Here is a 69,692-nt window from a genome sequence, read left to right as displayed (position 1 = left end):
GTGCGTGCGTGCGTGCGTGCGTGCGTGCGTGCGTGCGTGCGTGCGTGTGAATATCTAAAAATCTAAAGTGTAACATTTCGCACTACTAAATTCTAATATAAAGCATCGATGACTAATACATAGCTAACGCAACATCACGCAACATTTCTAAAAGGTGTTTCGGCACAACTATTTTACTCAAAAAAATACTTTCGTAGTTCATTGTTCTCTTTACCTTTTCCTTATTTAGGGGTGTCACTGGATCTAAATCACTTAAAAGAAAGAAGTGAACAACAGCGAAAGTTTTCTTTATTTATGTACCTACTTTATAATATTCAAGACATGCAGTATTTATGTATAAATCGATATCATAAATATCCCTCATCGTATATAAGACAAAGGAACGCAGTATTTTGACTATACAATTCAATTAACAAGCTTCTTTTTAAAATGACGTTTACTGAATATCACAATGTTTTACTACCATGGCATTCATGTCAGTTTGTCTGTATCAATATCACAATGTTTTACTGCTGTGAAATTCAGTCACTTTTTGTGAAATTACTCCATTAGTTTGATATAATTGTATACTGAGTGAAGACAAAATTTCATAGATTTCTGACACATAGCGTGACGGCAAAAAGTAGTTAAAAATCAAATGAAAAGCTCTGCAACAAGCACATAGAAAAATTCGTAAGGTTTCCTATTCCATTCCGTGGCTGCATAGGATGGAAGAGTGTCGGCCTGGTATGCTGAAGATTGAATCCAGCCGGATTGAAAGAATTTTTCTTAGTGTTCGATCTTTATATTACTAATTATAACAAAGGTTCTTTTTAATTCAACAGAATATACAAGTCTTGCAATCAATGTACGAGTCACTACAGGATGTGGAATTAGTAGTTGCCGGGTCGCTGGAACATAACGTTCCAGGTGCTCTACCTGGCCCTACATATCTCAGCATCCTCACTGAACAATTCTACAGAACCAGAGTTGGAGACAGATACTTCTTTGAAAACGGAGCTGATCCTGACATCGCCTTCACTCCTAGTAAGTTTCGTCCAAAACTTGTATATCCGTAAGTAGTAGTAGCCTGTATCGCCTCTCATTTGAGACTGGTGTAGTTCCCAGGTCGTGGAAGTTTGCAAACGTGCAACTTGTGCCCAAAACAGGAAGCAGAGCTGACCCTGTCAACTACAGACCTATCTCAGTCACTTCCATGTTCTGCAAGACTATGGAACGTGTACTCAACAACCGTGTACTGTCGTACCTTGAAGACAACGACCGCCTCAGTGATCGCCAGTACGGATTCCGACGAGGGCGATCTACTGAAGATCTTCTTGTATATGCCTATCACATATGGAGCTAGGCTATAGAAAAGCAAGGCGAAGCACTTGCAGTGTCTTTGGACATTTCTGAAGCCTTTGACAGGGTCTGGCAAGCAAACCTTTTAAGTAAGCTTCCATGTTATGGGCTGCCCATTGACCTTTGCAATTGGATCTCGGATTTCTTAAGCGAACGTTCCATTCGAGTGATCTTAGAAGTCTACTCTTCCGAACATCGGGCGATAAATAGAGTTCCTCAAGGTTCCGCAACACTTTTTTTGCTGCATATCAATAATATGTTAATTCCAGATATCTAACCGTATGCTGATGACAGCACAGTTGCAGATAGGTATTAGACCAATGCAAGAGTCAATGGAGAGGAAATCCAATCTTGTCGAGAGTCTATGGTTAGCCGTTGGATTTGACACTCAATGTTGGCTTTCTTTTAATATAACATCAAGTGACAGTCTACGATTGGGGCGATGCTAATTTTGTCAAATTTAATGCTACCAAATCACAGTCGTGTCAATTCTCCAAAAAACATTGGTATAGAATGGACCTGACGTCCAATCTGAACTTCGGCAGATACATTGAATCCATGGCCAAAAATGCAGGGTGAGGCGTTACTTCCCACCGGGACAGTTGCTTCAGCTGTATCAAGCACAACTTTGGTCGTGTATGGAGTACTGCTGCCACTTTTTGAATAGCTCTGCTACATACCAACTGGCGACTTTGGATTCAATTGACAAGCGTGTCAAGAGGTTATAGATGACTCGAAATTAGTAAAGGCGAAGCTGCAGAGTCTTGAATACCGCCGTAAACTTGCCTGCTTACTAGTTTATAATTAGTATTTTACGGGATATATCACGGAGAGTGAGCGATGGAATTGCACGATTTAATTTCGCCTTTCCTTTTCCATCATCGGGGGACTAGACGTAGGCTTGGATTCCACCATAATTCCACCCTATATTGTGGATATTCCAAAGATTCGCACGAAGCGTTACGCTTCCACATTTATATGACGACCGATTATGGGGTGGATTTCCCTGCCTGCAGTCTTGTTCCCTCAAGTTCCAACTTCGACCTTTTCAAGTCGTGAGTGAATAGGCATTATTTAGATGTGTATGCTCCATCGTCGACCTCTGCATGGTCCATCAGGTGAAAAGGAGTTCAAATGAGCACTTACATTAAAATTTGTATAAAAAAAACAATGTAGTCGTAATAAGAGAATAAATAACAGAAAAACGATTTGAAAAAGGACAAAAGAATTTTGTACAATGATGTGTTTCAAGTCATTATTGTTGCTTTTCACATAAACAAGCAATGTAATGCCTACTTCATCGTCCCCTGAAACTAAACATAATTGATGTATATCTGTATTTTCTTCAACGGTAGCGTTTTGTTTCGCCATTGCTAGAAAGAACGAGTATAAAGTGCAACCTGTGCAACCTACGTTTATGGTTTATGTTATTATACAATGGTTCTCGATAAATATTGACCTTGAAGGAAGCCGGCATAGTTTTAAGAGTCCATAACGCCGGCCGGTTTCTTTGAAAAATTTATTTGCCCTGATTTTTGCTTTAATATTTAGTTTTTTTCTATATCAGGTCAGCTGGCGGAAATCCGCAAATCATCAATGGCGCGATTACTTTGTGACAACGTTAACTCAATTAATCGTATGCAGCCTAGAGCCTTCGAACAACTAAGCCCTGAGTAAGTATATACCTAGTATCTTCGCGTCCCACTGTCACTTTTATAATACAAAGAATACTTGTATTGACAGGTATTCGTATAACCGCTCACGCGATACATGCAGTCGTAGACGCATACCACACCTAGAGGTGCCGGTGATGATTTTATACCGATTTATCGGATATCGAAGTTATAACAGGTAAAAGAACTAATACTAAGTGTTATTTCGGTAACTACTCTAGCAAACGATAAAGTTTTTAATGCTCTGTCATTTAAAAAAAATAATAAGATTCGCTCTGGACCTTTTGGAGGGAAAAGTGTCGTTTTTATTTTGACTTTCAATTATTTTGTGAAATCTCGTTTAAAGTGGAATAGGATACTGCTATTGTGCCTTAATCGAAGATTAAAACGCGAAAAATTATACGAATCTCGAACTAAAATACCCGTATCGTCCCGTTTTAAGGAATCCCGAGTCAATCCAAACACGCCGCCTCAAATTGCCTATCCTCTTTGTGGCGACCATATTTACAGAAACATAATTAAACTTCATGCACCAAAAAAGAATAATGTACCAAGACTTGGCTGTATGGTGTAAAACCTTTGCCTTTTCCTTTATGGAAAGAAGAAAAAAAAAAAAATTAACAACTTCAAAAATACGTTACGACAATCGTGTGTGTTATTGTTTTGGGCTGGTGATGTCGGTGTTTATTTATTGAAAACATATCGTAAGTAGCGTTTTTTAAGTTTACCCTGAATATAAATGTTTATAAACTATACTTTAAGGAGTAATTTCATGGTAAACGTTAGAACCACTCAAACGGAATATTATCATATTTATCCAAGTACACCAAAAATGTCATTAGTGCTTTTTAGGTGCAGGATTGGCGGTGTAATACTGCATTTTATTTCAGATGTTTTTGTTGGTAGTACGGAGGGTATTTATTTAGCAATGCAGAATAATAATTGTTATTTATAAAAACTTATATTTAAACTGAATCCTTTTCTATTTTGCGAAACCAAATAGCCGCCATTTTGCGGTAGGAGGAGCGCATCGCGTGAGCGGCTAAGAAATGTTAAACAATCTCTATTCCCTTATATCACTGAGTTCAATGGAATTAGACTTGTATCAGTTCGTGGCATTGAAAGTTGAGCGTATTTGTAATATTAGGGGTTAAAGTATGAAATTGCCGTTTTATTGCAATAGGTTCTTTGAATTTTCATAGAATCTTCATGGTTTGAGGTTTTCGAATGAAACTTTTTTCAAATGGTTTCTGTGATTTTTTTTTTAATTTGAAACATTTGAATATCGACTTTCAATTGTTTTTGTTATTCAATTTAGACAAGAAAGATGGATACTGCGAAAATTCGAGTGATTTTTGAATACGAGTTCCGACACGGAACTAACGCGGCAGAAACAGCCCGCAATATCAATGCTGCGTTTGGAGAGGGGTCTACTAATGAACGCACCGTGCGATTTTGGTTTAAACGCTTTCGTGATGGAAATTTCGACTTAAAGAACGAGGCACGAGGAAGACCGCCCACACAGGTGAATAACGATGAATTAAGAGAGATAGTGGAAGCCGATCCTAGTCAAACTACCCAGGAATTAGCGGCATGGTTTAACGTTACCTTACCCACAATATTGACTCACTTGCGTCAAATCAATAAAATAAAAAAATACGAAAAATGGGTGCCTCATGATTTGACAGATCTGCAGAAAGAAACGCGTGTTGAAACTTGTGTTGCCTTGTTGAACCGGTACAGAAATGAAGGAATATTGGATCGAATTGTAACATGTGATGAAAAGTGGATTCTTTATGATAACCGGAAAAGAAAAATGCAATGGCTGACCCCAGGTCAAATGCCACAACAGTGTCTGTTGCGGCCCCATCAACTCTGCTCGTGGAATCCACACTCCATCTGTCTGGTCACAGGAACCGGCCCTCCGTGGAGCTAGAGAAGGGCGGCGGCGCCTGTAGTTTTAATTACTTTAAATTGTGTTTTGGTATAGTTAGATAGTTTGCTTTAAGAATATTAACAGGTACTTTTTGTATGTGATTTGTGACGTGTGCCGCCGCTCCATTCGTATTTAACCTTTCTAACAGTAAAGTTGTTAAAAATCAGCTTTGGTCTTTTATTAGATATATTAGGCCCATTATGTTCCTGAAACAGTGTCCTAAAGCAAAATTTACCAATAAAAAGGTAATGGTAACTGTTTGGTGGTCTCAGCATGGTGTTATTCACTATAGTTTTCTCCGATCTGGTCAAGCAATAACGGCAGATGTCTATTGTGCCGAACTCCGAACCATGTTGACAAAACTAGCAGTAAAACAGCCCCGACTCATGAATCGATCTTCACCGTTATTGCTCCACGACAACGCGAGACCTCACACAGCACGAGAAACCATTTTGACCCTTCAGGAACTGCAGTTAGAAACCATTCGTCATCCTCCGTATTCACCAGACCTTGCTCCAACGGACTACCATTTTTTTTCGTGATTTGGACAATTATCTACGTGACAAGAAGTTTTCTTCCCAGGAGGCAGTACAAAATGCTTTCACACAGTTTGTGCAGTCTAGATCGTCGGAGTTCTATCGCAAAGGCATTAATAACCTTCCCATTAGATGGCAGCAATGTATAGATAATAATGGCAACTATTTTGATTAAATAAATTTGTTAAAAATTTAAAAAATAAACAATTTAGATTTTCAGTACAAATCGGCAATTTCATACTTTAACCCCTATTATTATATCTCTTCCTTCACATTCTCAATGGCGTTCGTGCCTCCACCACTTGTCACGAGGGGTATAGCTCTGAGTGCATTGCGAGAGGTACTTTTATGAATATAAACTGGAATAATCCTTAAAAATATACTTTATTTCACTTCTTTCCATGTTTTGGGTTACAAATCAATCATCTTAATGTCAAGATCTTCCATTCTTTTCTCTTAGTTCTTTTTCAAAGAATTCTAATTATGAATCTATTCACTCAGCCAGTGATTCTACTCAGAGTACAGCCTAGTCTACAGTATCCAGTCGTTAGGGCGCCGCAGTGGGGAGCTCACTCCCCTTTCAAAGCAAAAATCGATATGGAAAAGGCTAGTTTTGAAAATAGTCCCCAGGCGGGTCCCCGAAAGGGGGAATCCCGCCCATCCGCTTCGGCGGGTGGCAGCCCCTGGTACTCTGGGGGGGCAAAAACTGCCTCCTGAACACAACATGCGCACAAGATCAATGGACTCCGATTTAGCAAAAAGAATGGTTCGAAGGCCTCCAATATGGAGGTGAGGATTCTCTCCTGTGAGTCGGAGGGTGAGAGGATGGTCTCGGCCTCCTCAGACGTAGAACCCACCTTCTCGGAGGGGAATTCGCGCGCGGCCAGAGAGGAGGAATCCCCAAGCGCGCCGCTCCAAGGGCTCCAAAGATTAACACGGCCCGTAGGGGCAGACCTAGAGGCCCCGGGAAGCCCTTCCCCGGTGCGGCGACGGCAGGGAGGGGGCACTCCAGCTCGTCAGAGTGGATCGCCCTCCAGAAGGAACCGGACGCCGCATTCTTCAAGGAGGCCCTGGGCCGGGGTCAGGCCGGGGAGGCTGAACCCGATGGCACGGCGGGCCTCATGCGAGAGACCCTGGCCCAGGAGGCACGAGACGGCCTCGCAGCAATATTGGCGGAGACTGCCAAGTCCTCTAACCTCAAGGGGACGGTGGTCAAAGCCATAAAAGAGGCCATCAGAAAGGTGGAAGGAGCCGTCGATTTCCTTCACCGTGGAGAGACGGCGACAGAGGTGGCGCGGCGGATGTCGGAAGACAACCGCCACATGAGGGGGCAGCTCGCTGCCCTGGAGACGGAGGTGAAGGCCCTGAGGGGGGTCTACTCCTCTGCCATGGCCAAGGCCAAGGCACAGGTGGCCCCACCGCCGTGTAGCTCCGCGGAGACGCACGCGGGAGTGAGGGAGGCCATCAACGATCTCAGGCGGGACATCTTCTCCTCGATGAGGAATATGATGGACGCCCGCCTGGGGGACATCGAAAGACGCCTCCCCACGGAGTACCTACGCCCCCCTTTGGGCGGCAGAACAGGGGCACCCGCCCCCGAGGCGACGCCTGCCGCCATCGCCGTCGCCGCAGCCGCCCCGAGGTTGCTTCCCTCCGCCGCGGCCCCCGAGTCGACATCGGGCCCCTCTGTGGCCCGAAACGCGTCTGCTGGCCAGCGGCCTAACAAGAAGGCCAAGAGGAAGGCTCCCCCGCCGAAGGCTACTGCTGCCCCTCCTGCAGCGCCTCCCGCCGTTCTCGCCGTCCCTTTTTTTTTTTTTTTTTTTTTTTTTTTTTTATAACCTACCGCCCCTGACGCGGTAGCCTCCACGTCGACTGACCAGGTGGAAACGCCCTGGTCACAGGTAGTCGGCCGCAAGGCCAGAAAGGTCAAAACGGCAGCTGCCGCCCCCCAAGCGGCACGGGCCCCCGCCAAGGCGGCCCCCAAGATGGCTCCCAGACCCAGGGCTCTCGCCACCCCGAAATCATCGGCGGTGGTGATCACGCTGAGGCCCGAAGCGGTGGCGGAAAAGGGGGCCACTTAGAAGGGGGTCCTATACGCTCACGCGATGCGCTCATCCTACCGCAAAATTTGGTTTTGCAAATTAGAAAAGCATTCAGTTTAAATGCAAGTTTTTATAAATAAAAATTATTATTCTGCATTGCTAAATAAATACCCTCCGTACTGCAACAAAAACATCTCAAATAAAATGCAGTAATACACCGCAAATCCTGTATTTAAAAAGCACTAATGAAATTTTTGGTGTACTTGGGTAAATATGATAATATTCCGTTTGAGTGGTTCTAACATTTACCATGAAATTACTCCTTAAAGTATAGTTTATAAACATTTATATTCAGGGTAAACTTAAAAAACGCAACTTATGGTACGTTTTCAACAAATAAACACCGACATCACCAGCCCAAACAATAACACACATGATTGTCGTGACGTATTTTTGAAGTTGCTTATTTTTTTAAATGACAGACCCAGGCATTAAAAACTTTATTGTTTGCTAGAGTAGTTATCGAAATAGCAATTAGTATTAGTTGTTTTACCTGTTATAACTTCGATATTCTAACTTCGATATAAAATTATCACCGGCACCTCTAGGTGTGGTATGCTTCCAGAGACGCATGAATCGCGTGAGCGGCTAGAGGCAGCGACCGCTGCGGTCGATTTGGGCAGCCTCGGCATCCCGCACGTGCGGGTGCGGAACACCCAGACAGGTGCACGCATAGTCGAGGTGCCCGGGGCGACTAGCGCCGAGAAGGCCGACACTCTGGCGGCCAAGCTGGAGGAGGTGATCGGGGGGCTGGCGGCAGTAACGCGGCCTACCAAAACCGCCGATCTAAGGGTCACCGGGTTCGACGAGTCGGTGACCCCGGAGAAGATCCGGACGGGAAGCGCCAATGCCCCCAGTCCGCCGTGAGCGTGGGAGCCGTCAGGCTGGCCCCCAATGGGAGGGGGTCAGCCCTCGTCCGCTGCCCGGTGACGGCAACCCTACGGGTGGCGGCTGCCGGCCGCATGTTGGTGGGGTGGTCCTCCGCCGGGGTCCGTGTGATGGAGCCCCTCCCCATGCGCTGCTATAGGTGCATGGGGATTGGCCACACCAGAGCCCTCTGCCCGTCCAGTGTGGACAAGAGCGGGCTCTGCTTCCGGTGTGGCCAGGTGGGACACTCGGCCTCCGGGTGCACGGCAACCCCGCGGTGCTCGCTCGCCGTCCAGCGGACCACGTAATGGGGGGCGATCTTGCGCTCCCCAAAGGGCAAACAGCACGCCACCATATTATACTGCAGGGCAACCTCAACCACTGCGCCAGAGCACAGGACCTATTGGTCCAGGCCATGGCGGAGTGGGGGGTTGCGGTGGCTGCTGTGGCGGAGCCATACTTTGTCCCCCCGCGGGGGAATTGGGCGGGGGATCGGGAGGAGACGGTGGCCATAGTGGCGTCGACTGCCGGAAACTCCCCCCCTCTAGTGGTGAAGGAACGCGGGTCAGAGTTCGTGGCGGCGAGGTGGGGAGAAGTCATTCTAATTGGGGTGTACTTCTCTCCAAACCGCTCCCTGGCCCAATTCCAGGCATTCCTGGAGACCCTAGAGAGGGCGGTGAGGAGGGCAGCTCCGACGCCGGTGTTGGTGTTGGGGGACCTCAACGCCAAGAGCGCGGCGTGGGGTTCTCCGGTCACCAATGCCAGGGGGCCAGAGTTGGAGGATTGGGCGGCAGCCTTAGGGCTGGGCGTCCTCAACCGGGGTCATGCCAGCACGTGCGTGCGGCGAAATGGGAGGTTAATCGTGGACATCACCTTTGCGACCCCCTCACTAGCCGCGCGAGTATCCGGCTGGCAGGTCCTGGAGGACGAAGAGACCCTCTCCGATCATAAATATATACGGATGAGGGTCTCCCATACGCCGCCCACGACGGCCTCCAACACGGCCCCCGGGAGGGGCTTTCCCATATTTGCCTCAACTTGCAAAGCAATCCTTATACCGCCAGACTACGACTTCCTTACTATAGCTGGTTGAAATTTGTATTCTGTATTTAAGTAAGAACTATATGTTAAAGATCACATATTGGCTTAAAAACTTTCTTACAATGTCATTCGTAATGAGACGATCAGGGAGCCATACCAAAATATATTTTACGGCTCACAGGTTAAAGATTAAGTTCGTTTAACAATTTTCTCCACATTTTTGTGCTCACAAGCAAAAGGTCGACAAAGCCGGCTTGGGAGGTCAAGTATCTTGTGTATGTCATATACACAAGACAGTTGACCTCCCAACGCGTTTTACAAAACTTACAACTTGTACTAAACCTTGTGGCGACCCTTTACTATTTCAATTAATGAATTTGGATAGTAAATATATAACATTATGATTATGTTTTACCAATTTATTTATGGTGTTGTGCTTTAGAAAACATCACATACGGCTGTCCAGTGTTCTATCGTAAGTTACCTACAATAGGAGCAATTATTCACACTAAATTACAGGGAAATGAATAACGTAAGACTTGTTGCGGAAGGTTCAAAATTGTTAAATCTCAACCGGAAACGAGTTTGCATCGTGGAATAAAGACTTACTTTCTTCTTACAAGAAAGCCGAGCATAGCAATGGCAATATACTCATTGATACGTGAAAGCCTATTTGTTAATTTATTTTATTCCGCATTTTTAACCGACTTTAAAAAAGGAGGAGGTAATCAATTTCAATTTTCAAAATTCAATTTTTTTTATACGTATGTTACGCCATAACTCTAACATAACATTTGTGAACCGATTTTGATGATTCTTCTTTTGTTGGAACGAGGGTACCTCAGTAGTGGTTCCATTTAGGTTTGAAGAAAATATTCCACCTCTAAGGGTGGAAAACTAGGGGATGAATCTGTGTTTGCGCACTTTCCGATAACCGATATCAATAAAACTTGGCAAATAGTTATAATTCCACGCAATTTTGAGGTTGGTTTTTTTAGTACTATTCACTAGGATTATTGTATTTACCTTTTGGCGAATGTTGTATAGATAAGTAACTTCTGGAATTTCATAAGGTCGTACAAATTTAATTTTGCCAACTAAAAAACGATTGAAAACATTCCGCAAATAAGTTGTCTTCTAGTCTAAATAATAATCGTAATTCTAAATCTTTCTCATCTTTATAGACTAAATATTTATTAAATTACTAATGTTAAGTAGTATTGGTGAGTGAACTCTATATTAAGACGTGCGCTATAATGGAAACACTTTGGCAAATTAAACAAGTTTAGTTTGAAGTCGGTAAAAGTGCAATATCGAAAATGAACCGGACCAGACAGCACAGCGTAAAAAGAAGCAACTGCCAAAATTTAGAAGATAAAGACAGGCGAAAAGTGAGACAATACTTCATAAAAGAGTGCTAAAAAAATGTATAATTGTAAAGGAGGCTGCGTCACAGGATCCCCAGTCACTAAAAAATAGTGGCGACCGGCTGACCCTCAGCACTAAAATCAATTTACGAACTGGGCGGCGCAACGTTCCGCCTCTAGTGCGAACGTCCACTCCGGACCACTCCGTCAGGGTCTTGGTAGGTCTTGAGGACCCTCCCGAGGATCAAAAAACCACGAGGGGAGAGCGGCATCAGCGATAAGCCCCAGATCACCCTCGCTTAACGTTGATGCGTCGATGGCCGGTCCTCCTGGTCGGAGAGGTGGCAGGTATTCATGCAGCCAGCGTGCCCAAAAACGATCAGCAAGACGTAGTACCTTTCGCCATTATGATGGTAGATATCGTTTACACATTGAAATGCCCAAAAGTCCAAACATTGGACTTTTGGGCATTGATGTTATGGGTAATTGCTTGAATAAGCCAAATCTTACTAATAGAACAGTATTCTAAAATGGTTGTCAATGGCTTTCGTGTAATGTTTTCATTGTTAAGGAGTTACAAAAAGATTTGGAGCCGATATTTTCGCTAATATAACTTAAAAATAATGAAACCAATTATTGTATACTAATTACTCTACCAAGGATTCATAACAATTGCAAAAATATATTAATAATTCATATAATTGCTGCATAACCAACAAAATTATACTGAATATTATGGGTAAAAGTCATCATATCCGTTTTTCACTAAAATCTATTATAAATACAAAATTGATGGACAGTGATTCCGGAAACTTAACTTTTAACTGCCTCTGTGGCCGAATGGTTACCATGCCGGACTGCCACGCAGAGGTCCCAGGTTCGATTCCAGGACCGGGAGAAATAGTTCTATGATCTACATTTATTTCTCTCGTGAGTTTGGATGTAATTTGTGGTTGTCTATATGTGTGTCCATGGCACCCGTGACACAGGATTTCCCTAGTGCAGGGCTATGTTGAGTGTGTGCGATATATTATTATTATTAAACACAAGGTTCGAGATTTGGAGGTTTTGGCAGATACAACTTTGAAATTCGACACACACATTAAAAAACGGTAAATAAGGACTTTTCTTATAATAATTAAGTGACGGGACGAGCAAGTCGTGCGCCTGAGGGTAAGCGAAGCGCCTCGTTTATTCCCAGTAGTTCAATATACTCAGTTCCATCACCTGCCTTGGTCGTTATTCCTAGGCTCCAGGGTATAAAACATTTTTTCCGAAAGATGTTTACAACATTGGTCAGGGTTTTAAAACCCTAACCTAACTAATAAAAGTTAGGAAACCATTTTAGGCTAAAATAGTATTGATCTTCATTTGAACATAGTTTGTAAATTATTGTAAAATTTCAGACTTTAAATTCTTAAATTAATTATAATAAATAAAATGCAAATTTGTTAGTTCTATTTATTTACATTTTTTTATTGTTTTTTTCACTGTGGTCTGTGATTTTTTTTAACGTACACACTCATAGCCCCGCACTAGGGAGACCAAGTGTCGCGGGTGCCGTGGACACACACATAGACAACCACAAATTACAACCAAACTTACGAGAGAAATAAATACAATACATACAAATATTTCTCCCGGCTCGGGAATCGAACCCGAGACCGCTTACGTGGCAGTCCAGCATGATAACCGTTCAGCCACGGAGGCAGTTAAATTAAAAAATAATAAATTAAAAGAAGTTAATTTATGAAATGATTCATTCAGAATACTTCGAAGCGTTCCGCTGCCACATTTATATAGAGAACGAGTAAGGAATGAGTATTATTATTAGTATTATAATTATTAGTATTTTTTTATAAAAAAATATTCAAATAATTTCTATATGTTCCATTACAATTTTTAATATTTTATCTTGTATTTCAATATTTAATAAGTTGTATTTTCTGTGTGGAATATCTTAAATAAAAAAAAATAAGACAGAAACGTACTAAGTACATACCGTAAAAGTAATTTTAAGTATTTAATCCAATGTATGACAAGGGCATGGAAAATGAAAAATTGTGATCTACGTTACTTCGAGAAAAGGACGTCTCAAGCCTTGTTCAACTTTCGTTTTTGTACCCATTAAGTAGTCTAACTTTAAAAAATATAATTTTAATAAAAGCAACACTTCTACTCATTTGTGAGGCAGATTCCCCTGAGAAGCACTTAGGCTCACCCCTAGCTGTTGGTAAATGGCGTAAATAAAACCAAATTAAATAGAGCACTTTTTGCTCTTTAACAGCCGTTAGAAGTTAGAAGTTTGTGGTTGTAATAAAAGCTTATAATAAGTAAAGATGGGACAGAAAATAGTGATGTTAAAATTTGTAAGTGTAGGGGCATAATTGTTGGTGGCTTACCAAAATATTTCTCCTTTGATCTGAGGGATTAGCAAAGATACACCGTCATTAACCTCATTTAAACTACGTTTCACTTGGTCGACAGTGGATCCCAAATTCTAGAAATTTAGTATTTAATACTTTCACTTGTTGGGGCGATTTATTGAAACTTTTTCTCGTAATATTTAATCACAAAGGTATAAAAATATATTTTCTCTTTTAAATATTTGATGTCCTTTCGACGATTTCTGTGGCCCTACGGCTTGCATAGGACGAGGAGGTCCCGGCTTCGATTCCCGGTAACACCAATTTTTGAAATTATTATTTGTTTATTCGTTCTGGTTTGGCTGTTCTGAGTGATGCCCCAGAAGAATTCCGTTGCACTGGACCGGTGGAGTTCCCTAGTTTGAAACCACATAATAGGTGTAGTTATCTACATGTATATGTACATATATGTGTCGGCGCAAGGGCTCATCGCAGCGCGCGTTGACGTCGGATCACGCCACTTACCCGGCTCGGACGACCGGCCCCTACCGCTCACTAGTATAAAAGAAACGAGCTCTGCAGGCTACGACCGCTAGCCCTCGACACGTTCATTTCTCATATTGTAACGAGAATACTAGTTCCGATATTTTGTTAAATATCTTTATTTCATAGTATTTGTTAGTAAATTAATTATAGTGTTGAATAATAAATAAGTAATTAGTTGTTGTGTAAAATTAAAGTTGATTGAGTGAAATTAGAGTTGATTGAGTGGAATTGTTAATTATTATCTGAAATAAATTATTGAAATGGAAGGTAGCAGTGGTTTCAGTAATGACCTGAATGATGATGGCACGGTATGCAAGAAGACGTCAGTTCGAATCCGACCGGATCGAAGGAATTTTTTCTGAGTGTTTTTTCTGAGTGTTTGACCTTTGTATTAATAATTATAACAAACTAGTGGAGTAATTTCACAAAAAATAATTGAATATCAATTCAATAAAAAATTAATTAATACAGTGAATAGCGACATCTCTCGCCAGGACTGGTAGCTGTAAAGGTACTAACTGGGTGATAAATCTGCAATAGATTTCTCATAGATGGCGCTACGACTAAAAAGTCGTTGAAAGACCAAGTACAAAGACACGACGCAAGCACATAGAAAAATTCGTGCGGTCCGTTGTTTCGTTCCGTGGCTTAGTTGGTATAGCGTCTGGCACGGTATACAAGAAGACGTCGATTCGAATCCGACCGGATCGAAGGAATTTTTTCTGAGTGTATTTTCTGAGTGTTCGATCTTTGTATTAATAATTATAACAAACTAGTGGAGTAATTTCACAAAAAATAATTAAATATCAATTCAATAAAAATTTAATTAATACGATGATCCTTATGAAGTAAAGAAAGTTTTACCGCATGATCGCTACGAAGTTTGCCGAGTGAACGGGAGAGGACGATCTAGAAAAGAATGTCATGAAAACCTAAGAAGTACACCTAAGTTTGGTATTCAAAGTCGTGTGGCCATGTCGGCAATGAACAGAGATGCTGAAGAGAGCGAAAGAACGGTCGATATCGAGTAACATGTCGCAGTACATTTCTACGTGTGACTAACCAAAAGTTAAGTGAGTTTTGTATTATTAAGAATTTAACAACTCAATTTGTTATTTATTATTTAGATATTTTGTTAAATATCTTTATTTCATAGTATTTGTTAGTAAATTAATTATAGTGTTGAATAATAAATAAGTAATTAAATGTTGTGTAAAATTAAAATTGATTGAGTGAAATTAGAGTTGATTGAGTGGAATTGTTAATTATTTTCTGAAATAAATTATTGAAATGGAAGGTAGCAGTGGTTTCAGTAATGATCAACTACCCCCTCCTCTTATATATGTAGGTTTCGAAAATATCCAGATAGGTATTTATTTTCTTAGATAATTGTCTTGATAATTATCTGATATATATATCCATCCATACTGAATATAATTTTGTCTTTTCGTAACTAAAACTGACAAACAACAACAACCAAATAAACATGAACAATGTTTGGAAAAATAGTTTGGATTGTATTTTTTGAGATTGACTTTTGACGCGTTTGGATACGTTTCTGATAATTGACACGACAATCCTAGCAGTAGCATTTTGTTGTTCTAATTAATTTTATAAATATCAAGACTAAACAAGGTTTATATATAAAAAAATAATATTAATTTATAAAATTAAATTGAACTGCCTCCGTGGCCGAACGGTTCCCATGCACTGCCACGAGAGATCCCGGTTTCGATTCCCGGGCCGGAAGAAATATTTGTATGGTTTATTTCTCTCGTGAGTATGGGTGTAATTTGTGGTTATCTATATGCGTGTCCATGGCACCCACGATACAGGGTTTCCCGAATGCGGAGCTTAGACTGTGTGCGTTGTTATTATTATTATTATTTATTTTAAACTCTCGCCTCGCCCAAGGCCTAAAAGATAATTTTTGAATTTTCAAATGAGAGAGGGTGGGTGTGTAACACGATCTTACTTCGTCCTCTTCCGTCTGCATGAACTTTTAAACAAAGGGGCATGTATTTAAAATAAAACAGCCTTTTACAAGGTTATGTCGCGGCTTTCTTTACACCCTCCTAATTTGAGGCTATGGAGAAGATGACTAGGAATAATAATAATTATTATTGTTATTTATCGTGATCATTACGATGATAATTATTCACTATCACTTCGAAGTCGGTCTGTCTATATGTAAGTACACTTAGGCTCTAAATGTCCTCATAGAATAGGAGCAAAATTTCTATAAATGGGCAGTGATGATCTCATTTCAGTGAAAGAAAAAGCAGATACGTACATACATCTTTCTTGAAATTGATGCGATTCTAAATTCTCATGGGTATAGCATCTATAAATCACTCAAAGTGCGAAAAAGCATTTTTCGAAGCAGTGTAGTGTGAACGTGATAATTTCGATCGGATATGTATCCAGCTGTAACTTCTGCTTTAGTGTATTTGTGGTACCGTCGTTATTTCCCAGTTTCATAACACAAGTATGTAATATTTATTATTATTTATTATAAGCAACGCGGAACAACAAACTTTGTTTTTTTAAGTCTGGCGAGTCTCGATTTATATTGAAAAATGTATAGGTATAAAAATATAGGGTCGGCAGACTTAAACACGTAATAATATACACACATGTCATTCACATTCTTTGGCACAGACTAGTATGTATGTATATTATATGTTCACTCAAGTCTGTACGAAAAATTATGGCCATTCAGATATCCGTATTTGTCTTTCCTGTTGTGATTCTTATATATGTAGGTAATAAAAATTATTAATATCAAGAAAAATATCAAAACACCAATAACGTATTAAATACACTCTAAACAATTGTGCCATTGCAATTTGCGAATTTCGAGTAAATTAATTAATTACAAAGTGAGCAGTCTGACCGACATTTAAAGGGACAGTCTGTCATTCATATCTTTAATTGTTCAAATTAGAAAATTTCAAAATTACTTAATTTACACTGGATTGGGAAAAGCAAAATTTGAATGAAGTAGAGCTAATGCTTTTACGTAACACATATACTTAATGACCGTAAAAGGGCAAACTGAAAATGTTAGCGTATAAATAAGTCTAGGTCTACAGCAAGAGTAGACATTATAAGTTTTACCTATAATATCTGCTAAAGGTAAAACTTATAATATTTGCTCATCCGTAACTACAAAAAGTAATTGGATTCATACATTTTCCGGCATTTTATTAAAAAAAACACGAGTAGCAATGAGGCGGAATACGTAGCTAGAATAGCTAATACCAAAAATTAAACCACAGAGAATAATAAGTATTTTAGTACCTGTACATAGTACAAATACCAATAATCCTTTATTAAACATTTATTTACGGTACCAAGTGACGGGACGAACAAGTCTTGCGACTGGTGGTAAGCGACACACCTGTTACAGTGCCACTCAGACTCAGAGCTTTAAATCGTAAAGATCTGAGAGGTATTGCCACTGCGCCCGTCACTCTGAGATATAATAGTTGACAAGTCCCATATGCCTGTAATTCCATCAGCACAGTATATACACACACAGAACACAGTAAATAAGTGAGGTGGCAGTACTTTCCTGGACAAGGTACTTTCTTTCACAAGGAAGTCTACTGCTACAAAAAATTTTACTTACCAAGGAAAATGGGTAGATGTTCATAATAGTTAATATGTTGAATCTCGGCGATATGAATGCGGCGGGCCTCTTGGAAAATCTTCTCATCAGACCAGTGCGGATTTATCTTTGCTAGATTGTCTGAGATGCGGTTATGCTCGCGCAACAGCACTATTTGAAGCACTGTCAGCTGAGGGTTCTGGTTTGCACGGCCGTCACCTAAGAATTAATATGATCATCATAAAACACTGTTAGGTTTTGAAAACCTTATAACTCGACTACGATAACTTAGATGATACTTAATGAAATTCAAATTGTAATAGAAATCACTTCATAATAATGTCTCGGCAAAGTTACAATCAACGCAAATAGAAACTAAAAAAGGTCTTCACACATATGACTTTTGCTACTTTGCTTTTTATTCCGGTGACATTTTATCGTCGTTTATTCTTAGAAATACATTTTCCTATTCTAGAACAAAAACAACTTTATTATTATTCCAGAACTTCGAAACTGTTAGCTCGCACTAAAATGTTATCTTTAATTTACATTCTTACATATGTTACTCTACATTACTGCTGCAAGCGTAAGTACGTGTAGCACGTCGATTCTTGATGAGAGTAAATAATCATAAATATTATACATCATCATCATCATCATCTCCAGGATCGTGTATGAGTACTGTCCGCACCAGGAGCAAAAGATAGTCTTAATACCATGCTATTTAGAATTCAATGATATTTAAGGTCAACTCGATCTACGAATTGGAAAGGAAATTCCATTCGAACGTTGTTGATTACAAGATTGATTTGTGTTGAACACAAACCAGAATAAATATGCAATCTATAATAATTAAGGTTAGAATAATGAGTAGCTAACCACGTCTGTTTGACTATTGACTACTTTATTACTTTTTATTCTTTGTTTCATTATAAATTTATCCAATTACCATACCAGTACAAACTCTACTAACCAGTCAGATAGCAACGTTCGTTCAGTGGTGCCGAGAGTGATGTTGCGGTGCTGAGTAGGCCACTCCTGATCATTTCGCAGGACCGTCAAAAGGCGGCCCCCACTGCCCGCTCTGATCCGAGCAGCTCGGTCTTCGCTACTGCCGTATACCACCGACAAATCCATGTACGCGGTGACAACTGTCAACTTTAATGAAAGAAGCCCAATGGTTGGCATAATCAACATACGTAACTTAAAGCTATTTAATTCTAAGTTTTACTGTGTCAGGTTGCTTGATATGACAATTATACAACTTAATTTTGTATAACAGTGTATATTACTCGTATATTATATTCTTTTTTGCATTATCACTGAACTATCGATTCTTGTGTTGGGTTGATGAAGCAAATATTTGAGGCGTGACAAAATTCTCGTGATACTATAAGTATATACTTCGACCTTTGAATGCATTTAATTGCACCATGGGACTCGACCTTCTTAAATCAAATTTGAGTGACAGCGTCCAAAGTTTCTAGTATTTAACATTTTGTTGTACTAATGTATTTTTACTTATTGTCTCACAAATCGACCATATTTTAGTTTCCATTAAAGACTTACCTTACCTTGTGCAAGGTATTCAATATGATAATTATTGTATTGTCTACTACCGATACTCACTTATTATTTAAAGTTTTAAGGCCCCAATATGGTACGACAACGTGAATAATATACTATTTCTAAGGCAGTTTTGATGTTTTTTGGTTGCTTTATAGCTAATAAGAAAAACATTACTAATAATGAAAAAAAAAAGATTGTGTAATTTTCATTATCTAATGTTGCCACATGCCACAACAAAAAATTCAAAAATTGGATTTTTAAATATAACACTATAACTTCACATAACTAAGAATACCTACGCGATTAAAAAAATTACGAAATATGAAGCATAGAAGCCGCAAGATTGGTTTATTTTAGCTACTTTCACAGTTTAATACGGTTTAATGACATTCGATATGTCGCTTCGGACAAAATGTCGTTGAATTTTTATTCTATACGAGTACAAGCATTAAGACTAAGACATTGTACAAACTGGGCCCCTGAGAGTCTCTGACAGACAAACGGGTATGAAGTAAGAGTGAAGTTTGTGATTATATTAGTTCCTTGAAGTACTTTATATGTATAAGTTACTTGTTACGTATACATACAATCTTACTGTGTACATTACTTGGGATTACTTCCACAACACACACATATATATTATATGTAATAAATAATCCAATTACTATAGCAATCACTGACCATTTTATTAACGCAGCTGGCAAAACAAAATGTATCTATATTTTTGGTAACATTGTATATGTCAATAATTAACATTATAATATTTTTTGTTTTAATTTTATTTTGGTTCTGTTCGTGATAATGTTTTGCAATTCGTTATTTGTATCTTACGTTCGAATTCTTTTTTGTGTCTTTTTTCTTCTGTTTCTTTTATTTTCCGTTTGTGATGTCATTTACAATAATACATTTAATATTTCGGACTGATTAATCGTATCGTAAACAAGTCGTGTGACTGGTGGTTAGCGACCCGCCAGTCCATAACAGTAAATTACGTTAGTATCATTAAATTATTCTCGTAACTTAACCTAATTAATATATCCCTATGCTTCCTTATCCAATGCCTTTCAAAAGGGCAATCGGGCTTATCCCTAATGACCTCCAGCATGCCGTCGGTACTGTCTCGAATCCGTAGAAATACGGAAGCTGTTCGTTTTCTGATGACAGTCAAATAAATGTATTTTCATTCTTTCTTTTTCTTTCTCATAAGTTTAAAGAAACTAATATTTTTACACTTGAGTCAAATGAAAATTTAATTTACCTACGAATTAATGAATCATAAACGTGATATAAATACAAGGAGCAAATATAAACTGGATATCCTTGGCAATCGTCTTTACGCAATTACTAATTAATTTAAGGAGAATTTATACGCTATTTTATGTAGTAAATAAGCTTCCTGTTAATATTCAACGTATGCCATTTATTAGGTTTCAGCTAATTGTGAACAAAAACTTTATACCAAATGTTTTGCACAACTACTGCGTGGTTGGATGACAAAAATCCATGGGAAAAAATCTATATTTTAAAATATACCTTGTAAATGATAAATGTAAACAAATGTCTAATTACCTACAGTTTCCTACTGGGTCTTCTCGGGTCAATCTGCCTTACGAAGGAGCAGTAATCACCGTTAGCTTGTGAAAAAACTCAAAACGACGAAATTAATGTTTGTAGAAGTTGAATAAAAAAATACCTGCTGTTTCGAAACGAAAAAAACGTAGACACTTTCTGTAAACGCAGTATGATAACCTATATTATACGCTAAATATGAAATTAATATATTTTATCATTTATGCTTCATTATTTAATTTTTACCCTTTTTTATTTGCAACTTAGTAAAAAAATGTTAAGTGATCAGTTATTCCTCTTCAATTTAGTATAATTACAACACTATTGTTAACGTTAGTGTATTATCAAGATGAAAGGGCAGTATGTGGTTACATCTTTTCGATGTCGTAGCTTGACATTTTCAAGATTTTTCTTACTTAAATTAAAGGTTATAACACAACAATTCAAGCACTACTGGAACATCAGAGTAAACAACAGGCTGAATTGTTAGAAGCTTTCTGCGATAACAGGAAGACGACCATGGCATCATGTATTGCACGTTATTCTGGGAAGAAAGACAAAAAAACTGTAGAGTCTTTCCTAGCAGCGCTACGTATATTCGTAGAACTTGAGAAAATACCAGACACTGAAGTGATTAAAGGGCTACCTCTAGTTTTGTCCAATGAAGCTGGTGAATGGTTTCAAGGAGTCAAGAACAGCATCACTTCTCTGCAAGAGTTTGAAATAATGCTACGCAAAACTTTCGCTCCTGTGACACCGCATACCTAGTATACCAAGACCTTAACGGTGTGAAACAACGCCCAACGGAAACTACAGAAGCGTTCATCACAAAGATAAGGCTGATTTTTTCCATGCTTCCGGAATCAAGACACCCTGAAACCCAACAGCTAGACATGATGTTTGGGTTACTTAGATTGGAACTTCGAGACAAAAGTCCCAGAAATTCAGTCGCTACCTTTGATGAGTTGGTGGAAGTTGCCCGTGGCGTAGAAAGCGTGTTGCGTGAAAAGCAACAGATTACATCATCTTGTTCAATGCCGATGGAGTCCACCAACCCTCACCGTGCATTCTTTATGTGCTCATTTTGTAAAAACTGGGATATACAGTTGACGAATGCCGTAAAAAGAAGAAACAGGAAGCTCAAGCTGCAATGAAGAGGGAAGTGCCAGTCATTAAGGAAGTCCAAACTCAAGTCCCATCCCCATCACAGCCAAAGGTTACCTGCTATGGCTGTGGGGTGTTGTTCGTACAAGTTGCCCTACCTGTTCCGGGAAGACACTTTCTGCAGTGAAGCATGGAAACATCGGGTTCTGCGCCTCAAATCTGTGTACTGGTGCCAAACAGAGACCAGTCATCTTCGTGAACATCAGAGGCATTAACGCATACGCACACGTTGACACTTGCGCCAAAACGTGTGGCATCATACTCCCTGTACCGCCTCATGCAACAAGGGTAAGCTTTTCAGGAGGAAAAGGTAGAGCTCACACTCGCCGGTGGAATCACCAAAACCCAGACGGTATTGGTAGTACGAGTAGACGTCACCATCTGCGGTCGAACTTTTCCGACATCTCTCATAATCCTACCTCAATCCAGGGACAATAAGACTGCTCGGAGTGGGATTTTTGCAGAACAATCATTTTAAATATGCCACAATTACCTGGCAATTCATTGACGACCCGGTAACTAATTTTGAATTGTACACCGAAGACTTCGCGAAATTTGAGAATCCCAAACAAGTCGACAATGTCAGTTCACAATGTCGGCCGGCATAAGAGACCGAATCGAGCTCTTGCCCCAGTGTCAATTGAATCTGCTCATCGTCCTAGAAACAGGACAGAAGACAATGTACCCACGCCAACTGCGAAAGAAGCATCTATGCCAGTTCTCGGTAAGGGAGACATGGGACTCCCCGAAGGAATATCCACAGATTTTGGGTACAAATTGCGATGCGTAAAGCGCAGTACACCGAAGCACGTCATATCAACTTTTGATGGATATTCTCCAAGGATGGATTATATTCTGAGAGACACACAAATGAACATTCATCTGCAGGAAGTGGAGCTCTCTCCTCATTCGCAAAATTTATTCCCAGAGCGCACGCGCAATGAGGACGATATTGGCATCGTTGCTATAGATATTAAGCTTCCCTCTAACGAAGTATTAAATTCTACGCAACATGCAAAGCTTATCAAGTTGATTAAGAGCTATGAAGATGTATTCACTGATAACGGACAACCTGCGGCAAGAGCAGAACACCAAATTGATACAGCTGGGAAGGGGCCAGTAGCTGGTCCCCGTTATCGTCTGTCACCTCCGCGCAGAGAGATCTTTAGCAAGGAAATAGAGAAAATGCTAAATAAAGACATAATCTCTCCCAATTCTACGCCATGGGCTGCACCTGCGGTGTTAGTACCGAAACAAAATGGAGATAAGAGAATATGCGTAGACTACCGTAAACTCAATTCAATCACGATTCAGCAAGTGTATTTCTGCTTTAAAATCAAACACGCATTCACTCCTGTGTACCACCCTGAGGCAAACCCGGTAGAAAGACGCAATCGAGACCTAAAGACCCAGCTCGCTATCCTAGTTGGTGACAACCACACTAACTGGCCAAAGAAATTGCCCTGCATTCGCTTCGCAATGAACACCGCTGAATGCCTCTCGACTGAATATAGCCCCGCCTATCTTACATTTGGGAGAGAGTTGCGAACACCAAGCGACAGTGAATGTGACTTCAAGGAAATCGTGGTCAGAGAAAACTTTATTACAGAATTAACACCCAAACTCCGCAACCTCACAGCGACTTTACAAAAGGCTAGATAAGTGCAGGAATTGAAGGAGGAAAAGAAAAAACAATATGTGGATAAACATCGACGAGCAAGTCCAATGTACAAACCAGGCGATCTTGTTTTAGCCAACACTCACTGCTTACCAAAACTGCTTCAGGCTTTACCAAAGAGAAGCCGACCAAAGAAACAGATTAGTCAAACCACTCCTCGAGCGACGCAAGTTTTACCTAGACGTGTACGCGGAAGACCACGAAGACAATAATTATGAAACTTCTCCAGCTTCCTCGTTGGGTCGACTTCAGAACCTGAGGGTGAGGTTATAACACAACGAACCAAATCATTATGAGTGCCAACGACCATCTATTTAGTTCGGACTCACACCGCTAATTGGCGTTGGGATCGAGTTAAAACGCGCTATCAAAGTGTTCACTGCAAATAATGACATCGGACGTGGAATTTTGAATATATGTGGATTGTCGTTTCGCGCACAGCGCACGGGTCGGACAAACCACGGAGCCGACCACAGTGCAGCCCGCTCCGCCCACGTGGAAATTTTGCCACTACCCAACCTCCGGCTATCTTTCTACTCCGGTCTCCCTCCGGCTTTCCACAAACGGGTCTCACCGGAGGGGTTCGAAGGGGGGATAGTTGCCCGGAGCGCGGGTTACGGACTACGGCAGGAATATGTGTATTCTGGTAGGGTGCTCAGCTGTTTTGTTACCTCGCCTCCAAATTAGCTTCCACTTGTGGGACATGATAACTTTTTTCCACGTAATTTGCTTCCACCTGTGGGACAATTTCCGTAGCAATCGTCGTAGCTGCGCGTATAGTCATAACCCCTCTACTTCGTACCACTCGTTAACTGCTTCCACTTGTGGGACATTTTCGTAGCCACCGCCTCTCTACGTTACCAGCTTCCGCTTGTGGGACAGCTTCGAAGCCGTAGATCATCTCACTGTACTTGTACCTTCTAAGTTGCGCTACCACAATAAACCTCCAGTATCTACAAGTCTTCTGGATTTTATTTGCCATACGCCCGATCCCCTTACAAGGTAACATTTCTATTCTATCTATGTTATTTTCAATCGACTTTAAAAAAGGATGAGGTTCTCAATTCGATTGTTTTTTTTTGTATATAATGTTACGCGATAACTCCGGTATTTGTGAACCGATTTTTATGATTCTTTTTTGTTGGAAAGAGGGTACCTCCATAGTGGTCCCATTTCATTTTGAAGAAAATCATCTGCCTCTAACGGTGGCTTTTCACGCATGAAGCTTCATTTTTATAAATAGCGCCTAAATTTTGTTTTAAGGAGCAAATCTTTTAATGGTTGATTTTGCTATTCTCCAATTCAAGGCATTTTTCTCTCTCAATATATTTTGAGTAGTGAGAACCGATTTTTATTATCTCCTGTGTCGAACTAGGGGATGAATCTGGATTTGTTAATTTATACGAGTATTGTATAGCCGTCACCTGGGAAATAAAAATTTTTCAGTAACTACATACACGTAGAGCTTTAACTGAATGTAGATTAGGCACTCGCCACATTCATTCATACGGAAATGCCTTGAGCCGATCAGATAAACATTTATGTCCATACAATAAGAGCCAAACGCGCAACGTCATTTTCGCTCTTATTACGTAGACACAAAGATTTTTCTGGCAGGCTTAATGCGAATTTGTGTCGATAAATGTGGTGATTTCCTTACTACACACATGGACATTACGCTGCGAGTGAAGACGACGATGGTTTATTTGAAAAAGGGCTTGTCACTTCACCGCTGCCAACCGCGCGATATGGCACGTCGTCGTCGCGTGGCATGCCCTGACTAAACAAGGGAGCAAGCTTAAGATACAAAACATACACGCCTTCTTGAAGGTCTCTTTACATTCAGTCACATTTTAATTTTTTTTATACAATACCAAGTGACGGGACGAACAGGCGAATTTTTCTCATCTAAAAACACTATAATAGCGTAATACAAGTCATAGTTATTAATATTTCATCGTTCGTTACTTGAGACGCTGTTTCTAGAAATCCTCCATATACGTGACGTAAATAGACGCACTTAATATTAGTATATGGTATATAAATATCAAGTGCATCTATTAATAGCTACAAGTTGCCTAGGATTACTTCATGACATAGAACTTTACATTGTATTTCATAGCAGGTACTATATCTATTAGAATCGTATTAACGTCTGTTCAAAACGTAAAAAAATCCGGACTATTTAACCAGATCAAGTTTTAAGACTTCCATTTTTTCTTTTGCCACATATCTATGCTGCCGGCGGGACATGCGTTTTTTTTTCACAGCATGCCATGCCTGATCTCGAGTAACTTTTGTAGCAGGCCATGTGGGTTGCCGGCGGGACACCTTCAAACTTTATCAGCAGGCCGCGAGTTACGCCGTGATTCCACCAAAAACGGACGGATGTCACCATTAGGCGCGAGATTGATACTTGATTACGATCTGGATCAGTTGTTAGCAGAAGAACTAAGCAATTGGCAATTCGCCGAATGCACAACTTATATTATGCTTATTGAAGCTCGAGGTGAACGGACGTGTGCCGCTGTTTTTGTCTATATTTGAATGTTTTTTATTCGTGTCGCTTTGAATCCAGTGTCGGTGAATTGTCGGGCCCTCTCTTACTATCTTGTGGCTGTCCTCGTTGGATTGTGCGTCCATATTGGATTCGGTCGGACCTTTCACTCAGTGTGACTTTGGTCCCAGTGTCAGTGATTTGTTCGGTCCCTCTCTTACTATCTTAGGACTGTCTTCGTAAGGCTGAGCGTCCATCTTGGACTTCGTCGGACCTCTCACTTGGCGTGTCTGACGTCGGTGGGTAGTCGTCGCCTACGTAGCGTTGTGACTGGAGCCTCCCTGACATCTGGCGGCGTCTGCCGTGAGTCGACATTGAATTTGGATTGAATGATTTTTGCTTGGCCTGTTGGCTGAGATTCGAACGTGGGCCCCATGGAGCTGCGGTCTGTCGCTCTACGGTTGCGCCACCAGTTAGTGGGAGCTGCCTGGCGAAATTTGCGTACTGTTACTGCTACGCTCGTGAGACGTCATCGAGTCTACGCGCTCTGCGGCTACGACTGCATCCGCGTGGCACTACGTACCTACGGCGATTCTACGAGATTTCTCGAACCTGTCGCTTGATCTCGGCACCTAATTCTGCTACTGCTCCTCAGCACTACTCCAACAGCTTCTAATTGCCCCGCGTACTGCAATGGACAAAATGAGTACGAGTCTGAACACCAGTATGACTTGCTGTGCCTGCCGGATGGAATTATCGGTAGGTGAGGAATACCTGCAGTGTATGGTGGAGACTTATGGAAAATTATACCATTATGCGTGCAATAACAAGACCCTCTCCGCTAAGGAAAGAGCTACTTGAGCATGTCCCGAATGTACTTCTGCTGTTAGGAAAGGAGGCAGAAACTGTGAAATTCCTGTTGGTACCCCCCTCAACATCAAGAACGTAGCGCCAAGGCAGCCTTCTTCAGGCTCTACTCCCGCCTGGGAGCGGCAGCGATATCCGGAGGCTGATATATCTATGTCCACGTCTGCCTCTGTTGAGATCCAGCTACTTCGTGAGCAAATAACGTATCTGACAGAACAGCTCACCGACGCTGTCGCCACCATAGGACGGTACCACACGGCTCTTACTGTGTGCACTAATAGAGTTGAAGCCATTAGTGTTAAACTCATGGCGTTGGAGCATTCAAATGAATCTCGAGACTGCTGATGGTGAGGACTTGTGGACATCCTTCGTGATAGACTAAATCAAATGAAATTTGTGTGTTGTATACATTCCACCAAAGCTACGGATGATGTGTATTTGCGTTTTTTTTCAAAAAGTAGAATCAATTATTAATTCCGTGTGTGGTCTTGTGATTATTGTTGGTGATTTAAATCTGAACCCTAAGTATGTGTCTCCTAGTATTTTAAGTTATTATTGTTATTTCACTACAGTTTGTAATCTAAGAGAGACGAATGAAGTTCTGAATGCTTATGGAGGAGTGTTAGATGTGGTGCTGGTACGAGAGCGCATTTACCGCATAAAGGTGAATGAGGTTGTGGGCGATGGACTAGTTCAATTTCGCGATGCTTATCATCCTCCTCTTGATATTTCTGTGACATTCTCTGATGCTAGCACCCCTTTGAGCTACCTAGCAACATCGACTTCAGGTGTGATTGGAATTTTTCCAAGGGTGACTATGAACTCCTTAGTCACTTGGTTTTTAAGGTATCATGGAATTAGGTTCTTGAGACCCGCGATGTCAATGTTGCTGTAGAGAAGATTTATCGATTAAGATGTATGATATCTTTGACGCATGCTTACCTAGAAAGATAAGACCTGGTAAGCCTAGTAGACGGTATCCGATCTGGTTCTCTGCGTACCTAATCCGAGATATTAAGCAAAAAGCCAATCTTCATCGAGAGTGGAAACGTACTGGCGACCGTGCTGTATATGCTACTTTTTCTAGGCTTAGGGCGGATATTAAATTGCAAACATCGCTGGCATATGATACTTACATTAACCGTATCCAAACTCCAAAATCCAGGATCCACGTTCTTTCTGGCAACACATGAGTAGTTTAAAGTCCAAGGGTGACTTTGAGACTAAGGTTGTGTACGAGGGGAAAGATTATGAAGGTAGAGAGGCTGCTCAGGCCTTCTCGAGTGTTTTTTTTTTCCCTGCAAACCTTTCCTTGACCATGAAAAGATTATTCGTGATGACTTATCCAGTTCTGCAAATTATATTCATATCGATAAAATATCACTACAGCATATCGAAAATGGCCTATCTAATTTGAAATCCCAAAGCTCGCCTGGTCCGGATAGTCTTCCTGCATTCATGTTAAAGGGATGTAAGGAATGGCTAAAATTGCCGATACTTCACATTTTCAATTTAGCTTTACATACTGGGGATTACCCTTATCAGTGGAAGGTTACACGGATGCGTCCTATTCCCAAGTCGAACGATACTACCAGAATAGAAAACTACCGACCAATAGCCGTTCTTCCTGCGACCGCCAAGCTAAGTATGTGTAAGTAGTAGCAGTAGAGCTCCTTGTGAAAGAGCTCGTCCAGGGAAGTACTGCCACCTTACCTATTTCTGCCGCCAAGCAGTAATGGTCACATTACTGTGTTCCGGTTGTGAAGGGTAAGGGTGCTGGTGAAATTACAGGCACATGAGACTTGTCAACTTATGTCTCAGGGTGACGGGCGCAGTGGCAGTGCCCCCAAGATCTTTGTAATTTAAAGCTCTTGGTGGCACTGCAACTGTTATGGGCAGGCGTGTAGCTTACCATCAGGCACACGACTTGTTCGTCCCGTTACTTAATGTCATAAAAAAAAAAAAAAAAAAAATATTTGAATCTATTCTCAATAGACTTGTAGCTACCCAAATAAAACCCTTTCTCTGTGACTCACAGCATGGTTTTCGTTTCGAAACGATCTGTAGAAACAAACCTGTTGACCCTGGTTGATTCCATTTCTGAACATCTGGATAGGGGAATACAAGTAGACGTGTTGTACCTTGACTTTCAAAAAGCTTTTGACCGTGTAGACAATGATGTGCTTTTAAGGAAGTTATGTAGCATTGGTTTCTCACCCAAACTACTCAAGTTCTTTGCTAGTTACCTACGTGACAGACAACAGTACGTGCAACATGGATGCTTTGTTTCGGAAACTTATCACACCCGATCTGGAGTAAGCCAATGTTCGATTTTGGGTCCGTTCCTTTTTGGCATTATGACTAATGACCTAGCCTCAATATGTAAGTACGCCAGATGTCTGCTCTATGCTGATGACCTCAAGCTGATTTACGGTATCCAGCAACTCTCTGATATTGAATCGCTTCAGGAAGACATTAACCGGATCTATCAGTGGAGCATCTGTTCAATCTTGAAAAGTGTTCAGTCATGACTTTTGGCCGTGCCCGTCATCCTTTTTATGCCAAATATGTGTTAGGTACTGAGCTCATTACCCGTGTTGACTCTATTAAGGACTTAGGTGTCATTTTTGATACTCATCTTAATTTTCACGAGCATATCAAAGCGCTAGCCACCAGTTGCTATCAGAAGTTAGGGTTCGTTATACGCAATTCCCGTGATTTTTATGATCCTAGAGTCATCACACTTGTTTTTACTACTCTAGTCAGAAGTAAATTAGAAGCTGCTTCAATAATTTGGAACCCTCATGAGATAACTTACGTCGAACTTCTAGAGAAAATTCAAAAGACATTTTTAAGATATTTATATTAGTCAATGTATGGATACTATCCATTTTTATATCCTACGAAATTCCTTCTTGGCGTCTTGGGTTTTAATTCTTTGGTAGTAAGACGTAATTTTAGTCTGATGGCAATTACTGGTAGGATCCTGCGCGGAGATTCTGATTGCCCAGAATTAGTGGCGCAACTGGTGCGCTTGTTTGTCCCCCCGCTAAATAAATTTAATCTGCGTCCACGTGGTCACCATCTTCTGGCGGAGCCGGCATTGCGCACTGTGGCACACAGTAAATCGCCACTAGTTCGCGCTCTGCACTGTTTTAATGCGCTTCTCGTATCTGCACCAGAATGTGATGTGTTCGCAAGTAGATGGGTGACTGTGCGTGATGAATGTTTGAAATTTTGTGAGATGATGGATGAACGACTATCATCTACGATCTAAAAAAAAATTTATGTTGTGTGAATTTCACAGTGCCTTAGTAATTTACTGTTATACTGTGTAATTTTATGAAATAAATAAATAAATAAATTGTCAGCCTGCTTATGCAACCTTTGACTGGTCAGGAGTAGAAATACCGAAAATAAATTTCAATTCCTAATTATGGTACGCCGGCGGTACGCATGGTCGAATACGTGGTGGCTTGCAGCTCTTGAGCTTATGAGGGCGGCCGGCGGCCCACATTCCAAAGTTCTAAATTTATTGGAATAAATGGTATACGCGTTCGCGAACACTAAACATCTCATTTACAGTATCAAAATATGACCCACTTTGTTTTCGCCATATCGGTTAAAAATAAAGTAAAAATCTTACCGGTTCAGCAGGAGCGCCTGGAGGGGTACATCTTCTGTCCCTAGTAGTGATAGTCCTTGCAAAGTTCATACACTGAGTGCCCTACGGTGCATGTATAGGGTCATCAGGAGGAACAACAATAGTCGCGCAATGAGGGTTTGTGTGGGAGTTAGGTGAGAACCGTCCATTGATCTCACAACATCGCACCCCTAATGGAAGAATGGCATAAGTGAAATTTCGTCGAAAATGTTTATTGCTCTTGCATTGGATACAGAAAAGTATTACCGGTATCCTTAAATTGTAATGAATATTATTAAATTAATAAACACAAGTTTACAGTACTACTTACGAAATATAACCATAAGAGACATATCGTGGGCAATAACCTGACCCCACTGTTGCGCGTTTAGGTTCCAAATAGGATCGACCAGTTGCTTGTCCGGGAACAACCGGAGGCTGATCGCGCGAGGGTTCGGCAGGTGACGACCTGTGGTCGACCGCGGCATTTCATGTACGCCTGAAAGTAGGTTTTTTATTAGGTTTACATATAGACTACAATCTCATTGGATATTATACACAATGTATTCCACAAAATAAAGCAGGCATCTTTGGATAACTACTGTACATACGAAAAATCAACAAAGTTTCCAAATGACTTTCTTAGTTTTTCTAATAAATACTGTTAAAACAACATGAGCTTATACTGTCTTAGATAATTTTGAGTCAGTATGCACTTGGTAAAAAGCAATGCGATAAAATGCTGCGCCGATGAACAAAAAGAGCAACTTTACGTGAATAACAGAGCAAAATATTTCTACAAACGCTTTTGCGTGCCTTCTTTTCTCGACCAAAAATTCTCCTAACCTTGAAATGCAATTGAAGTTTCTATCATCAATAAAAAAGGATCCGGCGTGAATTGATTTGTGTTTTGTTCTTGATGGAATTTGAAATTGCTGTAATATAAAAGATGTACGTCTATTTGAATGGCGTATAAGTGGAACGAGTGGAGAAGATTGATTGAAATTATTGAGCAAGTACAACAAATGAGCCTCTACGCAAGGACGTAATTCCTACCTCGCTTTATTGTCACTGAGTACAGACAAATGTCTCATGAATATGTAAATAAATTGTTTGATTGATACGAAATTGAACGTAATGTTATGTAAGAAGACACTTTCAAAGCGTTTCAAGCCTTTTATTGCCAGCGGCGGGAAAACAGACATTATTTTTAAACGACTTTAAAAACAAAACAATTCGATTGTATGTTTTTTCTTTTTTTTGTATGTATGTTACGGGATACCTCCGGCAGTTGTGAACCGATATTCATGATTCTTTTGTTTGAAAGAGTGTAACGGAACGTTGCAAGTATTTCTAAATAATTTACGTTTTGACAAAAATCTAGATAAAGTATTTTCTTAGTAATAAAATTTTATATACCACGGTAGTTCAAAACTTTACCATTGCTTCCGTTCACAGCCACAAAACTTTGAGTCAAACGTAATAGTTGAATAAATGTTGGGGCCTTTCTTTTTAATTCTTTAAATAAGCCTAAGGTCAAATCATAATCAAACCTAATTTTTTTCTTCTGGAGCGGTTGATTACTACCTAAATAAGCTCTGTACGGTGTATCCGTAATCTTATAAAATGATAGTTGATAATTATTAAGTAGATTTATTGCTTGATTACTGATATTGATACATTTTGATAGATTGATGATTGAAACGAGTACACTGCGCGATGGCTGATCGTGAACTGATTTAAATTACAACAATATGGCGTAAAGTGCTGATGGAGCGTAATTTAAAAACGGGTTGTAAATCTTCTAATCTCATTGCCATGTCATTCGCTTTCTAGTGATGATTGGTATCCATATCATTCGCCCTCTAGTCATGATTAGAATTTAGAATATCACCATATCATTCGCGTTCTAGTGATGATTGGTGTGTGGATCACAACGTTGGTTGAACTATTTTTTTCTTCTGGAGCGGTTAACTACTCCCAAAATAAGCCTTAGGTCCTAATTTCGTAACACCCTTACTGTAATTACAATGTTCTGAACGTGCCATTTCTATCTTTTTAACATTTCTTGTAAGTAGTCTATTGTCGATTCTTATGGCATAAGTCTTTCAATCTGTTAGTAGGCGTCTGATAATTATTGTATTATTCGATGTTTGTTTTGTTTGTATTCGATTGGTGATTTATGAAAGGTTGTGTGAAAGGTAACTGCAGGAAATTGATACTTTTTATAACTTCTACGGATTTTAATTTTAAATTAAAATCCTTATGAGGGGCCGGCGGGTATTGTAACGGAACGTTTCAAGGATTTATAAATAATATTTTATATTTGGCTGAGATCGTAAATGAAGAAATAAAATTCTGTTTTATTCCAGCGTATTCGACAGATTCCTGGGGTCTATTGGAGGCTGGTGTAAAGTCGACCAAATGTCATTTACAAAGAGAGTGAGCAATTGTACCTTAACTTTTGAAGAGCTATATACAGCACTTGTCCAAAATAGCATGTAATAACGCATACACTCAACATAGCCCCGCACTAGGACACTAGGACTAGCACGTAGACACCACAAATTACACCCAAACTCGAACCTGGGACCTCTGCGTGGCAGTCCAGCATGGTAATCGTTCGGCCACGGGGGTAATTGAAGCAATCCTCAATTTACTACCACTTACCCCTCTCGAGAGAGATCCAGAAGACCTAAAGCCATTGACACCAGGAAATTTCATTATCAGTAGACCGCTCACTTCCTTGCCAAGCCAGGATTATCAAGATGTGCCAAACAGTCGCTTGAATCGTTTCCAGCAAAATGAAAAACTTCGACATTTGTGGTGCAGATGCAGCAAAGAATATGTCTCAAAGCTTCAGTTGAGGACTAAATGGCGTACTTGTAAAGTCGCATTGAAGATGAACGCTCTAACGGTTCTGCACGAGGACAATCTACCACCGTTAAAACGGAAATTGGGTCAAGCTACAACTCGTGTTTCCTGGCACTGATGGCGTCAATAGAGTGGCTGATATCAGAACTTCTACTTCTAATTATAATAATAATAACGCACACACTTAACATAGCTCCGCACTAGGAAAACCCTGTGTCACGGGTGTCATGTCAGAGACAACCACAAATTACAGCCAAACTCACGAGAGATAAATGTAGGCCATACAAACATTTTTCCAATCGAACCTGGGACCTCTACGTGGCAGACCGGCAAGGTAACCGTTTGGTCACGGAGGTAGTCTAATTGTAAGAAGATCCTTTTCAAAAATTTGCACTCTCCGGTAACCGATTTCAATAAAACTTGGCAAATAGATGTAATTCCACGAACTTTTGAGGTCGGTTATTTTAGTACTCTGCACAGAGATTATTGTTATAATGTTTTCAAAGTATGCAACAGTATACTTTAAAAACATTATCAATCATTAGTTATACCTTACCTTGTTATTACTGGCCAAGAATACTCCAGAAACAGAAAAATCATTTACGCCTTTGGTCTCTATAATTTAATTAAACATATATTTACCACCAGCATAATTGTAGGGAACCAATCGCCCGTAAGTAGTCTGAGCGATACCCCAGTTTGGTCTGATCAGGTTATTGCTGGAACCATCAATGGTCCGATAGCGGGACTTAGGACAGAATGGAGGTGCCAAGCCACACGTTTGGGGTCCCGGATCCGGTTCAATCTCTGTCTCTAATGGGGGAGGCTGGTCGCTGAAACAGTGAGAACATGCGTTATAATTCATTACTTTTATAGAGGATGTGCCGTTAACACACATTGCACTGCAGGATGTATGTAAATGCAAGCAGGACGATGCAGAGAGACAGAGAGATGCAAATTACAACGCGTTTTCGACTCCCAGATTGCAAAGGCGTGTAGCACTTTCTACTCGGTAGACTTTGGGCTCCCCGTAAACTGCACCACTTAAAAAGTAACTCCTCATCATTTACCACTCGCGGTTACAGTAGGTACATTGAACACATGAGACGGAAGTAGTGAGAGGACGCGCGAGCGTGACGTCTCTTCGAGACGACGTTCGTCTAGGGACTAAAAATGAATGCGGAATGCGGTTGCGCCGCGAGATTCTCTTCCCGGGTGAAGTGGGGGGGTGTATTTCTGTTCGCTCGCCTGACTAGCGTATTGTATTGACTAGGTAACCAAACATTATCGATTATTATTTTGGATAAATTATTTCTGTGTGAAAGTTAGACCTACAAGTTTTTTTTTTTTCAAAAATGGAGTCTAATGAAATTATCCGTAATGCGTAGAAAAAATTAGGTGCGTCCACATTCGCATAATAATGAAAGGCGCGAGTTAAGCTCTTTCGGACAGCTTTCATAAAAAAATATAATTTTTAATAAAAGAAAACTTTATTTTAAATCACAATTTCAGTACATGTTATTACTGTCTTAAATCTATCTTAACACTAATCGTCAGGATGCATCAATGCTCCGGCGCAGAGAGCGTTATCGGACAGGAAATGCAGCCTCGTGTCTCGACTCTATGGCGTCGAGGTGCTGACGCAAGCCAGGCTTACTAAGAACTAGCTAGAGTTTACATAGCAACTCCCCACTGGAATAGAGGTCCTTTCTTCAGCTTATCTCAAGAGAGACCGAGGAATAGCTTCGTTTCGGGCCGCTTCAGGATTTCTGGTTTCTACGTTTTCAATATTGCGTCTAGTTTTTCATTATTATAATATTTTTCATTTTTTCCATTTGACATAAAGCATATAGAGCCGTTAAATTAGAAATGATGTAGAGCGGTGTAGTCCAGTATAAATGAGGCTGGAGGTTCCAGGTTTCTAATTTTACAGCGTGTTGCTCTCGTTTTAAAACTCCAAGAGTATTATGAAGTTTTTCAAATTTACATTATCAATTTTCAGTTGTTGAAGCGGATCCTTAATTTTCGCTTCATCGTAATTGAACGGAAACAATTTTATAGGTTTTCCGTTGAAGACATTATGCAAATTTATGAATTTCAGCTTTTCATTGGATGCACTACAATTCTCTAGAAGTCGGAGTAAGTATACACCTTTTATTTATAAGTATTCGTCTTGAACGAACTATATGTGTAGTTTTATAGAGTTATGACTAAAAATAATGTAATATTTGTTATTAATCATTTCAAATATCTCTTGTTCAATGTTGATTTGGTGATATTGGCATTGCGATGTCAGTTTCTGGGTTATTATAAGTGTATAAACACAATCAGGGCGATATTTTGCTTCTTACAGAAGGATATTAGCGCTTTGGCAGTAGTGAATATTTCCGACTCTATCACATGGGATGTCTAAATACTGGTACGCATTTTCGTTCATAACCAAATAGGATTTATTACTAATTAAAATATACTATTAGAAGTAGGGACAGGGAACAAATAATAATATGTGAATATATTCTTAAAAAATATTGGTGCCTTAATGACAAACACTAACTTATTATCGCTAAAGTATGAGCTTACATCTAGGAAGTTATAAAATAGACGAGATTCTTTCACGTCCGAGGTAATCAATGATCAGACATGTAATACTTAGTAAGTTCTGTTATAAAGTGTTCTACATTCAAAAACATTAAAAAATTACGGTACGCTATATATTTTATTGATTGAGAAATGACAGTTTCCAGATTGGATAAAGTGTCAAAAGCAATTTGTATGTTTATTTCTAATTTGTAAGAGCTGTCTAATTTAACAAAATCAATAAATGTTTGTTCTGAAATGTTTGTGTATCTAATAAGTTCAGAGATTTTCAAGGATAATTTATTTTGATTACGTATAATGGTCGATATGGTAGTATTAAAGTTTTCTAAAAATAGTTTGTTTAAGGTTATTGCTTGATTAACGTGATGAGCAAGGTTGTTCTGATTTCTCTATAGTATACTTATGGCAGTATTGTATCTTAGTGCGTCATTTTGGTCCAAGTTTTTCAGTAATACTATGAATCAAAGTACCTAGGCCGTCTATAAGAACTCTTCTAAATCTAGTTTGACTTAGAGAATTATACTTGTCTAAAATACTATTTAACCTATCAGTAATATACTCTTGCAGAGACAAAAATCTAAGTTCATAATTTTTATTTAAATCGTGAACCAAAGCGTCAAGACTAAAAATTTGACTTTGAATGATTTTATGTAATATGATGTTTTATAGAATCTAAATCTATAAAATGTAAAAAAAACAAGATCAGACTGTCGAATTTTTGATGGTCCTAACTTGAATGCTGCCTGAAACTGCCTCCGTGGCCGAACGGTTGCCATGCCGGACTGCCACGCAGAGGTCCCAGGTTCGATTCCCGGGCCGGGAGAAATATATGTATGGCCTACAATTATTTCTCTCGTGAGTTTGGGTGTAATTTGTGGTTGTCTATGTGTGTGTCCATGGCACCCGCGACACAGGGTTTCCCTAGTGCGGGGCTATGTTGAGTGTGTGCGTGAGTGTGTGCGTTATAATGGTAATATTCCGGGGCTATTGGCAATGGGCATTAGTTTGGCTTCCTCGGCTCGTGCCGGGTAGCTCACCATCATCCTGTAACAAAGAATGTTGCATTTTCAGGGGTCTCCTTATGTTTCATTTATGGTATTCTTGTTCTCTGATGTCAGCTACTTTTATTCCTAAATCTCGGGCAGTTGTCCTGGTTAGGTTGATAACGAGGTTGATCTTTGTGACGAGCAGCAAGGGGATTAGTTCGATAAATTGCAAGGCCCTCCTCATATTCAAGAGGCGCTTCCTATTTTTCATTGCCTTTATTTGTGGTAGCCATTTGTTTCGAGTTTAAGCGTTCGTTAATTTTAGCGTACATTTCGACGGTTATTTGTTTATGTTAGTTTATATAATTTTGAAGACATTATTTCTAAAGTAGGAGATCGAATGGGTCTCTGTTATCTAAATGGCCGTTAATTATTTGAATTGGTTCTTTATCTGTATCAGAAAGTGTTGAATTATTATAAGCTAGTACGGCAAACAGCATTACTTCGGTAATTGGGGACTGTTTGTGCTTTTGTTGGATTAAACGAATATGTTCTAAAATCGTCGAATGAAATCTTTCTATGGGTCCGTTGGATTGTGGACTATTGACACTGGTAAAATGTAGGTTTATATTATGTAAGGCAGCAAATTCTTTAAGAGGAAGATTTTTAAATTCCGTGTCTTGATCGGCGGTAATATTCAAAGGTAAGCCCTGATATGTCATCCAAATTGTAAGTGCGTTAATGACACTTACTCCTGACATGCTCTCGAGGAGATATGCTTGCGCATATTTCGAGAACTTGCCTATTATTGTCAGAAATTTTTGACTTTTGACTTGAAAAGTGTCTATGTGAATAATTTCGAATGGCTTTGTAGGGATTGGAGTAAACTGGAGACTTTGTTTATTAGGATGTCTTTCGTACTTATTAGTCTGGCAAGAAGAGCAGTTGATTATAGTTTCAGTCACAGTATTAGGGATAATTGACCAATAGTAATTACGCCGTAACTGTTTTTCAGTTTCCACTATGCCTCTATGATTCGACTTTCCTTCATGATAAGCTTTTGCTAGACGATATTGTTCGTCTGTGTCAGTAATATAGATTTTGTTTACAAAACACTAAGTCGAAAGAATTTCAAACAGAATTTTTGAAAAATGTTTGCAGAGCTTTAGTTAGATCATGTAAGTATAAGATATCTGAAAGCCAAACGTCGAGTTGAATATCGGGTCATATGAAATGTTTGAATAAATCTATTGTATTCTCAGTTAAATTGTTCAACCCAATTTGAGCCATGATGCGGTTTTTGCCAGGGAAGATTTCTTCTGTATATAGTATGAAGATTTGATTTTTATGGGTGTTCACACATTTTTCGGCGATAGGAATTTCTAGAATAGGTTGTTCCTGATTAGTATGAACTGTATCCTCCTGTGACTGATCTAATTCCAAATTATCTAAATCGGGTACTTCGGAAACATTGCCCATAAGTGATAAAATGTCATCAAGCATTTCAGAAACGGACTGATTATCGTCAGCGTGTGTTGTCTCATTATTGTTAATTACAACCCTAGATAATGCATCTGCTTTTGTGTTGGATGTACCTTTTTTATATACAACCTTGTAATCGTATTCTGCAAGTTTAAGCTTCCACCTTGAAAGACGAGAGTTGGGTTCTTTTAAAATAAGGGGTTGGTGATCGGTTACTATTGTGAACTTACGTCCAAATAAATAGGGGCGGAAGGATTTCGTTGCCCAAACAATGGCAAGCAGTTTCTTTTCAGAGGTGCTGTAATTGATTTCGTTATCGTCAAGTGTTCTGAAGGCAAATGCAATTGTTTGTCAACCTATTGCACCTAAACCTAAACCTAAACTTATTGCACCTTGGGACAACACAGCACCAAGGGCGTACTGAGATGCGTCTGTAGTGACAATGAATTCTTTGTCGAAATCTGGGTAACTGAGAATTGGATCGTTCATTAAAACTTCTTGACAAATTTTAAGATTTTTATATAAGTTGGGTCTTGAAAAAAGACTTACTCTGATTCGGCTGAAAATTGGCACGTCGAGGCCTCTAGGAGTACCGGATAAAAATTTGTATTTAAAATTGGTCTTTCGCGTTTTCAAATATGGACGCTATACAAGCGTTCCCTTTGAAAATTGGCAAGTGAGGGTATCTGGGAATGCTTATCAATAATTTATTATACAAACTTTTTGGCGGCAGATAAAACATTAAATTAATTATAAAGTCGGGGTTTCTATGGGTGTATAATAATAATTTGCGGTCAAAATTTATTTTTCGCAAAGTATTTGCTCTAATTCGACTGAAACTGGCATGGGCTTCTATCATAATTTGGGGTAAAAAATTTGTTTCCTCCGTTCTTCGATATAGCCGCCATAAAAGCGTTTTTTTTTTTTATATTAATATTTATATAATATTGGCACAAAAAGATTTCTAGGAATTCCTGACAATAACTTGTGGTCAAAATATGTTTCTGTAACTTTTAAATATGGCCGTAATTAAAGAGTTATTTCATATTTTAAAATAAAGTCTTAAGTGCCGAGGCCGGACTCCAAATACAACTAATTAGGTATTGTAAATATTTTTATTATTTACCCGCTCACGCGATGCGCTCATCCTACCGCAAAATGGCGGCTATTTGGTTTCGCAAATTAGAAAAGGATTCAGTTTAAATACAAGTTTTTAAAAATAAAAATTATTATTCTGCATTGCTAAATAAATACCCTCCGTACTACAACAAAAACATCTCAAATAAAATGCAGTAATACACCGCAAATCCTGCACTTAAAAAGCCCTAATTAAATTTTTGGTGTACTTGGGTAAATATGATAATATTCCGTTTGAGTGGTTCTAACGTTTACCATCAAATTACTCCTTAAAGTATAGTTTATAAACATTTATATTCAGGGTAAACTTAAAAAACGCAACTTACGGTATGTTTTCAATAAATAAACACCGAAATCACCAGCCTAAACAATAACACACACGATTGTCGTGACGTATTTTTGAAGTTGTTTATTTTTTTAAATGACAGACCCAGGCATTAAAAACTTTATGGTTTGCTAGAGTAGTTACCGAAATAGCAATTAGTATTAGTACTTTTACCTGTTATAAGTTCGATATCCGATAAATCGGTATAAAATCATCACCGGCACCTCTAGGTGTGGTATGCGTCTACAGCTGCATGTATCGCGTGAGTGGATAGCTGTATAATTTTCTGTTGAAGCATTTTTTTTACTTCAGATTGAACCTTGGCTTTATGTATATATGGATATCTATATGATTTTGTGATTACAGGGATTTCGTCTGTGGTTTTAATTTTGTGTTTGATTGGGTTTGTAAAAGTGAGAAGGCAATCTTTGTAATAAAAAATGTCACTGTAATCTTTTCGTAATTTCCTGATATTTTCTTTCTCTTCGGCGTTCGTGTGGTCTGTTCTTAAAAGAGTTTCAATGTCTGTGGATTTAGGTAGAGGGGTTTCAAAGTAGAAACAATCAAAATTTGTTTCAAGGGGAATTGGATTCAGCGGGGCCGCCAGGCTAATGATTATGTCATTACAAGTAGGATTACTAACCTTACATAAGCATACCCTTTATTTGATCGTGTAATTAGAGGTAGCATTTTACACTGATTTAATGTCATCTCAGGGAATATATATTTCACCATCTTTTGTTTTAACAGGAACTTTCAGAGCAGTGCTGCTCTTAGCCTTGACTAATGCCTCAAAAAGATTACGCCGGTTTCCAACATGTGAATAAATTTTTTAACGGATTCTGTCACAAGTAATCTGCTGGATAAGTTGACACACGTTTTCAGTTTTTCTAGCAGGTCGAGGCCGGTAAGGCCATTGAAAATGTTATGGAATTTGTAAACATGAAACTTGCACATTTCGTTTGAATTAAATTCTTTGAATAGTGGTAAGTCAATAGTATATTGTTGATGGGTAGTACAATGCATGATCGTGACGGAAAAAGGTTCAAAATTGATAATACTTCAATATTCAATTTTGATAATACTTTTCAATAGTTACAGGTGACAAAAAAGATTGATTTGAGCCTGTATCGATCAATAACTTCAGAGGTGGGTTATTAATTTGTATATATGGAAGTTGTCTTTTGGAATGAACACTTGTATTATGTTTCGTTGTTTTGGTTTAAAACATCGTGAAAATTTTGATTATCACAATTTTCAGAGATCTGTGTTTATCCGGGTGCAGTTTCAACTTGAGATGTTGCCGCATATGGAACAGGAATAAATTCCGGTTCAATGTCATTGTCGTAACCATTTGAATAATCAGCAAAGCAGCTTTGATCAACGAACTCATTATTATTTGTATCGTTGTGATTTAGTTCTTCGAAAACAAAGTCAGGGTAGTGACCCACATTTTGGAAATAAATTGGCCTCTGTGCATTTGGGTGTTGCAATCTGAAATTTGGTCTCGGAACAAACCTGTAATTCTGATTATTATTGTTATTTTGCTTATGCGGGTAAGAAATACCACTCATAGGGGTCGGTTTTGACCTAGGAGTGAAGTTTGCATCTTGGTGAAAGTAGTTAAATTTGTTTGGTTGGTTTTGATTAGGTCGAAACTGGTTAAAATTAGATCTGAAATTTTGTTGGTTAAGGTTGTTATTATTAGATTTTGATTTGGTCTTTCTTGAAACCAATTTGGGAAAAATCTCTGTGAGTTATTATATCTGAAATTAGGGTTTTGGTTGAAATTGGGGTTTTGTTTATAATTTTAAAAGTTTAAAAGGTTTGCCTGTTTATTGATATTAGTATTACTTTGAGGTTGATTACATTTGTGTAAGTACATTATATTGCCCCTTCTTTAATAAATTGCAAGCCTAGATGCAAAGATTCGGGGCACATAACACGAATGATAGACCCTAAAAGCTCCCTTATTCCAGATAAAAAGGATTTCAACGCCTGAGCCGTGAAAAAATCTCGCTTGCATGCAATAACATTCTGATCGTCATTATGTAAATTTATGTAATTTATCAAAGTAATAACTAAAGTAAAGTAGTCAAAAAAGTAAAAAGTAGTCAACAAATATATACATTTATCGTAAAACTGTTGGGGTCTCTCGTTTCCCTGGTGTAAATTGACAAGGTCACGGTTAAGAGAATTTTCATTCCTCTGGTCTGAAAAATTTTCAATCAAAACTTCTTTAATTCTTGGCCACGTATTTGCAGCGTTTACGTCTACGATATCAAGAGCTTTTCCCTTCAATTTTCTGATCAATCCATTGACAACAATAATATTTTCAAAATTATTCTCGTTTTCATTGTCAAAATACTATGTAAAGATATGATCAGATGCACTAATAAATCTATATAGAGAATTAGCATCTCCATTATATTCGGGTACTATTTTTAGAGCTATAAATCAAACAGTTGTAATTGTGCCATGATGCACTTACGAAATTATAATTATTAAAATGTAAAGAAACCATTCAAATAGTAACAAATAAGACTGTGCGATACATTTTAAATGACATATTATACGAAATATATGAACGTAAAACACAAATTAGTAATTCTTATTATTATTTCTATTTTTCACAAAATTCGTGGAAACGGGAAAGGAAAAGTTATAAACTTTATAAATCCAAGCGTACTCACATCATTATCAGCAAAACAATCATCTTAATTAGTCCTCACGAAGGCGATGTGAACCCTCAAGGCGTCGCAGCTTTCATAAAACGTAAAGTCACTTTTTGGGAAAATAGTTCGCACTGTCCTACCAACTGCGCCAGTTAAGCTCTTTCGGAGAGTGTTGCATATGTGTTCGTGGCTGCGCCCACTACTTTGTTATTCACAAATATACGTCAGTGCGTTAATAGCAAGCCGTGGTTTCACTCATTCCCTTTCGCATATGTAGCAGTGGCGACGAAAGTGCGCGATCTACCCGTTATTAAAAAAAAAGTAAAAGTTAAAAAATGTTAGGGGTTAATTTCAGAATTTTAACGAATTTTGACCACAGTGGTCAGGATTGGAAAGCCTATAAGTGTAGGTTCAACCAATATGACGGTGGTCTGCGCTGCCGCATGCGTCCTCGCCGGTACTCCGCCGTGGGACCTCGAAGCCGAGGTCCTGGCGGGGGTCCGCACCTACCGGCGGGGAATGAGGGACCGAGGCGAGCGACCCGCTCCCCAAGAGGTGGAGCGGGAGCGCCGCCTCGCGGCGCAGCGCATGCGGGACCGGTGGAAAGAGGGCTTGGCGGATCCCCCCTATGGTGCTCGTACCATAGAGGCGATTCGCCCTCTCCTCGTAGAGTGGGTAAACCGGTCGCACGGGCCATTGTCGTACCACCTTGTGCAGGTGCTGACCGGGCACGGCTGCTTCGGTCACTACCTGCACAAGGTGGCGAGGAGGGAACCGTCCCCGTCGTGCCACGAGTGCGGCGCTGCGGATGACACCGCGCAGCACACCCTAGAGGTGTGTAGCCGGTGGGATGAGCAGCGCCGCACTCTGACGGGGACTATAGGGCAGGACCTCTCGTTGCCGAGCGTGGTTGCCGCCATGCTCGATAGCGAGGAGTCCTGGGAGGCGATGGCCTCCTTTTGCACAGAGGTTATGTCGCAAAAGGAGGCCGCGGAGCGGGTGCGCGAGGACGCGGCGGACGCGCACCCGCTCCGGCGCAGACGTACGGGGAGAAGGCGAAGGCAGTTCGCTGTTCGCCTGATCCCCTAGTGAGACCAGCGGGCTCTGGACAGGGACTCCGGAGCCTACATTGCACGGCCTCACTCGTCTTGGAGGCGGGTCGGAGCTCAGGGCGCCGTTGGCGCGGGAGCCCTGGCGCAAGCTAGGGCGGCCGGGCGGCGTCGTGGTGAATGTTCACTGATCCCACGGCGCCGACTCAACCGGCGAGAGGGAAACCCGGGGGGGTTTTAGTGGGGTAGGCCTTCCAGTGTGGAGGGAGAGTCCCCACATAACCCCTGAGTCTCCCTGGGCTCAGGGGTATCCATAAAGATTTCCCCGTCAAAAAAAAAAAAAAAAAGGTTCAACCAATATTTTAAAGCGAATGATATAAACGAATGATGACGCAAAAGATGCTAAGGGAATAAAAATGAGCTTTTGAGCGCACTCAGCGAGGATACATATAAACTGGCAACGGACTTGGCATTACCCTTGGCATTGGAGCTGGATAAAATGCCCTACGAGCTAATATTGGGTCTACTAGATAATCATTTCACACCAATAAGCGTCGGATTCAGCGAGCGCCACAACTTTTATTCGGCAACACAACATCCGGGCGAATCTCACACCGAATGGCCGACGAGACTACGCGGTTTGACCGCTCGCTGCAACTTCGCCGACGTGGAGGAGTTCGCGACCGCTTCGTGATGGACATGCTACCAAGTCTCGAGAAGGAGAAGCTGTACGCACAGAATTTAAAAGATTTGCTAAAGCGGTGCAGTTAGCCGAAAATACGCGATGCGCCCGCGCAGGCGCCACGGCTGCCGGCGCCAGTGGTGGTTTCCTTAGGTAGATAGGTCGGAATACATTATATTCGCCCAAACACATTATCAAGGATGTAATCCCTTCGGTTGTAAAGCAATTAAGTTAAAGCCGTGGCTATCTAGGTACCGACTATTAAATTGTGCAGTGGGTTCTAAAATCTACATTGGTGCAAGGTATTTTGCTACCGGTTCAAATTACGAAAGAATTACACTACTTCAAATTATGTACATTTAACGCTAAGGTTTGATTCATATCGCCGAGACGCAACGCAACGCAACGCAACGCAACGCGGCGCTACATTAAAACGAGCAATGCAACATTAAGTTTAACCTCTACAAAATAAGGCAACATTTCATTAAACAAAGTGCTGCAGCGAGCTGCGGTAGGCGTACTTTATAAAATGCAATATACTATAGAACATATTCTCTAAAGTATCTTCAAACAACAAATATCAAGTCGCCGACGGTTGACGTTTGACGGCTGACGGTAGGTAACGGTAGGCGACAGGAGGCGAATTCGCGCGGCGCCGCGCGGTGCAGCGCGAAGTTGGGTAACGGCAGCAATCAGCTGATCGACGCCGGTATGCGTAGCGCGAACTTTGGAAATAGCAATGCAATATAGAGCTTCTCATCTAATAAATAAAGTAAATATTTATTCTCACGGGAATCAGCTATACAAATGGGTGGTCGTGTTTATGCAATTTGTAAATTTTACATGCGATTAATATAATAGTCCAAATAAGATGTCCTCGGTAGTCCAACGGTTTAAGCACTGCATGAGAAGGTTCTGGGTTTGGTTCCCGGTAGAACCAATTTGGGGAAATGGACAGTTAGTCTTTTCTGGACGCTTTTATGTCAGCTGCGAAATCTTGTTGTGTCCAAGATTACGCAGCTAACATAAAAGCGTCAAATCATTGTTCTATGGGCACAATTTAGATTATTTTTAAACTGTATCTTCACTTCTTAGGAAGTGTATATGCGCTACTGCGTCTAAATATCGGCCAATATATTATGAATCACATCATGAAAATGGTAGCTGCCTACACGAAATCCTCCCCATTCCAGTGCTCGTAGCTGTTCATATTATAATAAAATGGCATAACAAACGCCACAATGGATAAAATTATCGTTAAGCAATGGCTAGTGGCCATGAATATTACAAACGATATTGCCTTAACAAAGGCAATTCCTTTATATTTATTAGCCCAAAAGTCCAGACAACATAGTACTTAATACCTTATACATTTCGAGTTCTTAGGTTTTCGCGATTGTTACACATAGGAAATGAAACTATTTTTCCGGATTTAAATCGCATATATTTGTTTTTCGGAAAAATAGTTTCATTTCCTACCTTATACATTGTTCGAAAGTAATTTAACGTAAATAAATAACATGCATAATAGATAGGTTGATAATTTCAGGACACATACAAGACAAGACACACACAAGGTGCCCACAAGCAAATAGAACTTAATGTTTAATTAATTTGACTAACTGATATCTAAATACCTTCAAGCAATCCGCTAATCTCACAAGATTTGTTATCTTTTTGTGGGTACTTTAGAGCAATATTATACGGTACACCCAACTGCAAACGTACATGGGTAATTTTTTTTTTTTTTTTATACCTGACAGGCAAATGACTCCACTCCACCTGATGTTAAGTGGAAAGTGGTATCCAAACGCGAAGGAACCTAGTGCAGCGATGGAATCCTCACTGCACTAGCCGCCTCCACCCTGCCTGCCTACAATATGCCTCTTCACGCCTCGTTTGAAGGACCCCATATCATAAGAGGGAGGGAAGACATGTGCCGGAAGGGAGTTCCATTTGTCAACCGTGCGGCAGAGAAAGGAGCCACCGAACCTTTTAGTACGCGATGGAATGCGGCAGGTAGTGAAACGGTGACTACGAAGGCCAGCACGCGTGCTTCTGAGCAGGAACGGGGACGGGGGGATGAGGTTGAACAGCTCCTCAGAGCACTCACCATGGTACATGCGGTAAAAGGCGCTAAGCGATGCAACATCTCTACGCAGTTGCAGAGGTTCAAGGCGTGATGAGACCTCTTCGTCGCCTATAATTCGAGTTGCACGACGCTGTAATTTATCCAAGGCATCGAGTAGGTACTTGGCGGAGCCGTCCCACAAGTGCGAACAATACTCAACGCAAGACCGGACCTGTGTTTTGTACAGCAGGCATAACTGGTCCGGCGTGAAAAAACGTCGCACCTTGTTCAGGACTCCGAGTTTCCGTGAGGCTGTTTTGATCACAGATTCGATGTAGCTCCTTGGATTCAAATCACAGCAGATTTCCATACCGAGCAAGGTGAAACTGCTCTGAGGTGAAAGTGCTGTGCTCATCAGAGAAGGCATGGGAAGGAACGGCGACAATTTTGTTGTTAACGCGCAAACCTGTGTTTTCTTGGCGTTGAACTCAACAAGATTACTGGATCCCCATGCAGATATGAGGTCCAATATCCTATTGAGCTCAACGACAAGATCAGATCGCTCTCTGTCAGTATCGGCGCGCCCAGCTGCGGGGAATCCATGATATCCCCCATGAACAGTGCTATCATCTGCATAACAATGAATATTCCCAAGTGGAAGCATATCATTGATATGCAGAAGGAAAAGCGTGGGAGATAGGACGGATCCCTGCGGTACGCCGGCGTTCACATTCACGAACCTCGAAATGCTGCCGTCAGAAACGACGCGAATTCTCCGCTCACGAAGGAAATCGGCAATCCAGCTGCATAACTGGGCTGGCAAACCGTACGCCGGGAGCTTGGAGAGAAGAGCTTTGTGCCAGACCCGATCGAACGCTTTGGCTATATCGAGGCTAACAGCCAACGATTCGCCACGTTTGTCTATAGCCTCACCCCAAATATGCGATAAGTACGCTAGAAGGTCACCCGTTGATCGTTTCGGACGAAACCCATACTGCCGATCATTAATTATGGAGTGATCTTCTAGGTATTGGGTCAGTTGTTTATTAAGGATCCGCTCTAAAACCTTGCATATTAATAATAATTAAATTAATTAATAAATTTATTAAATTAAATTAATTAAATTAATTAAATAAAAAAATTAATAATGCATGGCTATCATCAGAGAATAGTAATAAATTTTTCTTAACTTTCTATAAATACTTTATAATAAAAAGGTTTACAAATAAAGGAAACTGGTGCGCTTTAATATCAATAAAGCAATTTAGAAAAAAATTACAAAGTGCTGAGAAAAATTCATTTTCATTTGCTGGGGATATCTGAGTAATTTTTCAGCTTTTGGTAGGTACATATTGGAAATTATTAAATTAGAGGAACAAACCACCTGTAGCCTGTGACGCTGCTGTGTAATGTATAATATAATACAGTGCCACTAGTAATATGAACTTTAACACCATTGTGATTAAATCTGTAACAAGAAAAAAAAACAAATGTTTAAGTATTTATTCATTAAAATGTTACGTTGTCTTATAAAATTTTGATACACGCCTGGTTTTTTTTTTTTTGGTTAAGATAAATTTGTAAAAACTTATCGTAAAACCCAGAAAATGATAAGGTGTTCATAGCAAATTCGTAGTTGAAAACATACGGAGGGGATAGTTGTGCATTTTCCATGAGGTACACCCTGGTCAACTTCCACCGGATGTAAAAAATGCTCGAAATTAAAATAAATGATGGCTGCCATCCAAATTTCAAAGTCTTCTATCACAGATACTAATACAGTTATGAAGGAGATGCTGGAAGGAATGTCATAGAGGATAACAGTGATCAATTGCCAATGTGAAAAATATTCAAGATGGCGAATTCAAAATGGCGGCCGAAAAAAGACTTACTCTGATTCGGCTGAAAATTGGCACGTCGAGGCCTCTAGGAGTACCGGATAAAAATTTGTATTTAAAATTGGTCTTTCGCGTTTTCAAATATGGACGCTATACAAGCGTTCCCTTTGAAAATTGGCAAGTGAGGGTATCTGGGAATGCTTATCAATAATTTATTATACAAACTTTTTGGCGGCAGATAAAACATTAAATTAATTATAAAGTCGGGGTTTCTATGGGTGTTTAATAATAATTTGCGGTCAAAATTTATTTTTCGCAAAGTATTTGCTCTAATTCGACTGAAACTGGCATGGGCTTCTATCATAATTTGGGGTAAAAAATTTTTTTCCTCCGTTCTTCGATATAACTGCCATAAAAGCGTTTTTTTTTTAATATTAATATTTTATAATATTGGCACAAAAAGATTTCTAGGAATTCCTGACAATAATTTGTGGTCAAAATATGTTTCTGTAACTTTTAAATATGGCCGTAATTAAAGAGTTATTTCATATTTTAAAATAAAGTCTTAAGTGCCGAGGCCGGACTCCAAATACAACTAATTAGGTATTGTAAATATTTTTATTATTTACCCGCTCATGCGATGCGCTCATCCTACCGCAAAATGGCGGCTATTTGGTTTCGCAAATTAGAAAAGGATTCAGTTTAAATACAAGTTTTTAAAAATAAAAATTATTATTCTGCATTGCTAAATAAATACCCTCCGTACTACAACAAAAACATCTCAAATGAAATGCAGTAATACACCGCAAATCCTGCACTTAAAAAGCACTAATGAAATTTTTTATATACTTGGGTAAATATGATAATATTCCGTTTGAGTGGTTCTAATGTTTACCGTGAAATTACTCCTTAAATTATAGTTTATAAACATTTATATTCAGGGGAAACTTAAAAAACGCAACTTACGGTATGTTTTCAATAAATAAACACCGTCACATCACCAGCCCAAACAATAACAGACACGATTGTCGTGACGTATTTTTGAAGTTGTTTATTTTTTTCAAATGACAGACCCAGGCATTTAAAACTTTATGGTTTGCTAGAGTAGTTACCGAAATAGCAACTAGTATTAGTTCTTTTACCTGTTATAACTTCGATATCCGATAAATCGATATAAAATCATCACCGGCACCTCTAGGTGTGGTATGCTTCCAGAGACGCATGAATCGCGTGAGCGGTTAAGTATCAATATTTTTTTGGTGGTAAAGTAAAACTTCAAACCGATCAGTAGTACACACCAATAATAATATTTTATTAAAATTATAGGTAACAAATAGGTTTGGACGAGAATTAACACGTGGTAATTGTATAAACAATAAGTATTATTGATTAATAAGTTATTATAATACTATGTTCAAAACGAAATAAGACAAAAATAATTACGTGCATTGTTATTGTTTGGATGAAATCTCTATTTTGTTATTTTTCGCTTTTTAGTGTATCGACTGTTTGTGGTTTTTGTACTTGTTTTTTTTTTTTGAGAACAAATGTGAGCGTAATAACGTCAACTCTCAACAACTTGTCCCACATATTTTCTTAAAAATAGTAAAAAAAAAAGGACGACAAGAAACTTGAACAAAACTTTAATTAATTTCCCTGGCACAATAGGACAGTAACAGCACAACAGAATATTAAGAACCTAATTTTATACGGCCCGTCAAATGCACGATGTAGCTTTTAAAATGACGTGTTTATTAGTAAAAGAAATGTAATGTAATCCGTAATTAATTTATTTGTGAAACAAAAGTTACTATTTGTAGTAGATGTATAATAATAGTATGTCGGCATAATTTGAAAACCTCTTAACTCCGTTTTTGGATGAAATTCCTTTTTTACTCTTCAACCGTAATATCGGCCCATTAAAACTTAAAATTCTTTTAGTTATAAAATGAAGGTATTTTAATAATAGAAACAAGAATAAACGCATTTAATTTAAGCGCGGTGATAACTATCAAATATTAAAATTGACCCAAATAACTATTTGGGTCAATTTTAATGATAGTAATTGTAAAATTTATCTAGATATCAAAATCATCATCATCATCAACCCATTTATACTTCTTACTTCTGGGCACGGGTCTCCTCTCAGGTGAGAATATAGGTTATAGCCCGCCACCCTGACCCAATGCGGGTTGGGGACTTCACACGCTTTCCGAAAGTCGAGAACCGTCTTCGACATGTAGGTTTCATTGCGTTGTTGTCCTTCACCGAAAAGCTGAGACTAACTTTCAAATTAAATTTCGCACATGAATTTCGAGAAACTCAGATGTGCGAGCCCAAATTCGAACCCACGGCCTCAGCTTGAGAGGCGGTAAGTCAAACTATTAGGCTGTCACGTCTTCTAATAATAATAATATTTTGAACAACGTCAACGTAAACACAAATGTCACACATTAGACAACGAAGCTAGGAATGTCATTTAAAAATCGGACACTTTATAGTATACAAATATTAGTCACCCAAGTTATTTAATTGCTTTTTAACCGACTCTTAAAAAGGAGGAGGTTTTCAATTCGTCATATTTTTTTCCGGATGTATGTTACGCGATTACTCCGGCATTTGTGAATCGATTTTGATGATTCTTCTTTTGTTGGAAAGAGGGTACCTCTGTAGCTGCAACCGTTTATAAGTGGTACGTCGTCCTTTGTGAGAGATACTCGTCACTTTATAGACATTCTCAAGGATAGTCAGCTGGAACCGGACGATATAATGGTAAGTTTTGACGTAGAATCACTTTTCACCAATGTTTCCGTAAAATAATGACTTGAGGTTATTACGAAGAAGCTTCGAGACAGTGTTGCTACGAAACTGTTTAGATGGCAGTTACTTTTTGTATCGTGGGAAGCATTGTCTCCAGATCGACGGTGTTGCCATGGGTAGCCCCGGTCATGGCAAATATCTGGATGGAACACTGTGAGACCAGTATAGATCTGCAACCATTTGCAGTGAAATTATGGAAACCATATGTTGATGATGTTTTCTGCATTGTGAAGGGTAGTGAACGGGAAGTAGAGCAATTACAACAGCATGTCAATTCCATTCATCCAAAAATTAAATTCAAGTGTGAATTGGAGTCGATACGGAGCTTGCCTTTTCTGGATGTAAAAGTGATAGGCCGAAGTGACGGATCCTTTCCGCACAAAGTTTACTGGAAGCCGATATATACAGACGAGTATTTAAAGGCTCTGTCTCACCACCATCCCCGTCACCTACAGTCTGTTGTAAGATCTTTGATAAACAGAGCATATGAACTTTGTGACCCTGAATTTTTGGAGAATGAGATATCTCACGTTCGGAAGGTCCTTAGGTGGAACGGATACAGCGTGAACAGACGGCAACCACGGCGGAAAGCTAAAGGGAAACGTGCTGACGTTTTAAGGCAACCAGCGTACATACCTTACGTGAAATGAATAACGGACAAAATCGGTACAATACTAAAAAAGTACTCTATGAAAACTGTGTTCACGCCGTCTAATCTAAGGCCACGGGGCATGCCATATCACCTAAGAATGTAAGCCCCTTTCAATCTCCGGGCGTTTACAAGATTGATTGCAGTTATGGGAGTTCCTATATTGGGCAGAAAAAACGCACCAAAGCGGAAGAGTTAAAGAACACATCGCGGCTGTTAAGAACCGTCAGCTCAATAAGTCTGCAATAGTCGAGCATTTGCTGGAATCAGGACCAAACCACTGGATTGAGCTTCATAACCGCAAGATCCTTTTTACAGAACGTCATCACTATAGTAGAATCGGACGTGAAGCTATTGAAATTAAAATCCACCGTAATTTCAACCGAGAAGACGGTTTTAAGCTTTCATCGTCATGGGATCCAGTTATCGGGAAATGTAAGCGACATCAAGTATCGCCTGACAAGTCGCCGGATGTCGTGAGTGTTGTGTGTCGGTCGGTCTAAGGCAATTAACACACTGCACCGCGCCCCGCGTCGGTGCGCGGAACGCGAAATCTCGCGCGCGGTGGCGGAGACGCAGGTCAACGCGCGGTTTAATCTGCGCGGAGGCAGCGGTCTAGCGGCCCCGCATCACTTAAAGTACTCGCTTCGTAGTGATCGCCGTAGTAATTGTACATGTAGCTGAGATCCTTCTTTGACAAGAATGGTTAATAATACAGAACCCATTCAGGACGCCGCAGTTATACTATCAATTTGGTTTTTGTTTACTAAAATGAAAAGACACCGAAGATAACATTCAACTTCATTACAAAGATTTAAGAAAATATGAAGATTATATTTTTCAACTACCCACGTATGTCAACTGAATCCTTTGATTATTTATTAGGAAAAATCCGAACGACAATTGCTGGAATAGACAAAAATTGATTAAAAGTCTGCGCGGTAGTGCAGAGCGCAGTGTGCCATACCCTGCGGTTCGCCGCGCCATCGCCACTCGCGGGGGCGCGGTAAAACCGCGCGTGACGGGCTCCCGCGCGGAGAATCGTAGGCAGTGTGTTCGACAACACGTGTTTTCCATACAAACTGACTACGGGTACTTCAGTACAACGTTAAAAAACGCAGCTCCGCGCTCCGTGGAGGGGCGCGGTGCAGTGTGATAATCGCCTTATGAGAACCCTAGTGCACAAATAAATAATGAAGATCAAATACGGGTAGTTAGAAAAACTCGCACGGCTAGAAGATGCTGACACCCGCCTCTTCAGTCCCTTCGAGATCTTGGACGTTGCAATATGTCCGAAACGTCGAGGTAAATAAAATATGTTTTTTACGTGATTAAGTCCCGAATTAAAAACCAAATAACATAAATATTTAATTAAAACTCCACTTTCATGCCCAGTAATTCTATATCTTCCACAAAACAACAGGTATACATGCATACATTACAAATATGTAAAACACGATATCTTTACATTCCAGAATATCATATTTGATGTTACTATTGTTATTTTGATAAATAATTTAGTTACTACTGACTAAATAGTTGTTGTAACATAGCATTTTAAAAATAAATATGTATTAATGCAAATTAACAAAGTCTTGCTACAAAAAAGCGTCACTACACGTACCTCAATTTTAACCACAAGTGCAAGTTTCTTTTCGGCACTTAACTATTTACACTGAATGTTTGAAACAATGTACCTAAGTATTTATAAGAGCAACAAAAACACCACACTGTTATTAATGTAAATTGCATCACGGTGAAATATGGTTTGTGAAATAATGATATTGTAAGTGCAAACATCTGAGTAAATTATTTTATTGTGAAAAGTAATTAAAACTCGTGTAATGTTTAGTTTTGAATGCTATTGTCCGAAAAAAATAAATTCTTACAAAGGCGGAGCGTGCGGGACGTGGTGCTTTTTCGCCTGGTGTAAAAGTTGTTAACTTATTTGCCTTTTTATAACATTAAGGTTTATTCAATTCAAGGTACAGGTATGTTATCTCTTTCTGAGAATTGTATTGCGTTCTCTAAGACAATACGGTCGGAACCGTCTTCTTTTTCTAGTTTCGTAATTAACAGTAATCTTGATATAGATTTTGATATCACTAATCATGATTGTTGTGAGAAAGAAAATTATAACTAATCGATTCCTCTTCTATCACCTTTAACTTTAAACAACATTGATCTTGATTCCTTAAAACATTCTTATAGATAATTAAATGATTTGGAAGATGAAATAAACAAGATACAAGAGGAATCACATTTCGTCAAATAGTCTAGTTATTATTCTTCTTTAACTATAATATCGCTGTCCCTAATGTTTTTATTTGTAGCTTATAAGTTGTACCTATGTTATCGGAAACGAAATAATAACTCAAACCCTTATTGTATTCAAATCTGTATTACCAGGAGCAATCTAAAATACATAGCTCTCGAGAAATGTCAGATATTTCTCAAAAAGAGAGACAATCCACGAAATCTCCTCCGGATTTATCATATTATAAAAGAAACACAGTTAATAATTAATTATAATGTTTTTCCAGATTGTATACTTCAATTTCTCTTTGCTATGTCTAACGTAAAAAATATTAGTTAGTATCAATCTCTGGTACAAGTCCGCTTCATCTTAACTTAGATAAAGCTTCGTTTAAGGGAGGGAAATGTTATATCCTGATTTTCTTCCCTTGAATATGATAACTAAGCATTTATATTATAATAAAACTAAATGCAGCTGCGTGCCGTTCTGAGTGTTGAAACAAAAACACCAATAAGGTAACCAGCTACTCCAGTTACTTCTATTTTGTTCACATTGAATTCTCAGGTAAGCACCTAAGTTCTTATGGGTTTATTTCTAAAGCTAGGAGGCTAGCTGGTTTTGTGATGATACGAAGTCGAGTGTAATTTATTTACATGTAATAAACTACATATTTCGAGTTCTTAGGTTTTCGCGATTGTTACACATAGGAAATGAAACTACTTTTCCGGATTTAAATCGCGTATATTTGTTTTTTCAAACAAACCGACGTTTCGGGCCCTTTACAGGTCCCATGGTCACGGTTGACTGAGGTGGTACAGTCTTCAACCAGTTATGTCTAATATTAATGCAAACCACCCTATTTTTCCACTATAGTTACAATAGTTATTAATTAAATACCTTATTTTTTTCTACATTAAGTTTTACAATTTATTTTATTGAATGAATTGAATTGAATTAAATTTTTATTAAGTTTAATTTATTATTAATAATAAAGAATCCTATAAGGTTTCACATATACAGGACTAGCATTTTCCTTCAACGTAATAAAATACGCCTTTAAATTCGTAGTTGTTAATTTATCACCTGGAAGATGGAAAATATCTGAGTATTTAACACAAATTTGTTCAATATTGAGCTTGTCTCCATCTTGTAAATAGTTCAAATCTAGTAAATTTAATAAGGACTTAACACATCCTACACTTATGTTTTCGCTATCAAAATTGGAAACTTCAAAATTCTTATGCAAATCTAAAATATCTAATTCTGAAAAATCTATCTCTAAATCTTGGTCAGTAGTGTTCAAATTTTTTTTTTAAATAACGAACGCACTCAACATAGCCCCGCACTAGGGAAACCCTGTGTCGCGGGTGCCATGGACACACACATAGACAATCACAAATTACACCCAAACTCACGAGAGAAATAAATGTAAGCCATACAAACATTTCTCCAGGCCCGGGAATCGAACCTGGGACCTCTGCGTGGCAGTCCGGCATGGTAACCGTTCGGCCACGGAGGCAGTTCTATTCTAACCGGGATTTTTCCGTTTTGTGGTTTAGTAATTAAACCTGCAATAAACACTCCTTCTTGAATTTCTTTAGCCAATGTTACACAGCCGCCACTGTGTCTGGTAGGAAGAAATTTGATACACTCGCAACGGGCTGCAATTTTATGCTTGAATCGATTAAAATTACGATTCATAGGTACACAATCATCCATATTCTCACTGCTTAATTTCAGAGTATTATTATGATAATCAATAACTGCTTTGTATTTTGTTAAAAAATGTTCTCCTAAAATTCCATCTATTGAACATAACATATTCTTAAAATCATAAAATTTCTGTCTTAAAACTTGTCCTTCATATAAAAAATTAAGAAAAATATATTTATTTTGCTATGTATTTTAATATTTCACGCAGGCAATGTAAATTTAATACATACTTAAAATCAATTTTACATAATTCTGTTTTAGTTTATCATTATCTAACCTAGTTATAATCTTGTGGCTGCTATAGTTAACGCGCGTATTATGCACTAACACTAAACCGGTTATGTAGTGATCGGCTGTCTTATAGTTTATCACTGAGGAATACGCTTCATTGCAGTCAGTTAGTCGAGCAAAAATATGATCAATGCAGAATTTGGTTATCAGTTCACCTTTCGATTCAACACCAGTACCTATATTGTGAGATTCCGCATTCCATTCCGTATTCACTAATAGTATTTAAATAAGATGTTCGCACTGAATCGTAATCTTTTAAGTTGATATTTATATCTCCTAGTAATGTATAGTTATACGTACGTGAATATAGGCTAATTACACTGGCTAGCTCCTCTATAAACAGTGGTTTACTTAGTTTAGGCGGTCGATACACAGCGCATACACCCATTTTTAAACCGTAGCTTGTATTAATTTCCTCGGCTACACACTCAAAATATGCTGTACATGTGGATAATCTGGTGAAGCAAAGGATATTGTGTACATACAGTATTACTCCTCCCCCTTCCCATTTCGTAATCATGCAACACATTGAAACAAGTGTCTGAAGTCATCGGAAATATTTACTTCTGTTAGCACTAATAAGTGTATAGTGTGTATACTGATCGATATAATATGTTCTAGGTGGGCAAAGTTTTTTAGCTAGAACTATACTAAATGTTGTTGCATGTTGCATATTGACATGTGCTACATTTAGGTGATTAGAATTTACAAACTTCATATTACTCATAAAATTATTCCAGGTGCTGTGATTACTTTCTTGTATTGCTGCTGGATAATTATCGTTATGTGCCATTTGTAATCTATATAAAGTGCAGACACATTAAATATACGCATGTTGGGGCAAAATTTAGATTTTTTCGCCGCGTTGTGACATAATTTGCAACTTTTCTATATCGCTCTCAATGTGTATTGAGTGGATTTTTTCTTTGTCCGCTTTCCGCGCTAGAACCTAGCCGTTTTTGCACCAAACGTACTTAAATAAATAAAAGTAAATTCAAATTCAAATTCAAAATAATCTTTATTTCATAGGTAAGCATTATTACACTTGAAATCGTCACAATGGTTAAACTCTACCGCTAATTCGTAAGGCAGATTCCCCTGAGAAGATTGAGCAAGAAACTGTAGGGGTTGCTCTTTGTAAATAACATTTACAAACCCAGATGACATTTGTAATATTTTTAACAATTATTTTGTAGATTTGATAAATAAAAATAACCTAACCCAACTTAACTTGACTAAAAACTGCATGACATACCCATCTAATTCATTGAATTAAAATTCCCATACAATATTTTTGGAACCGATAAATGAGAAGAAAACTTATAACATAATTATGTCTTTAAAAAACACCAAATCCAGTAACTATGACGGTATAACAACTAAAATACTTAAAATGTGTGCCTCTTATATCTGTCATCCGCTTGCACATATTATAAATTTATCGTTTAGTGATGGTCTTTTTCCAGGACAGCTAAAAACTTCTGTTGTCAAACCTCTGTATAAAAAAGGCGATAAGGAGAGCCCAAGTAACTATAGACCAATTACTTTAATCCCAACTCTATCCAAATTATTCGAAAGGGCTCTGCATTCCAGAATAAATGCATTTTAAGAGAAACATAAAGTAATATATCACTCTCAAATCGGATTTAGAAAAGGTAGTTCTACAACTCTTGCATGTTTTGAGTTTTTGCGCATTGTAACGGAAAGTATAAACGTCTCTACTCCTATAATGTTAGTCTTTCTAGATATGACTAAAGCCTTCGACTTTGTAAATCACTCAAAACTCCTTTACAAGCTTGAAGAATACGGTATTAGAGGAACAGCACAAAATTGGATAGCGAGGTACTTAAAAAAATCAGACACAGTATACTGAAATAAGTAGATTAACAAAAAACGAATACAATATTAGATTAGAAAAACAAATTTTTAGATCACATCTTAAGACGACTAATGCTGGAATACCGTAAGGTTGCGTCTTGGGTCCGTTACTGTTCCTACTCTATATTAACGATCTACCACATGCTATTGATCATAATTGTATACAATTTGCTGACGATACAACTCTTATAATAAAATGCCAAAACAAAGCGACTTTTAACACTGACGTAAATAAAGCACAGACAGACGTAATAAGTTGGATGGACATCAATGACTTGAATATTAATATAAGTAAAACCAAAGTAATGACATTTAGATCTTACAGCTGAAATCCCATACCGGTTAAAATTAATTACAACTCTGATACAGTAGATGAAGTAGACACATTTAACTTTCTTGGGTTAACAATCGACAAGAACCTTAACTGGAAGGAACACATCGAATAAATGTGCATGAACCTAAACAGATTTGTTTACGCTTTACGAAGACTAAGGCAAACTGTCTCGCGAGAAGCTGCGTTGACGGCCTATCACGGCTACGTTTCGTCCGTGCTCAGCTACGGTCTTGTGCTATGAGGCAACTCAGTAATTTTAGAAAGAGCGTTTAAAGTCCAGCAGAAATGTGTTCGAGTAATTTGCGGTGCGTGGTTCGATGACAGTTGCAAACCGCTGTTCAAAAGGCTGAACATATTACCTTTGCCATGCATGTACATTAGGTATATCTGCGTATCTGTCAAATCTCATCCTCAATATTTTAAAACACGCGGTGAAGTCATTCAAAGGCAAACTAGAGCAAAAATTATGAATCTCTTATAGCAACCTCGTTGCCATAAAGTAATTTATAAGAATAACTGCTTCAACGTGTGTATAATTATTTACAATAAATTACCAAACGAAATTAAATTGACATACTTTTAAATTAAAATTGACAAAATGACTTTTGACACATTGCTTCTATAGTGATAAAGAATACTTAAGATTTACAAATTCATTACATTAATTAGAAACTATAGTTACTAAATAAACATTGAATCCCATTAATATTTGCACATATGCTTGCAGGTTGAATACAATGTACCTAATTTTACTTAAGACCTTTGTAATTACTGTATTCTGGCAAATAAACGCATTCTGTTCTGTTCTATTCAATATTTATTTATTTTTATTTGAAACATCGGAGATCGAGACTACCTCCATGAGCTAAACGGGTTACTACCACGGATTTTTGTCATCCAAGTACGCAGAAGTTGTATAATAACCTTTAGTATAAAGTTTTTGTTTCACTATAGTTTTAAACCTCGTGAAAGGCAAATTTTGTATATCAACCGGAATCTTGTTATAGAATACATACGTATATACAATACGTATACATTGCCTCTTAAGTGATTTTTTGACTTTGTGAAGACGACTATCAAGAAAAGCTAGTTTATTTTTCTTCCTCCGTTTCTAACTACAATGTTTGTAACCGTCTCTCTAACATTGGGTAATGTAAATTTCACACAATTTGTTTTTTTCTCATTAAGAAGTAGGTTATTAACAGCAAACCAATCAACTACTTTAGATATAGCATTGTTCACATCGTCGTAGGAACATTGGTGCCTTTTAATTTTAAATAATAAGGAAGTATCATCAGCAAACAATACTATCTCATGTTTTATACCCTCCATAAGGCTAGGTAAGTCATTAATATAAACTAAAAACATAAATGGGCATAAAATTTAACCTTGAGGGACACCCATGCTAAATGCAGACCCTGGTGATTTCGTACCATTAACATCGACCCTCTGTACCATATCACGCAATTACGTTTTAAGAAGGTCGAGATCACGTCCCGCCACACCATAATGGCGAAGTTTTCTGACCAGTGTATCATGGTGCACACAATCAAAAGCCTTGGAAAGGTCACAGAATACGCCAATAGCATATTCATTCGGTTGATTTCGACGGACGAGACGGACGTGTGGTGAATAGCTCTCATATTTTTAGTTTATTTGTTTGTTTCACCCGTTGCCAACTTCCAAGTACGGTTCTGCAAATTATTTACTCTCGGACCCTCTCGTTTCGTCTTCCGTGGAGGTCGCTTTATGGTTGTCGCCATCTTGAGTCTATCGCGACTGCCCTAGTTACAATTGCGTGAGTGTTGCCTGCTGGCGGTGTTGGGAGTCGGACCCTCTCTTATTATCTTGTGCTGAAGACCATTGAGCGGCGCCGCCATATTGGACTATGCTTGTCTGTCTCACTCGCGCCTGTTGGGAACGGCGAACCATCGCGACGCTGCCGTTCTACCATCATTGCATGACATCAACTTTCTACTCTGCCTGGACGCTGCTGTCGTGTGCCGTTTTGGAGGAACTAGTGTGGCCGCTTTTTAGAGCTTTGCGTGAGTCTCTTGAATTTGTTGCCCTGTGGTAGATTTGAGCCCGCGATGCGAAAACGCGAGTCCACCGTGTGTGCCGCTCGACCACGGAGTTTGAAACTGCCGTGGCGAAATAACTCGCTACAAGCTACATTCGGTGCCGTAGTACAGGCGCTACGTGCTGAAAGACGTCACGCGGGTACGCCGCCACGCTGCTACGACAGTTCTCCAATAGATACGATTAGACCAGCGACACACGTCACCTGCCCGGTTGGACTCTACGTTCGTCTTTCACCTTTGTGTGCTACGTATATTATTCACAGCCGATTTCATGTGCTTTCTGTACACTATGCCCAAGGTGCAGCGCTCACCGCCGAGTACGCCGAGCAATCCCATGGGTGAAAGTAATAAATCTGCGGTGTTTGTTAGCACGAAGCCGCGAAATAAAATCACCACTTCTACGGCTAAGGAATCAGAACGTGAGCAGTTGTCACCCATTTTGGCGGCCATTGGGGGCCTTCGTAAGGACATGAATGAACGATTCAATGCGCAGCAAGAGAGTTTCGATCAGTTCAGGATGGCTCTGTCACAACTTCGTACCGAAGTTACTGATATAAACTACAAATTTACCCTATTTCGGAATGAATTTGATGAAAAATCAAACACAATTAATTTTCTCGCTGTATGTCACGACGAACAGGTGGCAATTAACACAGACCTTCGCCAGAAATTAAAAAAGTTGGAGGTCGATAACTCTACAATACAGAATATTGTGTCGGACCTCACTACGAGGGTAGCCCAAATGGAGCAGCACTCCAGAGACTGCAATATTGAAGTGCAGTGCGTTCTAGAGAGTAGAAGTGAGAACCTACACACTATATTAAATCTACTTTTACGCACCGTGTCTAGTGAGCATCCTGACATGAGCATCCGCGGTATACATCGTGTGGCTAAACTTAAGCCCGACTCTGTACGTCCCCGTAGCATTGTGGTCAAGATGGCGACACCCCAGGCTCGAGACTCTGTTCTAGCGGCAGTTATTAAATTCAATAAATCGAAAAGTCGAACCGAGGATATACTAAATGCGGAGTGCATTTAGTATATCCTCGGTTCGACCTTGACTTTGTGAAAAACAAGCAACCAATATATGTGTCGGAACATCTCACCCTAGCTAATAAGCAGCGGCACGCCGCTGCCAGAACCACTGCTAAAGAGAAAGGCTACCAATATGTTTGGACTCGCAACGGTCGCATCTTCATACGCAAAACGAATGAAAGTCCATCCATTTTAGTTAAAAGCGTAGATTTCCTGAGAACCTTAACTTAGATTTTTTCCATTGTTTTATTTATTATATAATAATTCAGCATGCTTTTATTACATAAATTATTCAAAATTCAATCTTACTTTGTATTACCAAAATGTTAGAGGCCTCAGAACCAAAACAGAGAATTTGTATTTATCTGTGGTCAAATATCTACGACATTTTGGTGTTGACCGAATCATGGCTTAACGAGACTGTCTTTGATAGGAAGTGTTTTGATAACAGATATGACATTTTCAGAAGAGATAGTATACTTGACATAGTAAAAAAAGATATGGTGGCGGTATCATTGTAGCCGTGCTTAAAAAATATAAAGCTCTGCGTAAGATCAGGTGGGAATCGCATACTGAGGACGTATGGGTCTTTTTGAAAATATCAAACAAAAATATCGCTATTTGTGCTGCCTATGTGCCCCTTCTCCGCCGTTGTTGACTTCGTTAGATTCGTTGCTCAATAATATCTCAGATGTCATTCACAACAAGTTGCCTCGTGACATATCTACTCTTGTTTTGGGAGATTTTACTCTTGGTGAGATTTCCTGGTCCAAGGACACTGTAGTTAATAGCACTTCACTCGTGTCGTTATCATCGGGCTCCACTATTAATAACATATTTATTGATTCGTTGGCTTACAATAACCTTTTTCAATGTAACCTGGTACCCAATATTGGAAATAGGATCTTGGACCTTGTGTTGTCTAACGGGCCTGATAGTATTGTTATGAGCGAGGCCGATCAGCCCCTTGTGCCTGATGATCCTTTTCATCCACCTTTACTTATGTGTTGGCGAATGACATTTCCCACAAAAAATATAAAACCTAAACGATCATCTTACTTGAACTATCTGGCATGTGACTATAATGCCATACGTAACGAGCTCTTTAGTGTGGATTGGTCTGAGTTGCATACCTCTGGAGCGGATGTCGATGAAATGATTGATAAGTTCTACAACATAATTTTTCAAGTAATCAGGAAACACACTCCATCCAGCTATACCCGTGACAGTAGGTACCCTGTATGGTACTCTAGACCATTGATTAAAGCATTAACGGAAAAAGGTAAATATCACAGTAAATTTAAAAAATATAACAACCCTTTGGACCAGGTCACTTTCAGCATGCTGAGAGGGAGGTGTGATAATATGATAAAAGATTGTTACAAAACATTTAAAAATAAGGCATTAGATCATCTGAAGCTAAATCCGAAATACTTCTGGAAACGTTCTAAAGGCCGTAAATCTAATGTGTCCACCATACCCCATGAAATGTTTTTGGGTAATTTCTCTGTCACGGGTGGTCAAAGCATATGTAATATTTTCTTGAAACACAATCCATTTACAATACTTGTAATCAGCCAATCATTATGAGTAAATTAAAGATCAACGCGTACCGGCACAGTTATCCTCTTAGCGACGTTGTCGTCACTGAGGACGAGGTGCTTAGGTGTCTTAAATGTCTTGATTATAGCAAGAGGCCTGGACACGATTTGATTCCGCCACACTTCCTTAAAAACTGTGCCGAAGTCTTGTACAAACCACTTAGTATGATTTATAATAAGTCATTGCAATTTGGTTTGGTTTCCCATCCAAATGGAAAATTGCACATATCACTCCTACTCATAAATCAGGTTGCTCGGAGGACGTTACTACAGACCAATATCTATACTATCAGCGGCTGGTAAAATCTTAGAATCGCTGATACAAAATAAAATTTATTCACATGTCAGGCACTTAATCAACACCAACCAACACGGGTTCTTGCCCCAAAAATCAACTTCCACAAATCTAGTAGAATATGTATCTGATTTGTCAGATGTTTTAGATGGGGGTGGTGAGGTACATTCAATATACACAGAATTTAAAAAGGCGTTTGATCTCGTGCGCCATGATATTCTCCTGTACAAGTTGGAACACATGGGGATTCATGGATCTTTGCTAAGATGGTGTGAGTCTTATCTGCGTAATAGATCACAGTTACGTGTCACGATAACTATATGGTTCTCAATACTAATAAATGCTACCACATAAAGTGCACCAGGCGCCGGAGGCCTTTAGCTGTGACTTATTTTATAAACAATGCACCTTTAACAGAGGTCAGCAGTATTCGAGACTTGGTGTCGTCATAGACGCTACACTAAGTTTTAATAAGCATATTGATTCAATCATTAGCAAAGCTTCTAGGCTAACCGGTTTTGTATCAAGACAAATGAAAATTTTGTAACGAGCCAACTGTATCTATTTTAATTTATAACAGTTTAATTCGCAGTATTTTAGAATATTGCTCTACTGTGTGGAACCCAAGTTACCAGGTTCATTCAAATAGAATTGAAAGTATTCAGAAACGTTTCCTCTATCATTTAACATACAATGATTTTAAATGTAAACAGCTGTTCTCGTACGAATCTCGTCTCTCTCACTTTAACATGTTCTCATTGCAAAAGCGCTGTAAAACTCATGATGTAATGTTTTTATTCAAAATTATTCATGGTATTATAGCTGCACCTGACATCCTGCATCGTTTACGTTTCTCCGTCCCCCGTCCTGGCAGTCTCCTGCAAAATCGTAAAACCTCCCTATTTGTAGAATTAACTAGCATGTGTTCTTCTTACAATGTTATCTATCTTGATTTCGATATTTTCACTGGTTCTGTTGTCTCAGCTAAGAACTCAAATAGAAAACGTCTATTATGTTAACTACACGACTGACTTTGTTGAGTTTTCTTAAAGTACTTGAAATTTAGATTTACTGTCACTTATTTAATATTCTGATACTTATACAGTTATTTTCGCCTGTTTTGCATGTTGTGTTCACATCAAGTAGGATACATTTTTCTCGGGTTACTATATAAATGAAATATTTGTAGTTTATATCTGAATTGTATCCAGTTTTGTGAACCGAATAAAAAAAAGGAACATGTGAGACTTCCCATGCATCAAATATATGATTAATCAACTCGACACCAGCGTCGGTTTTAGAGCGACCCCGAGTGAAACCAAATTGCTTAGGAGACATTTAGTTATTACTATAAAAATGTGCACACATCTGATTTAGAATAATATTTTCAAATATTTGAGAGTTGGTAGTATTGATATAGGTCTGAAATTGGTGGGGTCAGAAATACTAGCAGATTTGAAAAGTGGAATAACTTTACTTTGGTTCATGAGGTCAGGAAAGACACCATCATCAACACATTTATTAAAGACACAGGCTAAATAAGGCGCAATACAATCAACTATAGAACTAATTACTCTGACTGAAGAACCATCAAGATCAGCAGTATTTTTTATGTTTATAGGCTTAAAGGCTTTAACAATATCGATTGGAAATACATGACGGAACCTTAAATTAGTGATACTAACTGCATTATTTTCTTTTAGTAAGGATTCAGCGGCGGTGGGAGACAAATTTAACGACTTAGTAGTCAAAATTCTTCAAGAGGTTTGACCCTTCCAGTTTCGCTGTTTATAATATTCCAAGTCGTTTTTACTACATTCGCGCTGCTTTTTATTTTATTATTTATAAACATTGCTTTGGCTGCAACACAAACACGTTTAAACATTTTCGAATAATTCCTAACAAAATCATTAAAACTGTTACTATTGTCATAAGTCCTTTCATCGTAAAGATCATATAGTCTTTATCTACTTTTGTGAATTCCCACAGTCGCCCAATCACTAAATTTCAATGAATTATTAATAGTTATGATTTTGGACCTCAAAACGTTATCACGTTCACTTTTGACTATGTTGAAAACTGAATTATACAATTTATTGGGATCGTTAACGTACGGAAGTTCAGTTAGTTTGAGCATTACATTATTTCTATAAGCTTTAAGTCGACCATTATATCGGAACACATGTGATATCCTTTTTGTGGCATTTTGTCAACAGTTATATTTAAAGTGGCCAATTGACCGCAGTGATCAGAAGTTAATTTATTTATAATAGATTTATTATTAGGTACGGCGATAGTATAAATGTTGTCTAAACAAGTGACAGTAGTGGAAGTTATTCTAGTAGGCACCAAGAAAATATTCACAAGATTATAACATTGGAAAAATGATATGAGCCTACTGCTAGCACTGGAATCTTCTAATAAGTTAACATTGAAGTCACCACAAACAGCAATATATTTGTTTGGATTATTTAATTTGCCTAAAACTTCATCTAATCTTTTTTCAAATAGTTCGTAAGATGAATGAGGGGGTCTGTACGCGCTTAATATAACAAGCCGTTCAAGCTCTATGCAGGATATCTCTATAGTCCACTCAAGAGATAGGCTCACAATATCTGTACGTTCTTTAAATTTTAAATTATTTTTAATAAGAATTAAAGAGCCGCCATGAATAGCTTTTTCTCTCCTGACCGAACTAGCCACCTGGTGATTGTTGAAGCTAAACATGAACTGATGTTTTGATAGAAAGTGGTGTTTAGCTAGTACAAAGAATATCAATATTATTACAGTTAATAAATAATTCTATTTCTAACTCTTTGCCTGTCATGGCTTGACTATTTTGGTGCACCAGGTTTAATATACTATTTATTTTATTTCTGTGTGCTTTAGGTTGGTTTTTTACTGTCATTGTGTTGCAAGAGTATCTCTCCGTTGTCTTATTAATTAATTTAAATAATTAGAAATTAAATTATTATTTTAAAATGGAAGACTATCGAATTGCCTCAAAATTGATACCTCGCATGGAAAGAGGCGTATTCACCGACATCTATCTGCGAAGCAGACCGAAAGAACCACCACCACAGATTTTAGTATTTACCTAGTGGTTCGAATGAAATTGAAACCTATGAATTTACTGTCCACAATATCGAAAGTGTTTGCCAAAATCATGAAAGAAGTTGTAACACATTTGAGACAACAAGGATTTAAGTCCGTGGTATATTTATATGATATTTGTTGTATAGCAGCTGATTATGACGATGCATCAATAATGTTAATGCAACCATTAACTTATTGCAATGTTTAGGCTTTATCGTTAATTATGGCAAGTCTGTGTTACATGTCAAGTTTGTGAATTTCTAAGATTCAATTTCGATTCATGAAATTTAAGTGTAACTTTACCTTTAGAAAAACGTCAAAAAATTTACCACTTACTTTAAAAAATAATGAGGTTACCCCGATGTACCATACGGGGGTACGCTCAATTGATTGGTGTCCGCATCTCAGCTTGCCCAGCCACTAAATACGGTTGGTTATATACAAAATTACTGGAAAGTCAGAAATTTCTAAGTCTTCAAAAACATATCGGTAACTATGAAACAATAATTTATATTTTATAATTCTTAGTGATTTGAGTTGGTGGACATACAATAGTTACTCGACTTCATCGTATATGAGAAACTCAAGTTTTTAATTAGAATTTATACAGATGCACCGCGCACCGGTTGGGATTCCGTATGTAGCGCGAGTAGCACAGGAGGCCAACGGAAGGCTGTTGAGAAGAAGCACCATATCAATTACTAAGAATTGCAGTATTCTTATATTATATTAGTATAATTTGATTATGTTATATTGTTGCGAGTATACTCCGGCAATACTACGGCGATCAGTTACATTAATCGCAAGGGTTAACGATTTAAGTAAACCAATTTGGCAATGGTGCGAAAAGCGCAACATAATTTTGTATGCATATGTGCATATTATGTAAATACAAAAATAATCGCGCCGATATAGAATCTAGGAAGACTAATCCCGACTCCGAGTGTGAGTTGTCCTCTCGTGCTTTCCAGACCATTGTCAGACGTTTCGGACAACCCGAGATTGATCTTTTTGCATCCCGCACTAATGCCAAATCCGCTATTACTAACTAACTAGATGCATTTGCCCTAGATACGTTTACACTTAATCGGAATTCTATTCTATTTTTTCTACGCATTCCCACCCTTCTTTTTATTATTGAAATGCATACGCTAAACTATTGATGAAATGGTACTCTTGGTTTTGCATATTGGCCTTTCCAGCCATGGTTTCTCCTGCTGCAAAGCCTGTCGGTTTCCGACGTGATATATTTTAACTCAAGCGAATCATTATTAAATCTTATTGCAGGCAGCCTCATCGACTGCACACCAGCCTTACCCTTTTTGTCGTCATCAGCGCGCCCTTCGCCTCCGCGAATCCCACAAAAGGCGATGACTTTACCCTTAGCTTTTGTATGTGATGCTGAGAGCCGTGTAGACTTGGTCGGACCATCTTGTGGGACAACGACCCCTCAGACGTATACGATCCGTCCGTGGAACCATTAACTGTTCCTGGTTGTGTCCTTCTTTCCTGGCAATGTGACCATCAAGTATCTTACCGAGACTTAAGGTAGATAGCCTGGTCTGGTTTGATGCGAAAAGCAGTCCAAGGGATTTGGAACATTTTTCTCCTTGCATGTAGATTATGTAAACCACATGCACTTACTTAAAATTTTACAAAATTCCACCTAATCCTGTTTGTAAATTATCAGGACAAAAGATTTAAAATCCCACGACAATAAAACACATACTTTCTAAGGTATAAAATTTATTTACATTTCTTATTTAGTAAACTTATGAAGGCACATTTATTCATTTCATATAAACAGTTAATCATTTTTACATTTACTAATATGTATTAAGCTGAATATAATATAATCGATAACATAATGCTAAACCTTACATTTAGCTATATACATAAAACATGGTCAGTACTAATAAGTTGCATTTTTAAATTGTGTACAGAAAAGAGCGCTGGTAATTGATATTCATTTAGTAAGCAGCACACAGCAAAAAACAAGATGATATAATATATGTGTGTGTGTGTGTATCAAAAGTATACGAAGTAATGTGTGATTTGTGTTACAGATTTTTAAAACACTGTAAATACATCTTAAATATACAATTTAAAACCTAACACATTGGTTAATTATAGAAGAATAGTGGTAGTAGGTAGTAATACAAATATTTTAACCTCGTAAGGCCCCTAAGAATTCATATTCAGACAATATCGAGTCACGATAGCGTAAGTGACATTTTTACCTAAACAGCATTTTTTATTGCAAGTAGTTTTTTAAACTATAACGAACAAGGACATATCGATATTTCCCGACAAAATTACATCAAATAGAAATTATAGCAAAACCTGTGTTTATCGTTCGTTCAAATGTTTTTTTTTTTAATATTTTGATGTGATCGACACAATTAATATTAAAAAATCATAAGGTGAGCGACACCACTTGTTATCTCAACTGACATAGTACATCACTATTTCGTCGTTTACTTTAACCAAACTTGCATAGTTTTAATCACAAATGTTCCCTTAAACGCTTGAGGCATTCAGCCTCAAAAATTTTTGGATAGAGATAACAAATATATTGTAAAGGCTTTTTTGCCTTAACATCCATTATTGACAAACTTCGCTTTTCCCGATTTTTTTCGTTCCATGCAATCAAATGATCCCTTCATGAAACTAAGTCGATTAGCACTAAAAAAATGTTTATCAATTTTATTCCTTTTTATGGACAACTCACGCTTGACCAAAAAATTTACTATGCCAAAATTGTTTTCAGAAAAAGAGACTTAATGGTTCCTAAGACAGTAGTGTCCTTGTGTCTTCTGTATACTGTCCAATTTAAAAATGAACAGTATATATTGAAATTCAATTTAGTATCACATTTATGTGTATAAATGTTTTAAAAAAACCTCTTCTGTAAAATTTGTCTTTTGTCGCTTACGCTAAGCCGGCAGTAATGGTTCGATATTATATGATCACATAAACGCAGTAAAAAATATCGCAATCTAATTTAACGCTTCTATAATCAAATTCTACCCATATCTAAAAAAATACTAAAAAAAAATCTCGGTTGCGTGTTTCAAACAAAACTGAGGGTATACTTGCTTGAAGCCTGAAGCATCGAGTTATATTTAGTACATTCAACTCTAGCACCTTTTGCTCTGAAAGCCTTCTTACACATTCAACAGAAAAAGTAATTCCAGCTTTTTGGTTGAAATTTGTATTCATGTAATGTAATTAAAGATCAAATTGGCTTAAAAGGTTTCTTAAAACGTCATTCACTAATCATGCAATAAGAAAGTCATACCAAAGTTAATTTTACGGCTCACAGGTTGAACCAAATAGATGATTAGTGGGTTAGATATTTTAGAGCATTGTAGTGCGCGAGCGCTTTTCCCATTGCAGTTTACTGGGTTAGGCTTAAGAGGTTAATACAAAGTGACTTTAAAACTCAGAGGCTCATGCGAATACATTCGTAGAAACTTGTATACAATGTCTGTACAAAATAACGTACAAATAAATTAAGAACTGGCTGGAATCGTTACGACCAGCCGCA

The 69,692-nt window shown here is 38.8% G+C and overlaps 1 protein-coding gene and 1 pseudogene across 5 annotated transcripts in view; both read right to left on the bottom strand.

The window, feature by feature from the left end:
- Window positions 1-11,070: 11,070 nt before the first annotated feature.
- Window positions 11,071-59,914, bottom strand: LOC113229243 (annotated as a pseudogene).
- Window positions 59,915-67,882: 7,968 nt separating this feature from the next.
- The window catches only part of LOC113229300 (peroxidase-like), a 155,864-nt gene continuing 154,054 nt past the window's right edge, over window positions 67,883-69,692 (bottom strand). For all 5 annotated transcript variants that reach the window (XM_026462850.1, XM_026462849.1, XM_026462848.1 and 2 more), the window contains one exon: window positions 67,883-69,692. This exon is cut by the window's right edge and continues 891 nt beyond it. The gene's annotated coding sequence lies outside the window, so the exon portion shown is untranslated.

Source organism: Hyposmocoma kahamanoa, unplaced genomic scaffold (genome assembly GCF_003589595.1).
Source record: "Hyposmocoma kahamanoa isolate Upper Pololo Valley unplaced genomic scaffold, ASM358959v1 296, whole genome shotgun sequence".
NCBI lineage: Eukaryota > Metazoa > Arthropoda > Insecta > Lepidoptera > Cosmopterigidae > Hyposmocoma > Hyposmocoma kahamanoa.
This window is presented reverse-complemented; position numbering and strand designations above follow the sequence as displayed.